At 40.1% G+C, this 72089-nt stretch overlaps 1 protein-coding gene across 1 annotated transcript; it reads left to right on the top strand.

The window, feature by feature from the left end:
- The first annotated feature begins 21858 nt into the window (after positions 1–21858).
- Positions 21859–52024, top strand: LOC139459168 (uncharacterized). Its single transcript, XM_071240622.1, has 14 exons — positions 21859–21933; positions 34443–34516; positions 41471–41673; positions 46946–46996; positions 47236–47294; positions 47622–47716; positions 48386–48454; positions 49012–49181; positions 49330–49573; positions 49735–50005; positions 50158–50334; positions 50573–50818; positions 50947–51574; positions 51741–52024. The coding sequence occupies exons 3-14, from the start codon at positions 41478–41480 to the stop codon at positions 51956–51958; spliced, it is 2424 nt and encodes an 807-aa protein (XP_071096723.1). The 5' UTR covers positions 21859–21933; positions 34443–34516; positions 41471–41477; the 3' UTR covers positions 51959–52024.
- Positions 52025–72089: the final 20065 nt, after the last annotated feature.

The raw sequence follows: 72089 nt of genomic DNA, 5'->3' as shown, positions 1-72089 counted from the left end.
AACACAGGAAGGGAAATTGATTTTTCGGCGTGACGTGCTAGCGCTTTAACCACGAGGCTACCACGAGGCTACCGCGAGGCCCCGCTGAAGTGTAGAGTGAGTGAGTGTTTTTTGTTTGTCGGCACAGTCAGCATTATGCCAACTAAAAAGGCGGCCTGTAAAAAAACCGAGGCTGGACCCAACAAACCAGTGATTTGATATAACGGGAAACGTTCAATGTCGCCACAGTCCGGTGACCGACCCAGTCACAGAGCCTTACAATAATTATGGTGATATACATTATCATAATGCACAATGTTACACTGATTAAATAAAAATATTTTTAAAAATTACAAACAAAAAACTGAATCCATCTCCACGGAGGCAATACAATTGGTCTAAGGTCCAGCGATTCCATTTGTAGAGTTGCGTCCCTTAACTGTGTCTGGATCCAGGAGTCAAAAATCCCAGATTTGCTATTATGAGCCTGAGTCTGTCAGCAGTGGCCGTGGTCGTGGGTCTCACCTACGTAAACGTCTACGACCAGCGACGTGTCCGACTGTCCTCTCACATTAAGCACCCATCGACATATTAAATATTGTTTTCAAACAGCGTTTAACCTCAATCACTCACTCACCCATCGACATATTAAATATTGTTTTCAAACAGCGTTAACACTCACTCCCTCAATCATTCACTCATTCACTCACTCACTCACTCACTCACCCAACCACTCACCCACTCACTCACTCACTCACCCAACCACTCACTCACTCACTCACTCACTCACCCACCCACCCACTCACTCACTCACTCACTCACTCGCTCGCTCGCTCACTCACTCGGTGTCAAAATTAAAACTAGAATGGCTAGTAATTGAGGGCAACACTTTCTATATTACAGCTGTCATTAATCATCATCTTGTCAAACCTTGTAACAATATTCGTATTAACATGATTAAAGTAGCATTCCCCTGCAACTTCCAAATGTTACACATTCAGTAAATATTTGTGTTGTCAAGTCTCTGGACGTTTGCCGCGTTTTCTACAAGGTGCTGTGGGCAGTTCTTCAAACATCACATGGACAACACGAGGTCGGGGATCCGGAGCGGAGTGTTGACCGATGTCCAGTGTCCCTCCGCCAGGGGTCAGCTGGACACGAGAACAAGGCGCGACTGTCACGTCACGTTAGCCAGCCAGCCCGAAAACTTTAAATCATCACGGGATGAGCATTGTGGACATTTTAAAGATTGCAACAGTATTTCTAAGTGTGACGTCACGATTCTCCCACGTTGCCCCCCAACGATGCGATGCACAATGCGCTTTCCCATGCATGGATTCATTAAGACTATATTTTATTCAAAAAGTAATATTTACGTTTGGCAATGACGCAGCCAGATAATTAATCAGAAAATCATAACCTCACCTGCTATCGGGGCGGTCGGGTAGCCTAGTGGTTAAAGCGTTCGCTCGTCACGCCGAAGACCGTCGTCATATACTTTGAATATTGCTGAGTGCGGCGTTAAACAACAAACCAACAACAACATAAACACAGCCCTTCTTTGTTGACCTGGTTAAAGTGGTTAAAGCGTTCGCTCGTCACGCCGAAGACCCGGGTTCGATTCCCGACATGGGCACAATGTGTGAAGCCCATTTCTGGTGTCCCCCGCCGTGATATTACTGGAATATTGCTCAAAGCGGCGTAAAACCATATTCACTCACTCACCTGCTATCGCGGGAGGTCCATTACTGTTGTAAGTCAATATACATTTTCTTTGATCTCACAAGGGGTGTATTTTTATATAACAATGGTTATTTTCATGAAAGTGGCTGAGTACCCCCTTGAACAATATATATTTAAATGTGTTTTTTATCTTTCTACTTTCAGTTTAATAATATCTACCCTCACTATCGAGCCGGTATTGATGTCAACCATTGCTAGTTAAACCTGATCGATGTACCGCCCACGGGCCATGAATACAGGCAATGCGTCAATGGTCCACGCAATTGCCACACCCTTTATAAATAACCTCTTCTAGTGCTGGGACAAGCACTTTCTTTGTGCCTAATATTGAAAGATCTGAGTAGCGCATATGCAAGTGTTTGTGTTTTTAATATATGTTTGTACTACCAAACAATACATATGTGTTTTCAGCTGATTCAGAAGTGGATGTCCCCGAAAACTGCATTAAAAAGTTAATTGCTTACTTGATTATTGGAATGCTACTGATCGTGTTTAGTTAAAGACGATTGTTTCTTTTTGTGCAGAACATGTGCAGGTGTTTGCAGTTAAACGTGTGCACGTATGCATAAGGAGGTTTAAAAATGTTAATGGGTTTTTTAAAAATCCTTTCCTTTCAGCTAGCACAAAACATCCTACACATACCCCATTAGCCTTCGACCGAATCTTAACCCATGGGCAACTATTTCTGTTTTTAAACGTAAATTATATGTACTTTAAGTACCAGTTTTAATGGCTGCCTACTAGTGTAGCGCAAGCGGTGTCTCAAGGCGCATTATTTTGTCATCCTGACAAAGGCTCGATGTATACACAATACTTTTTCAGCCACATTTCAAGTGCATTTTGATAAACGGCTTATAATTGGAAATAATGAAGTCACAGAAGATCATTATTCTCCTTTAACGATGTACGACCCTTTGTCGCATAGGGACTGACCATATGATATTGTGTATTCTGGTGTTCCGGTAAAATAAATAGATCGTCTCCGAAAATTCTTATAAGAAATATTTATATTTGAGACTGTTGAAAAAAAGAAAATGCATGCCACAAAAATGTCATTGTTGCCCGGTATTTTCTTTTTAAAAAATCAGGCTTATAGTTTTAATTTAATTTAATTTAAAATATTTAAATATAAATTTAAGATATAAAAATATATGTGGCTTTGTAGCTGAAGCTAAATTTATCTAATTATCAGATGGTCGGTCCTAATACACTCAAAGGCAATAGAAAATGCAGGTAATAATATCTGAGCTTTAATGATGATTATGATGATATGGACGTTTCAGGTCGACCGATCTTCTAACTGTTCCTCGCATAGTAAGCTGACACGCCGTGATATAACTGGAATACTGTTCAAAGCGGCGTTAAACATTTATGTACAGCTCTAAAGAACCAGACATTCCATCATAGCTTGTGTGAAGAATACAGTTACTACAATCCAAAATATGAAGTTTAAATGTTATTTTCAGAAAATTCAGTTGAAAATAACCAGACATTTCACATGCGTGTGTGAAGAGAAAAATTATTGCTTGTTAAAATGTAAATTTAAATTTTACTAGGTTAAATCTGTTGAATGTCTTTTGAGTCCAACGAAGCATCAGTACTTTTGAACCTAAAAAGAAATTACGAGTAGTGTTTGAGTTGTTCCTTAAGTTAAAAAAGGATGGTTCAGTTATTTTTGCCCCTGAGTATATACGCATGGAATCGACGTGAAACTGTTTCACGTATCACCATGATGATTGATCTTCCATGGATGACCTCCAACAGATCTACTTAAGAATCCAGGCTCAAAGTATCAACCCGATTCACGAAATTGTCAAAGAAAATAAACAGCTATCACTATTTCAAGTCGTTTCACAAAGGATATATGCCGCCTTAGTATTCTATTACTCGGTCTGCGCCACATTTCCGCACTAATGTCCATTAGTGAATGCTCACTGTAATGCAGAACTGACCATTTGTGAAAAATGACCACTCGCATGCAATGTGTTCCACTCAGACTGGACACTGAAACGTTGGAATGTCCGGTTGTTAAAGATAACCAGGTCCATTCGAGAGCCCTTTCCTACCCAAGTGGATCAACAGAGACTTAAAGCGTACATTTATCACGAGAGAGAAAAGAGCGTTACACTTCGGGATTAGAGGGGAATTTGGGGGTCACTCATAGTCGACGGTTTAATGGGTCGTCGATAAACATACATAAACACGGATAAACATGGATAAACGTTGTCTGTTTATCGTAATAAAGCACAATTGGAATTATACATATCCGATGCTCGTTGAGATTTTGGGCGCAATAGAAATTACTATAGAGGCATACAGCTATTGTTCAAATTAAAATAACTATTGCTGTACCAGATTCCAATAGTTTTACGAACAGTGCAATAGTAATGCTCCAATATAATGGTTACATAATTAAACAAAATGTAGAATTGGGGATCATCAACGTCTCCCCACCATATTTTTGAAAAATAAAGAAAAACACATTTGTACCTTTGTATATCTAAAATGACTCATGATTCGATCAATCACACACTGACGTTAAGAAAAATAATGTGTGAACCTCAGCTCCCACCCTCCACCCCTCCCCCACCCCCACCCCATACAAAATATAAAGAAAAGGTAAACTACTGACATTTAGGTAATGCCATATATAATTAACAACCTAGACATGTGTCGTACAATTCGACTAAATGGATCTGGTGGTCAGGCCCGGCGGGGGCCTAGTGGTTAAAACGTTCGATCGTCACGCCGATGACTCGGGTTCGATTCCCAACATCGCTACAATGTGTGAAGCCCATTTCTGGTGTCTCTTGCCGTGATATTGCTGGGATGTTGTAAAAGCGGCGTAAAACCATACTCACTCACTCAGCATGGGACGTTGATGATAATATCAATCACTGGTTTGTCTGGCCCATGCTCTGTTATACGCCGCCATTCTATGGCGGAATATTTCTGTGTGTGGCGTTAAGCAAAACAAAGAAACAGAAAATTAACCAAAAAACCATTTGTTTATAATACCTCTGCATTATGAGCACGATCCACTTGTTTATTAATAACGAATAAAAGAAAGAGTGTTTGAGTACTGCTTGAATCGTGTATCACGGGTAGCACACCAGTTCTGGAGCAGACAACGTCCAGAGGTGAGTGAATTATGTCATCTGTGATTGAAGGACGGAGTCTGGTCAACGCGAGCCACCGCACCCATCTAATATGACTCGCGTGCCGAGCTCAACAAGCTTCTTATCAGGCGTTATTGAATAATAACCCACCACTTCCTGCCACCCCTGAAGATGATAACCTAACATTGACACGGATGTCGGACAAGAGAAATAATGTTGTGATAATACACAACCGTCGCGTTTAAAATACCATGGCTCGTGTTTGACTGGTTCCGTTGTTGGTGCGCGCAGATACCTTGCGCCTGTGAGGGACCCACATCACATGCATTTAAACAGTCCGGGCGTTCAATTATTAAAATTGGACTGACATCCTGAGTCAACCGATTTTATCACATTTCTGGTCACCAAGGATGACTTGAATCAACCTGAGTAAACCAGTGTTAATCAAGGATAATATAGGACAGTACCCGAAATTAAACGCATTAAATTGCTACTTTAGAATACAAAATGGCTACTTTGAGAATAACATACATTGCAGCCACATGTATTGCTTTTACACATAACTATGAGTGAGTGAGTGAGTGAGTATGGTTTTTCGCCTCCTTTAACAATATTCCAGCAATATCACGGCGGATGACACCGGCAAATGGGCTTCACACATTGTACCCATGTGGGGAATCGAACCCGGGTCTTCGGCATGACGAGCAAACGCTTTAACCACTAGGCTACCCCAAATAACTATGAGAGGTTAACAAGTGTTTTATTGTTTGACAAAACCTTTTCCTTAAAACTGCTTGGAGTGGATTGTTGCTCACAGCATCGATGACCAGATTGTCTGGTCCAGACACGAAAATTTACAGCTCGACGTCATATAACTTAAACGACTAACAAACAAAATAAAATCAAGCTTGATCAAGAGTTATCTCGTGTTAAATATAAATATACTTTTTAAAACAGGTCTCCGTACAGTCATACAACTGGTTTTGTAAGCGTTAGAAAGAAAACAATGTTGGGAGCTTGACCCCCGCAGTCATGGGTACGTGACACATCAGCCATGCGTCCACCATTGTGTCCATTCGGTGGTCATTCCAGTCGGCTCTGGCCAGCATTAGTACGGCTCGGAAATTGAATGCAAAGAACAAGCTTAACTCCGGATACCTCGCTCAGTGTGGTCGCAGCGTGGATCTTAGTTCAGTCCTACAGTTCATTGTGAACATTTAAAAGGCCATGCGACAACTCAGTCTCATTAAAATCAGCTTTTTTACTCCGATACGATGTTTTTGCATCATGTAGACAGGTATCGTTTCGGAGTGAAAGATCGGATGTTAATGAGATTCACGGTCATCTATCAGCGATTCGAGAGCTTTGACAGTCGTTACTACATCTAGCTAACAGTGACATCTCCTGTGTGACCTTATGGAAAAGGATGCTAGTTTTATTGATGACAAGACGGCCACAGGAAATGGGTTTCACACTTTGTACCCATGTTAGGAATCGAACCCGGGTCCTTGGCGTGACGAGGCAACGCTTTAACCACTAGGCTATCCCTATCCAAAGCGTGGTTTGGAGGGGGCACGGGTGTGCGGCTATAGGCTGTACAGAGTTGCGTTCCCGAGGCGTTCCCGAGGCGTTCCCGAAGCGTTCTTGGGGCGAGATCGTCCTGATTACGTTTCTAGATTTGCCAGCACTGCATCCGGTCGTTGGTTTTTCCAAAGCGATAAACGTCTGAGACCTGCGTCATGTCGCGCTTTCCTACCACGTCAAGGGCGGTGGGGTAGTCTTGTGATTAAAACGTTCGTTCGTCACGCAGAAGATCCGGGTTCGATTCTCCACATGGGTATAATGTGTGAAGCCCATTTCTGGTGTTCCCCGTCGTGATATTTCTGGAGCATACATCTCATCAAGCATACATGTCATGATATAACATAAATGTTCGTCACTCACTCACTCACTCATTCACTCACTCACTCGTTAAGGCCGACTGTGTACCTGAGAGAGATACGGGTAGCAAGACAGGGCGAGGCGAAGCTTGAGTCGGGTGACGTAGAGGTCAAGACTGGGCTTGGGAAGAAATTATGAATCCCTTAGGCAATAACTGACACCTTCAAAAGACAACGAAACTTAAACAAGCACGGCATCTTCGACAATGCCCATGGATGAACACCAACTGTAATGCTGTATTGACCAGTTATAAAGAAGCAGTTAACTGGGCGAGAAATGGCCTCTATATTTGTCCAGGCTGACCACTGGAACACCAGAATGTCCAGCTGTGAAAGAGGGCTACCTATTATTATTCTCGACTGTGATAGGGGTACCGGGCCATGGAAGCCACTCTGGACCATTAACTTCCAACTTACACTCAAACCTCGTTAACCCAAACACTATTGACTGGATATCGTGCTAAGACTGCGTAAACGGCTAAACCTTAACTGGCTAAACCTTAACGGCTCTCGAACTGCAGGTAACTCGACATAGTTTGCATATAACTTGATCGTCTAGAGGGTAGAACGCCTGCCTGGGAAGGTCAGTGGTTCGATCCCCTGGACGCGTCATACCAAAAGACGGCAACAGGTAGTACTTGTTGTTACCCTGCCTGGTGCTTAGACTGATGGGTTAGGAGTCGGTATTCTGTGTCTGGGTAGGGGCTAGCATCATAAATGCGGTATTACTCAGGACTAGCACAGAGAGAGAGAGAGAGGGGGGGGGGGAGACATACACAGACACAAACACATATACACACAGAGAGAAACACAGAAAGACACACAAACACGCACGCGCACACACACGCACACACGCGCGCGCACACACATAATTAAGATGGAAAAATCTTGAGATGACGCCTCATTATAGCGAAGTAAGACATAAAACTAATTTCACTCCTCAGTGTACGGGTCTCATCACTAACTATCCAGAATAATTCTGGAACGGACTTGGCAGTGAGAATAATGCTCTCAATTTCAAAAGCAAATTATACTGGGCGACTATTTTGAAGGGAAGCGCACCTGATTTTGATACAGTTACAATGCCTGGGTATTCTAATTCTGCCGACGAAGCAGAACAGGACTGAGACGGGGCAGGTGGCGCGAATCTCTGATCGTCTGCTCCCTAGCTTCCAATGTCGTCTGCTCCCTAGCTTCCAATGTCGTCTGCTCCCTAGCTTCCAATGTCGTCTGCGCAAGATGGGCAAAAAAACTGGTGAAATAATCCAGATCGCAATGTTCAACCATATTCACTTAACCCCCGATGATACCACTGCCGCCAATTGTATAATAGGTATATCCCTAGCAAAGGGGGAGCAGTATATACTTACAATAGCTACTGTAGTACAGGCACATATAGTGAAACCCTGCTTATCCAGACTCTCGAAATCAGGTCGATCACTATGTAATTGTAAATTTATATGTTCCTAGGACATAATAATCTGGTCGTTTTCATTGGGCACGATTGGTTTTCTTTATTTGACCCTAGAGACAGCAATATAACATCTCTCTCATGGTGGTCTGTGAATATTGGAGTCTGGACCAGTGGTTGATATTGTGAGTAACATCCCACGCTGTCATTCTGGAGGAACATAGTGTTGACAAGGCCATCAAGTCACCGAGAATGAATCGACGTTTATGACTAACCCCCCTTGAAGATTCGGGTTAGAATAGGTCTTCAACCTCGCATACTTGTAAGAGGCGACCAGCGGGATTTAGTGATCAAGCTCGAGGACTTGGTTGATGCATGCCATCGTATCCCATTTGGGTAGATCGATGTGTTTGATATTAATCACTGGATTTTTTGGTCCAGACTCGATTATTTACAGACCACCATCATAAAGCTGGACTATTGCTGAGCGCGGTGTTAAACAAACAAATAAACAAACTTCCCACAAGCACACGTCACTGGGGATAAATTCTTGCCGGGATCCCCAAGAGTTCCCCCTTTAATGAGGGGGGTGGGGGGTGTAGTTTTTCTTATATATTTTTTCCTAAATCGGCCATGGTGGGACATGGGACTTTTAATTCTGCTTTCGTTTCATCCTGACGATTCATATTTCTAATTCCGGGTAAAATCTCAAATCGCTAAACATTCTAGACTGGTCCCCTGCGTCAGTTGCGCAGCCTGCTTTCTGTGGCGAAGCATTTGGGTCTTGAAGACTGTTTTTGACCATTTTAATCATTTTACGATAAGCAGTACATTATTTATTTACCTTAAGCAGTTATTTTTTGGTGTTTTACGTTAAGCATTTACGATAAAAAAAGATGAATTTTACGTTTACGATAGTGTTTGAAGGGTGTTTAACGTTAAGAATTAAAACCCATCAGGACCCCCTTTAATAAATTAATACAAATACACGTATTGAATCGTATTCTGTATTAGCGTCAGGTTAGAGGCGAGAACAGCTGACCATGTGGACACTAGGCTCCCTAGAGGGGCGTGGCACCCTATCATATCGGCCCGGGGGTAGTTGTTATAACTCAACCAGGCGGATGTGGAGAGGGACTGGTGTTTCTACGAAAAACAAACCACACAATTCCAATAACTTGATTATTAATTACATTAGATGTTGTCTGTTACCCTGGTTATGCGGAGACTGGATTTGGAGGGGTTGGGCTGGGGGTGGTTGGGTGGGTCTCAAACAACGCCCTTGGGGCAAAATTTGGTGCTCGAATTGTCAGTTACAGACCCATATGCTGCGACGGGACAAAGGACACAATTGTTCAAACCTTCACGTAGCAGCACCTCGTTACTGAGGACTTTCGGATTCAGGAAACCCCTTATTTCGAACTATTTAATTTGGAATAAATTATTTAACGAAACATAATCAACGTTTTGTCTGTCGGCAGCCATGTTCTATGGTAAATATCGTATTGTGACGACTCGGCAATATGTTTAGGAAGACGAACGAGAAATTCGGGATACATTAATCTCAACCTTGATAACGAGATAAAAATCATCAGAATAAAGGAGTGTAAATTCTATTGACTAAGTGGTTTTTGTTCTCAATGCTGTCGTCGTTCGTGTCTCTGTTGTAGTTGTTTTCGTTATTGTTATTGTGGTTATGTTACTGTTGTCGTTGCTGGTCTTGTCATTTCTGCTGTTGTTGCTGCTGTCGTCCTGCTGTTGATGTTGTTGGTGTCGGTGCTGTTTGGGGTCTTATAGTTGTTGGTAGATTTAAACAAAAGTTACAAAACACTTGTCATATTCATGGGAAATTCCTGCGAAATATAAAAGCACAGTCGATTGTATGATTCCGACTATATGCTGAGCATGTGTTTATGAATCACTATCAAATAATGATGATACCAGGTGTTCGCGAAAATGTCTGCCATCCATCTCTTTCCCCTATCTGACAAATAAAAACAAGAATCCAATTTACGAGCACCTGAATGACACTAACAATTTCCATTGAATCTAAATTTTGTAGAATCACAAGTTTCATTCGTACTCAACCATACTCCTTCAAAATAATCAGGGGTGGTTGGCTAGCCTAGTGGTTACAGCGTTCGCTCGTCACGCCGAAGACCCGGGTTCGATTCCCGACATGAAGCCCATTTCTGGTGTCCCCCGTCGTGATATTGCTGGAATATTGCTAAAAGCAGCGTAAAACCATACTCACTCACTCACTCAAAATAATCAAACGGTGAGAAGTTGAGGTTAAGGCTTATACAAACCATCTTGTCGACGGGCATATATTGTCTCTGGCAACAATATTTGCCAACGTTCACGGCACATATTGTCGTCAATCGTCACATGTTATCGCCGACGGGGTGCAGTGATTTGAAGGCAACAGATATGATAGATTATTAGATGACTTAGGATATTGTTCATGCGGACACCAAGATGAGGATGCTTCACATCATCTTTTTTATTGGCCCTCAGTTTACTGTTATTATGTAATTTTTTTTTCTATAAGAATGGATGTGATCTTAGACTGTTTTTTTTAATGGAAAAACAAATTTAACTGAAGATATTAACATACGACCAGAAACCAGAAATGTTTTATCTTATAAAATGGGTATATGGAATATACCTCTGATACACTAGTTATAAACTAGTTATATACAAGTGATACACTAGTTAGACATCTATAGATTGCTGTATAATTATTTGTCTGTAAAACTTTAGATTGTCTATGTATATATTACACTATATGACACTTCCATTTTGCTAAGTATGTTTATTTAACTATTCTGTGCAATGAGTGATGTAATTCATATAGGGGAGAGAGATTTTTAGAGAGGAAACCTTGTTTATAAATCCCCATCCACTGTGCATATGATTGTAGAAATATATATGGTTTTATAACTATATAATCCCCCGTGGGTGTATGTCGGGGGATAAAAATCAACTCTAACATATTTTCCATAAATGTAATGATGATCATCATGATCATCACGACCATCATCATAAAAAAAACATCGTCATCTCCAAGTTTATGTTTTTGCTCAGACGAATGCCGATGATATGTACAGTGAACTTCGGCAATATATTACTGGTGACATAATGCGCCGGCGACAATATGTGCCGTCCGCCAATATAAGCCGGAACAAACCATCTCATGTTGACGAAGTCCGTTTGGACGTTCAAAAATACACTCCATTCAAAAGTCGTAAAAAGGTATACATTTTACACGTTCTTACCTTGTCATGTGATTCATTTCTACAGACAGAAGATTAACACACCTTCTAAGAGGCGACATATTTGACAGCAACCGCATCAAAAACTCAACGCGGTCGACAGAACTGTAACACTTGTATGACTTATGGATTTCAGCGTCTTTAATCTTTGTTGATAATACTGCTTCTAAAATGCTACAGATGCAAACGATGATACATAAAAGTCCTCCCTCCGGCAATATAAGTATTTAATAAATACCCATAACAAACAAAACACGTTAATTCTATGAAAAACAGATATACATGTGAATACAATGATTATCGTTACCTTTGTTTTCTTAACGCGCCAATATTGCCGTGAAATATACATCACCCAGACATGTTGATATTAATCATGAAGTGTTGTCAAAACATTGTCGAGACGATCGATGACGAGATGACGAGGCGGTTATTTCGCAAACGAAAGCGAGCTTAGTAAAAGTAAATAATTTGTTTAAGGTTTGAGGCATTGAAACTTAATTTGCATTTGTCACCGCAATAACGGCTAAGTGCAATTAACATGACTTATTGTCTACATGCTGTCCTCTTTGTTTTTCGTGTGTCGATCAACATTCTCAGAAACAAGAAATTATTATAACACTGAAATTTGCTTCAATTATTTCCTATTACTTTTTTAATACATAAATACACCTTCCATATATAGATATGTTATGTGGAAAGACGATCTTAATGGGCACATATCGCTACTCATTTGTTAATTTTAAAAAGGCTCCACTGGCGACTGTTTTCATTTTTAAATGAATTCCATACTCTTACATATCTTTTTAATAAAGACGTTTCACATTAATTTGTACAAAATTCAGCCTAAACTAATATGTAATTTCAATTTCTATGATATATATATATACCAGGGGTCTATTGCAAAGCGTCCACGACATAAAGCGACTGTGTGTGGAAGCGAAAATAAACTATGTACCGGAGACGCAAGGGGTAACGCCTAAATATTGTACTGCTATAGCTTTTTAACAGGGCTCGGAGCGGGGTTGGTAGCTCAGCTTATTTGAGGTATATAATACGGAAAGAGGGGGAAACACAACGCATTCACTTCTATATACCTAACTAGTCTTGTTTAGCTGGCAAATGCAGAAAGTGTTTAAAGTATGCTGTAACTCCAATTACTATTATCATGAAAGTGTTTACCGTTATCTTGTTTACAGCTCGCCATACACAGATGTGTGTCCATCAGTTATGTGAAGTGAGAGTGTTGTTCAAAGGTCCGATGTCGTAGTTCCATAATTATTTTGTTGTTTCTTTTGTTGAGTTCCATTTAGGAGATAAGCCTACAGTGTTTTGAAATCTCATGTACTCCCACTGTAGAGTAGATACCTTTTCTTTAATTTTGAACCGAGCGTTTTGGTGATTTTAGGGTACACGTTAACACTTTCGCCATTGACTTTTGAGGCGAACAAGTATATGTTTCAATACTTAAGGAAAGCAGTTTCTTATATGACATCGGACATTTGATGCCACTTTTGTGAGTGGTACGACCAGTAGAACAGTCCTTTGCTTACCCTTCTCTGGAACACCTGGTATCATCACTACTTGATATTGATTCGTAAAAAAACATTTGTTATTATATTGTCGGAGTCGTACAATGGACTTGTGTACTCTTATGATTCTGAAAATGCTTTGTCGCTTCTATTTATATATTTTAAGCTTAGAATTTAAACAATTTCGAATTCGATTTCGGCCTACCATGACAATCGCGCAACAGTCGTAAAATGTCACACGTTTCAATTTGGAATGTCATTTATTCAAACAGATTCACGACAACTATTTTACACCTAACCTTGTTTTTATTTTAAATCAAGTGTTAAAATGGCCATTAGCTCCAATGCACATTTTTCAAAATGACGAACAATACCCGTTTGGGTGGCATTGGATGAAATTGAATTCAGTGTGACACGTTCCTACATTCTCTAGATTGCAACTGGTGTCAGATTCTATGCAATGGTCGTTCCATGACGTCATACTTGAATCTCCCGCCATTCTGGACGTGACTAATGACCCTCGCGTGCCTCCTACATCACCATGGTGACGTAACAATATGTTTAATCCCATAGCAGTTACTTCCCTTGGTATGTTCTGTTGTGCTCACTCACGGGAGTGTGTTCGTGTGTGATACAAGCCTATGGGGTTGAGTTGATGCGCCGAGGGGGAGATACCATCCTGTCCCCCGGACCAACTCGCCCTGATCCACCTCAAACAAAGGGGAGACAATTTCACGGACGTCGGAATCCCCCGGGGTGCGGACTGGGGGTGGAGAAATCTTTAGACTCTTCTGACACGAGATTCGAGGAACAATGGCCGATAGAAGACAACGTAGCAATTACTACATTAAGTCCAATTAAACTACACGAGATTTTGATTTGGATTTCAATGCTCGAATTGCTTCATTTTGTTCCTCCTGGGGCGCGAATCATCAGTGAGTAATGACGGACGAGGGCGAGGAAAGTAAACACCAGAATAAACAACAGAATAAACAACAATTGCTGTTTAATCTGTATTTGGTGACACGCGTTAAATTAGGGAAAATAGGAAGGCGTTGAACCAGTTTACTTCCAATCCATGACCTGTGTTATTATATTCCAGGCAAGGAAACATAGCGTCAAATTTCATACCTATGTTTTAACACGTTTTTTACACCTTACGCAGAATGTTTTTTACTTGTGGTCAGAAGCCATTCGTGTCTCATTGGCCACCAGGATATTGTATAATTAGGACTTTAATGCTTGTTTTTTCTTGCCAGACATTGTGACCCGTAAATAAAATGATCATAATGTACGACGACACCAGTATCGGATATAGTTTTATGGAAAAGGAGTGTTCATTCTCAGATCATGCAAGTGCCTGCATGACGAACGCAAATTATTCGGTGTTCGGCGGTCGGCTATTTTTATTACAAATATATGAACTGATACCGTTTTAGTGTTGACATATTTTTACCCAATCACCTATAAAACATTCAAATGAAAAAAAAAACAGTTAGTTTTCTTCATGTTATGCATGGGTTACAAATGGGAAAAGTTGCTGTGAAAGTTAGTAATTGACGTTATGACTTAGGGCTCGAAGTTATATATTAATTCAGCGCCAAATGTATTCACTTGTGTATTCTAAACAAAACTGACCTCCTGGTCTCCACCCTACCCTTACAACATCAAATTAAAATAATGACTGTGTAAATGTTGCTATATTATTGGGGAGAGGGGGGAGGTGAACGTGTCCCAATCTTCTGACGCAGTGTTTCCGTCTTGACAGCATGTGGAAATGGGGTATCAGATGTTGTAGGGGACGTGCTCACGCCCGATACATCAATGACAAGACACAATTTTGTTGCTTTTACTTCTTTAGATCTCGTTGGTTGTCCTGCACACGTAGGGAAGACATCGACTTCCATTAAAACGAGCGACAAAACAAAATGATTACGATATGTTCCAGTAGTTACAAGAACACAACACGCTGAACCGTTCTAAAGAACATGAGTGAGTGAGTGTGTATGGTTTAACGCCGCTTTTAGCAATATTCCTGCAATATCACGGCTTCACACATTGAACCCATGTCGGGAATCGAAACCGGGTCTTCGACGTGACGAGCGAAGGCTTTAACCACTAGGCTACCCGAACTCCCCCTTAAAGAACATGAGATAATAACGAAAACAACTAATATCAGTCTTCAAGTTTTGAAGTCGTTGTTTGATAAAACTGTAGGTTGGAAGTAATAAGTACTTAAATAAAGTGGGTTATCTTAAAGAGACGATTATTAATTCAACAAGTCAGCTGAAAACATTTTTCTAAATAAATCGACGGCCTTTCCCTAAGTCATGGCTGACTGTAGAGGAAGCTGTTCTCACATCAACGCCCTCTAGCGGCAATTGAAATTGCATCACACCGTAATGGCGACCTAGATGAGATTGCAATTAAAGTTCACGTGACCACTGACATATTTGCTTGAAGAAATTAATCGACTGTTAATGACTTGCCTAACTACACACGTCAACTCCATGACATACGATTGATGGACAGGTCACAACTTCATAAGTTTAAGTTTAGTCAGGAACTGAATAGCTTTTTATATTGAGCGGGGGTAATTTTGACGTGCTTGACTCAAGTGGGGCATATCATATGTTGAAACTGTGATCCATGTATATGAATGACCAACAGTATAGTATGTTTGTTTGTTATTTAACGCAACACTGAGCAATAGACCAGCTGTATGACATGAAATAGTCCAGTTTTGACCAGACTATCCAGTGATTGATAATGTGAACAACTATCCACGAGTGCAGATGATACGCTTTCAACCAAGTCACCGAGGCTGACCATCCGATCCATTCAGTCTCCTCATACGACCAGCAGAGGTTGCAGGGACGATTCTACCCCTGAATCCCATGGGGAGATGAACCTGTACAAGCTACCATCGTAGGGGATCCTATAAAACAAAAGTACAAATCGTTTTCGGGCTGCTTAATCCTTTAATACATGAAAACGAATAGTAGGTCGCACTAAATTAACATACAGATTGTCATCACCGACGACGACAGTAGAACTACTTTAAACAGTTTATTATATATGAACTTGTTAAACATATTATGAGAATCTATCAGAATTTTTTTGTGGCCGTCCTGTCATAAATAAATTCAGCATCCTTTTCCATAAGGTCACACAGGAGATGTCACTGTTAGTTAGATGTAGTAACGACTGTCAAAGCTCTCAAATCGCTGATAGATGACCGTGAATCTCATTAACATCCGATCTTTCAGTCCGATACGATACCTGTCTGCATGATGCAAAAACATCGTATTGGAGTAAAAAAAAGCTGATTTTAATGAGATTGAGTTGTCGTGTGGCCTTTTAAATGTTCACAATGTACTGTAGGACTGAACTAAGATCCACGCTGCGACCACATTGAGCGAGGTATCCGGAGTTAAGCTTGTTCTTTGCATTCAACCTCCGAGCCGTGCTAATGCTGGTCAGAGCCGACTGGAATGACCACCGAATGGACACAATGGTGGACGCATGGCTGATGTGTCACGTACCCGTGACTGCGGGGTCAAGCTCCCAACATTGTTTCCTTTCTAACGCTTACAAAACCAGTTGTATGAATAAAATAAGGATGATACGTTTTTATTATTTATTATAACATCAGCAAATTCATCATCAGGCTTTGTCAGTTTGTTTGTAGTTCAACGCCGCACTCAGCATTATTCCAGTTATAAGACGACGGCCTGGATATACTGAGCAACGATCCATTCCAAGCTTTTAAATAAGATTTAGACACAAACTGGGCTGATATTTGATGGAACGTTAGTCTTGGGTCGCAAACTTTCACAAAGGCAATTGTCGTGAATAAAATAAATTAGATGTAGATGTTAGTTGTCTTGAAAAAATATGTTGTGAAATTTGTTTTGTTCGACTTTTTCACACGAAGCAGTGGCCGAAAAAACATCTTGCCTCTCACAATCAGCCCAGCACCCAAGTGAGTGAGTGAGTGAGTGAGTGAGTGAGCATGGTTTTACGCTGCTATTAGCAATATTCCAGCAATATCACGGCGGGGGGGCACCAGAAATGGGCTTCAGACATGGTACACATGTTGGGGATCGAACCCGGGTCGAGCACCCAGGTCTATTACATGGTTGATCAGTATATCTGTTCTGTATCTTGTTGTATGTGCAATATTTATAAATGTATATAGATAGCACATGCATCTGCACACTGATGTCATGACGCTGTTTTTTTAGATTTCCCAAACAGTAACAGAATTGTATCATACCTCGTACTTTCGGTTTTATAGGAAATCCCAAATTCCTTTCAAAATCCGTTCTATGAATTTGTTTACGTTAAATATGTAATTCACGTATTTACATCTGTCATATATTTAGTACTATAAAAACTATTCTTTCTGCCCTCTATCTTATGACAAAGGCCTGTATATATACGATTAATTCCGATATTGGCCCATCAAAGCGGTTGATACTCTATATGTGTCATTAACATTCTTATGGAGACGAAGTGCCGTCTTAACATTGTGATCACATTTGCATTTGATATGAACAACAAAACAAACAATATTAATGTTAAGCCAACAACATGACTTTTATTGCGGTGGCTGCCTTCTGGGACGTGTTCATTACACAACCACGTGGGTCACAATGCCACTTAACTGTTTGTACAAATTTGTTTCAAAGTTCAGAGTGATAAAACAAATCCTCCTTACGAATGCATGAAATAGGTCATCTGCTCAATTTCAAAATTTTGAAACAGGATGTCATTTTGAAGAGCACAATGTGACAGTGTCTAGTCAACGACTAACGTGATCGGGTGGTCAGACTCGCTGACTTGGTTGATGCATATCATCGTATCCCAATTACGTAGATCGATGTTCATGATGTCAATCAGTGGTTTGTCTGGTCCAAACTCGAACGTTTACAGATCGCCATCATATAACTGAATATTGCTGAGTGCGGCGTAAACAATGAAAACAAACTTAACAACTTTATTATTATTTATTATTTGAATATCGTACCTTATCAGTCTCTAATCTCTCCTCCTCCTCTTCTTCTTCTTCTTTTAATTTTTTTTAATTTTTTTTTTATAGTCACTATATGGCTGAAATATTGCCGATGTGACTTTAAATCTTAACTCACTCACTCTTTTTTATATTATTTTTATTATTATATTATTATTATTATTATTATTATAACTATTATTAATATTATTTCCTAATTTGCTTGCTGGTATTTTAACAAGGGATATTAATAAACGGTTACAATAATTTTATTTGTCGAAGCATAACTATTTAACATCTACCATAGATTTGTATTTCAATGCAGAAGTAGCCAGTGAACTGTTCTGTTTGTTTGTTTTTGTTTTTATCACATCGTCTTTTTGTCATAATAAGGTCAGATGTTTTCAAATATAATGGTTAAACGGTTTCACGTGTCGCTCCTGTGTATAGCACGGCTCCAGTGAGTGATGGCTTGTCGTGTTAATATCATTAATGCCACTCAAAAGATAACCATGTATATTTCAGTAGAGGTTTGTGAAGAAACGTAACGGTATAAATTATCACGCTAATCCCACATACACATAAATACACCTTCTTACAAACGGCTTTCACTTTGAAGAAGATTTCATTATACGGACCCTCAGTCGTTGGTCAAATTGACTTTGGGTCAGTTTACAATAATAACTTGACCAGGTCAACCAATTTAATTTCCGTAGAGGCTTTATATTACAAATACCTTGATACCCACATGATTTAATCCGCGTTTACACACGTGTTGGGGTTAGTAAAAGGAAAATTATTTAGCCACGGTATCATCTTTCACATTTCTGCGTTTGATCTGTATAGAAAAATCACGAAGATACACATGCATGAAAAACGACTTTCTGTGGAATTTGTTTAGATTATTTTATGATAACAGTAAATATCTTCACTATATAAATGGCCATGCTTTGACAAACAGTAAATTAATTTAATGAAAGGGTTCGACACTGAATGCACTTCGCTTTTATAGAAAACACAAAAATGTAAATCTTCCAAGTTTCAAATTATAAATTTTGGTATCCCTTACTGCCGCAAGACGATCTATTTCCATGAAGAAATAATTATTTTCGGGTTAAATAACTCACTAAAATTCGTTTTTTCTTACAGCAGTTACTTGTAATGTAAAACGATACATTCTGATAACTTTAGATCGGTCGAGAGCTTCCGTACTTTACGCATAGGCAAGGGGAGGTAACTCTGAAACAAATGTCCAATATTCACATTGCCCGAAATTACAACCAGAACTTTCGTTTTGTGTTCTAAAAAAAGCGCTTTATGTTAACTGTGTTGCATGTTTTCAAATGGAATTATATTTATTCAGAAATATCATTTTTCTTAAACCTTTGAAAAGAGAACGAATTTTAGGTTAAATTAATTAAACAACCGGATATTACGCCACTTGTATGTATTCTCTAATTTATTACATCAGAAGTTATTGTAATAGTATACAACAGTTCAACATACGATCTTGTTGAAGATCGTTTAATCTCAAACTTCCGATTGGGGAATGAACACATTACGTATTGTGTAATTTCTAAAGGGACATAATCGTGCCGTTATTACTTCTAAATTAACAAGAATAAATCCTGTGTCTAGTTCTGTACATCAAACACGAATCCCGGGGGTGAAGCCGGGGGTTTCTGGGGGGTAACTTCACATACGCGTGCTCGAGATTATCTATTCTGATTTACACAGATTAGCCTCGGTCACGGGTTTCCTCTGCGTGAAGATCCCCACCCCCGGGAAACGGTCTCATCCGCGGCCTCTGGGTGGGTTCGGAGTGATGGCCAATTAAATCCACATACGATCTTGCAATGTCATTAACTAAGTGATTGAGTTATAGACAATGACCTTTCTTAACGACGCCCTTAGAGAATTTCGTTATGGGGAATTATTTTCACCTAAGTCGGATGGTCGCATCAGAACGGATGTGATTTAATTGATAGAAATTTGAATAACTTCTGTTTAATTGTTTACGTCAAAGATTGTACACAGTTTGGATGTAGAATCAGCCAAGGTCATTATATGTAATTATGTACATACCGGAAAGAACTGATGGTGTCTAGCGATGTACAATAACCATGGTAAATTGACATCCAGATTTGAACATATTGAAGTCTCCAAGACTGCTGGGACTAGACATCCTAGTCTCTGACATGAACATATTTTGCAGAAAAAAAACATTTGTTAAATTGAAGTTATAAAATATTATAAAAAGGAGTCCAGTGACCTTCATTGTAAGTTATCTGGACTTGCCAAAGATTATAGACTTGCATGGGCTGTAGTGGATATATTTGTTTCAAGATCTGTAATAATTTGCATGAACTGAATTCTAAGAACAATTTATCTGTAATTCACGTTGCCAATGATGTAATAGATTTTAAATGAATAACGCTTCACAATGTCAGCTCCCCCTCCTTCGACATCTATAAAAAACATAATCAAAATACAGCTGCTATTACTACTACAACCATGATAATGGTGACTGTACAACAACTACTACTGCCACGACTACTGCTACTACCTCCACCGCCACTAACACCACACTGAGCTCCATTCCAGCTACTAGTATATGATGGCGGTCTAGTTTATAGTAGTAGTGGTGGCTGTAGTAATTCTCATTCTGATGATGATGATGTTGCTGGTGATGATGATGATGATGATGATGATGACACCAACTTGGACCGCTGCTTCAACTACTATCACAGCGTCTACAACAACCGTAACAAATGAGATTATATGACGCACTTCTCATGTAAAATAAAAAACAGAGGTGTGACACCAATTCTATGAAAAGTGTCTCATTGTGTCCGGATATGCTGTGTGAACACTTTCGAAGGTGTACAAGTTGTAACAATGTCATTTTTAAATAAGTTTATTAAACCAAAAAGTGTTAAAAAGTCATTCAATTTCCGAGGCAGTAACTTTTAATTGCCCTATGAATACATTCAAGGGCTATTACAAACTTTTAATTGATTCATTATAACCTCCTGTGTTCACAATTCTATTGTTTAAAGTCAAAGCGTTCATTTCCATACTCAACGGTGCGTGAGCAAGGGGCGCGATATACTGGCCATTTCCTGGGAGCGGGCCCTAAATAACGAAACATGGACCCTAAAACACGTACACGATTCGCCGATGACAATACCCTCAGGTAACATGGCGATACAGGGTCCCTTTAACTCCCGGTGACTACGCTTCATTGATTCGAAGTACACACAATCACGTTTAAATCAAGATCTAAATTATTCAACAGGCTAATTTTAAACTGATTTTCAGCACAATTTCGCCCTTTCGACCAATAATGTATATGAATGTTTCAGTTATAAAAAATGAGAATGTTCAATTCCTTTAAAACACGTTTACAGTTGAAATTGAATGGTAATAATTCCCGATTCAAAATCTATTAAATATAAAATTATAGAGGCTAAACATTTCATAATTTCGACCAATAATTTCTGTCATTGTAATCCATAAAGAAATGTCTAGAAAACTGTATAGTGCGACTGTTTCCAAAGCTCTAGCAGTGTGATAGTGACGCCACTGTGTTGAATTCTTCCAGACACCCGATCCGTCGTTATGCCCCAGTGCCCGCATTGAAACCCCTCCCCCATCCCCCCCACGAAACCGCGCAGCTGCCGCTATCACCGGATTGGCCGCCAGAGGGAGTCTTGTGACGTCACATACCGCGGCACGTTCAATTCGGCTACGAATGTACACATTGAACCACGAGAAGTGGAGAGAGCAGGACCGTCGCGGACAGTTGGGACGATATCTGTGTTTATAATTTGGAATATATTGGATTACATAGCTGGAGTGCTTGTGCATACTACATAGACTATCAACAGAGGGGTTGGATATTTGTATTTTCCCTATATACGGTGAGTTTTCAGTTTGTGTTTCTCGGCTTTGTTTCGTCTGGCCGGCAGACGATAGCTCACATCAGCAGACGACAACCGACATCTGCCAGGCCAATCTCTATGGTAACGTTCGCAGTTTAAACGATATCGCTGTTCCATCTAGGCTAGGGGATAATTGTGCCATTGCGTACTCGGCACATATAAGAAATTAATGTGACACTTTTACGAGTGGTAAGTTGTGACGGATTTCAATATTATCTAACAGTGGAGATAAGCGGACATTTTATTTTCATCAATGTCATGTTACTATTTCAAAATTTATAACTTGCCAATAAATTATTTCCTCCAACTTCGAATTTTGAATAATCGAGATAAATTTATCATTGTCATTTTGATTGATTGTTATTTGTCGTCTGATGATGTGATAGTCACGTTTTGTGATAGAGTGATAGAGTGTTAATAATTATAATTGTGAGCCAGCTTTACTTGTCAATGAAACCAGAAGTAATGATTTATCATGATTGATTCACGTTATCATACATTATTTGTTATTCATGATAATGTCATTTCGTTTAATTAATCTTATTAATCATTATCACTTGTGTAAATTAAGTTTGTTTACATTTGAATATTAACCAAAGCCCACATGACATTACGCTTTTAGGTGTGAATATATTACACCTTTTACTATACTTCATCATTGCTTCTGATTTGATTGATGTTTAGGTACTTTTTCTTTTTCGCCAGTAATATGTTTGACATTTCAGTTTATGTGTCACCGCAATAATGTTATCAATATTCATAGATCTGTTCAGTACATCCACGAAGTGTTTGTACTTGTAAACAATTGACAACCCGCATTATTGTCAATGAAGTTATCACTTAGTGTTTTTATTGAAGATTATTTTGATACACCTTTTAAAACTTGATACTAAAATCTAGACAAAGGGGTAACTTTTATCACTTAACGCGCCCCTTTCATCACTAAATCCCACTATTATGTCCACTTTAACGAAAACAGTAGTTCCCCAGAAACCCATCTCTCGGATATAAAACACGTATCTGCTAACTTCAATATTTTGCCTCATTGTTTTATTCTCATGTTGGTGTTGCTGCCCCCGGTTCTCTGCACCATGGCACGCACTGTCCTCCCCATTCTTCCTGTATTTGCCCCGTGGGCGTTGGGTATCCCACAGTCAACACAGCACGGGAGAGATAACCTCTTCGTCTGAGAGCAGCCCTTTGTCTTACGCCATTTTCATCGCTTCATTGCCCCCAGCTTGCAAATATTACGTGAGGGGAGATATAGCGAGGATACTCCTGATATCGGCCTACTCATGTCAACAAACATTGCACTCTAGCACTGTTGGAGCAACAATCTACAGTCAAAAACAAACATTATAAAGTGGTTTATACTCGGCCATCCAGTTAACATGGCAGATATGTGAACAGTTGACAAGTTGGTAGTTTGAACGGAGTATTTTCTTATTGTTGAACTTAAAGATGGAATGGTTTATGACAGTGTGAATTCGTGTATATTTGTCGGGAGATTTATTTCTAAACACAGACTATATTTTTGGTATGCGAAATGGCATAGAAATGAAGAATGTGAAGAAACTAGGGCAGTTTCCGTTCTTCTTGTTCAGGAACAGATAAAGTACAACAAGTGTGCAGTAGCAGTGTTGGGAGTGTGATTGTGGCTATTAGTGGTTCCAGTAGGAATGTGATTGTAGCTATTAGTAGTCCACAATGGTAGCGGGCACCTGCCAGAAGCGATCTGCTTGTCACAACCACGAATGTGTTGTGATAGACATTAAATTAATGTACAACGCTGAGTGAATAGCAGCTACCGGTCTCTCACTAATGGACTTTCATTTTATTATATATTGCTGGATAAACAATTACGAATGAAATCAGTAATGAATATTTAACATATTTGCTTTACAATCTGTCAATTTAGCACTAGCTTCTGTAATGAAGTTTGACACTTGAAGTAATCATTATTCACTAATTTGACATTAATTGCAACGTTAAAATACTGAATTTATCTATTTTGTAACTTTTCAATTAATGGAGGTAAACCAAGTTTTCCCTGTTGAGGTTATACGTTACTGGTGAGCTGTCATTAGGCCAGAAAACGTCCATCCTCATTTTCTACCCATCATTAACTCCGTACATGCCAAGTGCACCATTAACCCCAAACATGCCAACTGCCTGTCCTTGCCAGAGTCTCGTCGCTTTGTCTCTTCGCCTCATCACATCAATTCATCCCACAACTTCGTCCGTTGCACATGAGGGACTATTCTATATAGGGCTACAGGGTGTATCCGCCTCTAAAGTAACTTCTGGCTATCTATTTTTCGCAAATTACGAATAAGTGTTATTCAATACACCGCCCTATTATCCAATAACCAGATGCTGAATTAGATATTCCAAGTGCAGTTTTGCTCTTTGTATTCTAAAACATGTATGATGTCAAGTAATTTATAAATGCGACAGTTTTAGAAAATTGACAATTAATTCTAAAATGAAGTATCGCAAGTGATATCGAGTGATGTCACGTTTTCAGTTTTACGATGTGGTTTAAACCGATTAGACGCGGATGCCGTAACTGAATATAAAGTTAACTAAGGAAAGGGCGTGTATCTTTAATGAAGCACACCAACGTACTGTCTAGAACGTCTCAATGTTTTACAGCTTCTGTTGCTCTTTACATCTAATGCAGCATTAGATTTTCTTCCATGATTTCTTACACAGTGGTTGATATGTATTTGATTATCGGTAGGTCATAAAAGTTAATATACTGACAATGTTACGAGGTCATTGGACATCAATTAATAAAGCCCATCGTTGTGCATCCCTAGGGATCAAAAGAGCCGCCGGACCTCTTTCCAAATGTGGCTAGTTTGCAGGGTAGCACTAAGGAGGCGGGGACAGGGTTGGTCAACCAGTCAGCTGTTTTACATCATGGAATTGGCCATCAAAGAGCCTTGTTGAACTGTGCAAGGTTACTCCACAGACCTACAATAAACTTACGTCCTGCTCACATAACCGTGTTAATGTCCACTGACTGCGGCCACCGGTCATCAAAGAGGACAGCGCGTTACCCCAATACCCCCGCAACCCCTTTAAGCAACATGTGGTTGTATGAGATACTGGACAATATCATGACTGTCCGGCCAAGTCGACCATCAGTCGTTCTGACATTTCGAGTGAGAAATGTATTACTGGGAGCAGGTTGGAATTAACTTTTACGACAACGGCGTTGGGCTTGATGCTTGGGGTGATGGACGTTATTTATGGAATGTCCCCTCTGTGTTATATATGTCACTAAGATATATATTGACCCGAATAATACAAATAAACAACACACGTCTTTGTTAATGCAACTCGGCAGGACTCAAGTTTAGCTGATAGATGACAGTAGTGTGGTCATCTGCCAGAACCCCAATGGCTGATAGGGTCAGCCATGGAGTGCATTTTATTGTCCGGCTTGACCGCTATGCTGTGTCTCAGTGAACAAAGCCCCGGCAATTTGCTCTTGCGGGGGTTCGTCTGTTATTTTATTCTCGCAAATTGCTCTGTCTTTTGAGGGCAGAGTTTTGATCCCTATCTGTCGAGGCTCGAAAAAACTTTTGACAAGGTCAGATTTCACGATCCCTAAATATTCTTTCAAAGTACCCTCATAATTGCTCTTGGAAACTGTTTGGACAATTTAAGCGGATAATTTCATAAGGTGTGGATTCACATTGTCAAAATACTTCACTGAGCCTAAGGATCAAAGTTTTTTTCTTTTCATTCACCTGAATATGGAATAAAAGATGTTGATAATCCAAATACCCAGACATATCCCGTAGAGTCATCTGCTAAGCTGGGGTAATGGGTTAATCAACTCCAGCTATGCTTAATTCAAAGAACAAGGATTCCCCATGGTGATCCTGGGGTAAGCTCAAGTCTCACCACGTGACTATAATCATCTTCAGGTGGTCTGCTCCACCATGTGGGTGGTTTGGGCAGTGGTCATCAAGTCTTATGAGAGAAAAAACCGAAATGAAAACATAAGTTGAACACTTCTATTATTTGAACTCAAATTTAATGTAAATGCTTGTTCCGGTGCGGTTGCATTTCCTTGCGATATCAGTGATAATATTACTAGAGGTAGCATGGGGCAGGTATGGCTGTCATCCGGTACGGTGGAAACGCTGGACCCCTGGGGAACAACGTCGGAAGTAGCATGCGAGTTTCACAGGTTCGAGAGTATCAAAATGTCACATTTCTGGCAGGAATAGCGTCCAGTTTCTATCTGATCTGTTCCACGTGTGAAAATCATATCGCATATCCATCGACATAGAAGCTTGTATGTTTGACGTTAAGTTTTCAACAGGTCTTCAAGTTCCTCTGCCACCATTGGCATGCTGGGTTAGTGTAGGTGGGAGGGGTCATGTTATGACAACACGGCGCCAGACAAACATCCATCCATTCCCTGGTGTCATTTCTATAACATAAAATCTCAAATACCACATGGTTTGGCGATGGACATCAAGCTATGGCGTGTTGGGTCAATCGTGACCACAAGAACACATATCCTTGATTCCTGTTCACAAACTCCATAAACATACAACCCCAACATTGACGGATGTGCCTGAGTAAAGAATACAGGATTTTAAAATGGTCAAACACATTCTTCCCTTGTACTATCCTGCCACATGGCTTCTTTTAATTCGAAACATCGGTGCATATCTGACATGTTGCGCCAGGCATGACATGAATAATTGCTGAAAATCAGCAGGACATGAATATCTTACTGCAGTTCCCATGTCCCTAGCTGTACCCAGTGACCTCCATGTGCACGAGTATAGCATAGGCAGCGAACACGTGTTCATGTCGTCATTGCAATCATCCAGAGTTGGACTGATTGAATATTTTTGTGGTTTGTCTCTGTTTATGGCATTTATCATACCTCTGTACTGATGCTTATTATCTTTTATCCCTAAGTATTCCCGTGGTTTAACTAAAATACTGTTCGTCGTTCAACCAAACTCACTCCTGTACTGTACCTAAGGTGTTATTCCACCCCTAAAGCCATGTTATACAATGCGGTGCTTTTGTTAGAGACAAGCGGCATGGACATTTTATCAGCTTTTGATGGGACATTCTATATCACTACCAAATTTGAAACAATCGTTTTTTAGGGGTGATAATCAGTCAGTTGCTAAGAAAATGAACCGCTCTGAAACCCTGTGAAGTTGGTAAAAGTTGCTCACGTCCAATTGTGAAGCGATAATCGTACATATACTGAGTTCCGATGCAGTGTATGGGTTAATGCCGGGGGTGACTCGTGGATTTATATCAACAGGTAGAGATATATATCGAAACATTCAACCCGTTTCGCGAATACAGAAGTAGCGTTCAACAAGAATGCAACCATCCTCCCCCTTATCACATCACAGCCATGCAATCTTCAACACCTGGCCGCGATATGTCCACGCTGTGTCCATCTTAACGGGAGATGGACTCCTTGATTTCTCGCTTCACATATTTTCTAAATTATCCTATATCTGACACCCGTGGAACCTTCATGGGAGATTGGGGATACGATGTCACCTCCGATATGATCCCCATGGAACGGCGTCCATCTTGTTTTAGTTGGACTTTCTTCATTGTGACAGCACAGCAAGGAGCCTGGGATGGATTACATATCCAAGTTAACTTCAAGGGCTCTGGCAGACATTTTGACAAATCCTGTTTTGGCAAGAAACGGAATTTTTATGACACCGAGGTCGGCTGGCTAGTGACCCGTGTCAAATCTGACAGAGGTAGATGAAAGCTGGACAATATCGAATTTGAATTTTTATTTCTATATAATTTCCCTAAGCCAACAAATAGGCACATGATTGCCAGGCTGCTTAGCAGAGGTTATGGTATAAATTTCAATATAATTAAATGCCGCAAACAAGATATCGTGTTGAACGATGTAGTCAGCGATGAACTTGCATATATGTGTAATTTTAAGTCTTGTCCGAGTTCTGTACCTTTTTTTTAAGAATAGAATAAATTTGAGCTCGTCACTAGTTCACCTCTATATCTCCATTAATTATCCCCAGTCCACAGGTGCGAGGTATTTCTACGGCGTTGACATGAACAGTTTGAATCAAATTGGGATATTTCACACGGTAATTTGCAATGTCTGAGAGTAGAACTGCCAAGTGGCTCAGCAGTTGGTAACAGTCCGGCACCCTGGAGGTGGTAATTTGTTTAAATACAAGTAATCATTGCAGACAACTGGCCCTCGACCACAGCGCACAAACTGCGACAAGTACCTAGATGGGTTTTCATAGAAAATATTATGACACAAGCGTAGGAAGGGGGTCGTCCCTCCCAACTCAGCGTCTGCTCATCTCTAACGCTGGGAGACTGACACTTGAGATGATAGTAACGAAAGCTGGTCAGATTATAATTGGTCTGAATCATCCCTACACTACTCTGGATATCATGTTTAAATCTGGAACGGGATGTCTGGTGGTTCGTCGGTGGGAATTTCAAAATTTGAATTAACTAATTAAATCGATCGAGGTCTTAAATTGATGCTTGGCAGTGTTTCTTAGAGGCTTAATTGACAAGTCAATGGTCGCATTGTCAGGCGTGAATAAGGTTTTTAGTGAGACATCTAAATATGGCCAAAACTGACAGTATCGGGTGCTGTTTCCCATACAACACAATAACACTATCGGATTTGAACCACCCCACTTAACGCGACTAATTGCATAAACGTGAAGTGGGTTTCTTATTATCCGATATTGAAAACTATGTATTGCTGCTGACGCTATTTGAAATTAAGCTAATAACGTGTGAAGCGAGATATTGATTTTGGAATATAAGTGGATTGGTGAGAATAGGTTCGTTGCGTCGATGTTTTTGTCATTCCTATTTTAATCAAACTAATTCCGAACGAAGTCCCAGTTTTAAATTACATTAAGAACCAGTAAACCAGCATGTCAGTTTATGCAAATCCCGGTAAACCCTTCCCATCAAGCTAAGTGATAATGTGGTCTAGAGGTCTCCATGTTAAGATTAGGCACGTTTTAGACCACCAGTTTTTCCCGACCTGCCATGTTAATGGTAACCTTTGACCTTCCTGCAACTCGTGGTTGATCGTTTTTCTGCCAATTTCCTCATTTCTCAGTTCTGATTTACACCAATTAGATTTAATGATAAGCCTCATTAACATCGTTAGTGAGGGTGGTACAGCGTGAGAAAGCGCCCTCTACCGAACAGCCTCGTTGTGGGGTGTGATATTACGTCACGTGTTACGTATCTCAGCGCTAAACAACTCTCGACAAGTCAAATATCGGCCTCGAAATCAAACATTATCCTTCACTTGAGTAGCTAATGTTGACAGAGGTGTTTTAAATTCTAAAGAGAGTTTAGTGACTTCCTATCCGTGATCCTGTCAAATTCTCATAGTTTTTTAACTTGGGTAACAAGGAAAGTATTTGTTGTCAAATCGTTGGATTACCAACCATTCTTTCAAAATAACATTGCAGCGTGTGTATCTGTATTAGTTTGTGTTTTACACCGGAAAGGTAAACGTATTCAGCCAAGCATCACTCAGTCGTAAACTTAAACTGCAGCCAGTAAAATGAATTGTTACATGCTTTTGTTGCTTAGCAACGGGTAATATAGGTACGAGTCAGGTGCGTGTTGTGGCTTGCAGGGATTAGGATTATAAGTCATAAAACCAGAAATACTGTTTGTGGTGTAGATAGAGTGGTAGATACACGGTCATAGCTGAGGAAGGATACGGGGTGTAGGGGGTAAATATGGCGGCTAGGTTCTCCTATCGCCACCACAGAACAAACTAATTGATGCCATTTCTTATCTGGTTAAATTGAGGGTACAGGTCAATCGATCTAATAGATATGCCAGTATTGCACCATAAACTGGTAGGGTAAACTGTGATTTTGAATGACAGTTGTACAAAAGACGTAACACTATTTGTTCAGAGTTGATAATTGACGTCGTTGTTTGGCCCAAGTGGTGTACAAAGTCTCAGGTTTCGAGGTGAGAATTGGCAAAAACACCATTTATCGCTATAAACATTAGATTGGCCTCTGACTTCCACATTGAAGTCAGTGATTGTCTGTTACACGACAGTGACGTAATGGAACAAGCAGGGATGTTTTCCCACTGCATGCAATGGGGTGTTCGGCTTGTTAAACATTGCTTTCCATTCAGTCCTCTCCTGGCCTCAACGTCACGTGCAATGAAGCGAACGCCACCCTCAGTTCTTATCATCTCCATATTTCCGCTATTTTCGGGTGGGATAGAGTTTGTTCGACGAGCGTAAGGACAATTAGTGTCAGGTAAAATTCGGGGTCGGTTCGGGGGAAGGGGGGTGGGATAAAATGGACGAGGTGGTTTCACAGGCTTGTGTACATCTGCGGGAAGCTGCTATTCAAAGCGCTACTGTTATTCAGTAGTCTCAATTAAGCTAATGCTACTCGGTGAAAATATGCTTTTACGGCTTTTATTCGGAACATCCCCGTTGATCAACGTAACTTTTTCTTAAAATCTTAGAACTCTTAAGTGAATAATGTCGGTCTGAAAAACACGAACCATGACTTCTAAAAAGAGAAGTTTGAGAACAGGATGTTCACGGTGTAATTATGCTCTTGGTCTTTCAAAGCGGGAGAATTAACCGAAACCACATTTCAGATAAAAGTTGTTTCATCAAAACCAGTAAGTAGAAAATTACAGACGCAGGCTAATTCAGATACTTCATAATCTGCAAAATGTCCTAAAACTGTTTTGTAAATTTTTTTTATTTGTATGATAATACAAGTCAGGTCAAGTTGAAGTTATCAATTTTATGTTTGTAGTAATTATCCCTCTGGCATCAAATGTATCCTTTTTATGCAACATAAAACCAATCTCTCATCAAACATTATTTGTGATAAGTCAGTTCTGGCATATTATACTTTCGGGGGGAACCTGATGTTAACATTTACCCTTAAACCAAATTTAGATTAATCAAAATGTTAAGAAATTTGAATAGAATTTTACAATATACATGTTATAGCACATTGTTATATCCCAATCATGTGATAATCCCTTTATATCGCCTAGAGAAAGGGGAAAGTATAGGATAATCTCTGGTAACTGTCCACTGTTTCAGTGCTGTTGATCGTTCCCAATGATGTCGTAGGTTGATGTAAGAGATTATTCAGATTGCAAGGTGAGCACAGAGGTTCATTGTGTTGGCCTGCGGGTAGACGATGATCGTTGCGCTGTTGTTCAGAATAGTCGGGTAAACGTGCAACAACAGCCAAAGGGCAAAGCAGTTGTCGGCCACAATACAACCAGACCTGATAGGCCTTGCTTGTGAAAAGGCCACCAGAAACAAAGCGGCCTTCATTACAATCTGACCAGCTCCACCGTCTTTGAATGCGCAGATTCGGACATCAAGAACCCCTTGGCTTTGAAGTTTCGCCGCCAACCGACTCATTTGCGACATTTTCCACTTGTTGTGAAGAAAACTGATACCCCATTGTAGGGGTGGGAGGATAAGGGTGTTTGTTTGAGGTTTATCTGATACAAGCCTTGAGTAATCCTGGAAAAGAGCTCGTAATAAAAAGTAATGGGCCTATCGCCCATGGTGGTTTGTGTAATGTTGTTTGGTTTGCTTGTATTTCGTTATTTGTATATAACCCTTGATTTATCGGTAGCGATACAATAGGGGTATTCTTTCGGATGAGCTTTCATTATGCAGCTACTTAGTAGAATGTACATGCAGCTGAATCCTGGAATTTTCGGAATGGCGTGACATTCGCAAATATTCTGCGAATTGGGACTCCTTTCTTGATCCCGACCGACTTAAGAGACTTCCATGGAACAAGGAAATATTTCAGTCAATTAAAGCATCATAAATTGCTCACGGATGGTTGTTAGAAATCACAAACAAACCCCACAAATCGGCAGCGATGAAACGTTGAATTTGTGATCATTTCTTCAAATATTTGAAAATCGTCAAAGAGATTCGTCGTGGAAGCACGGGTTGGTGAAAATTAGAAAATTGCTTGATTGTTCGTCGGGAGTATGACACATTCTTACGCTGATGTCTAATAGGAGTCAAAGAAAGTCATTGTCAATTTTGACCAAACAAAACAATTTTTAAAATTTCCAGGCCCGTTTCCTGTAAATGAACAGTTCGGATAATTCTGACAGTGTTCCGCATACGTTGTTAACAAATAGCCTGATCAAGCTTAGCTGATCTATTGACAGATTAAGGGACCTTTCCCTTAGACAACAATTGTTTCCCAGATACGATTCTGAAACGTCTTGGTCAATTTCCTCTGTGTCTTGTCTGAAGACCGCCACGGATTCACTGCTTTTTGAGTGACACTGAGAACTAAAAATTGTATGGAGAGTATTTAACCCTTATTGTGGCCATGTATCGGACGATTAAGCAACTATGAGCAGAGTTTGTCAAGGAGGGATTAAGCTTGAATGGCGCTCTGGGTAGCGGTCATGATAGAACGCATATCTGTATATATCAATAGCAGTATCCCCGGGTCGTACCTATTAGGTATTAGAAATGATTGACACAGACGGGGGTATTCAACCTGCACAGACGTTAGGTGCCAATAAGGAACAATAGTATATTGATAAATGATGCCGTTCTCTCCCACGCCCGTACACCATTGAACGTACAAACTGACACGTTCCGGTCACATAATGAGTTTCAAATAAACAAATGACGAAAAACTTATGAAATTGCAATCGTGCTAATTTTGTTTCGCGATGAACCAGGGCGGTTTGCTTTTTCTGTTGAAATACATTATACCATTGGTTGTCATAAGGTAACGTATCTGATACTCTTCCACAATGTGATCTTTCTTCTAGGTATATGAGTTAGGGGTTTAGGAAAATCGAAACGCAAAGTTTTACAGCTTTGGTGACAGTTGAGATCCAAGTTCTACGTTCACATGAGAACTATTGGTTTAATAGGATTAAGGCGACTTGGTGTCACAGTGGTGACAATTGCAAAATGCATTCATTGTATTTCCGTGTCCACCCCTAGGACGACGTACCCCAGACTATCTTGTCATTCCTGACATCTACTTCCAAGTCCACTTCTTGAGGGGGAGGGGTTCCGCCCTCTGAGACACCGTGCACAAGACACTGTGGGAGGGGGTGTCAGAACCGGGGTGGGATTAGTAAAGAGGGCTTCCACTGGGGTGAAGTATGGGGGAGGAGGTTTGCACTGTGAAGGGAAGTTGAAGTTGAGAGAATTCAGAAAAAAGGATCTCTACTGGTTTAATTATGAAGGATACGTGTGATTCTTAAACTCTGGCAGGGAATGGAATGGGTTTCTTTTGTATTCACCCAAACTTCACAAGAGGTTTTTTCTGTGAACGAGTTTAAAGTACAGTTGTACAAAGACACCGATACAATCATCGAGTGTTGGTCCGTTTTAGCGAAAGCGTTCAGTAGTCAGAGACCTGTTGTTCGTATGACGGACGTTAAAGGTCCTTAATGTCAGGCGTAGCTGTATCTCACTGTCCGTCCTACTTGAGAATGGACAGTCATCATGGGAAAATCGCTAAACCCGGAGGGATAGAACAAATCTCGATTCGAACCAACAGTTAGAAGACTAGTGTCAGCTGTCAAATACGAGAATATAACGAATTACAGAAATTGAGGGTAAATTGATTTTTTGATAGTATGTCGATGTTTGTTAATAGACAGACATTAATATTGCAATGTCCACAGTTATAATAAACACAGCATTTCTGTGAACTCGTTACTCGAAGGGAGGTAACTCTAACATATAAGTAGCATTACGCAAGACTGATGCCTGCAAGCGGAGGTCAGCTATTCAATCACCTTGCGTGAACTTTTAAGGTGCTTCGCCAAAATCATCTTGGTTAATTACTGTATTCCGAAACGGTTTGATGTCTCAATTCAATTTATTAACAAATTAATCAACCGAAATCGGACATCTCCCAAATGACATTCGTATTCAAGTTGCACGTGTCCTCTAAACTTTGAAGATTCACTTTGAAATCCAAACTAGATCAAATTTCCCCAATCTATGTCTCCATTAACGACAACAAATTGAATTATAATTAAAGGTCAAAGTTTAGCAACATTAAGATAGGGTTGCTTATTATCAAATGAAGCCGCAAGACGATAGTTGAACTGCATTAAGATACGAGGCACCGGAGCTACAATGAACAGTGGAAAGGTCACACTTGATGAAAATGGTATAATTCTTTCCTGGTCACATGCAACGAAAGTCTGATCGCTGTGAAGCCATTTGCGGGAACAATGGGTGATTTCTCAGGTTTCACGCTTGAGGGAATATCGTCCATGTCGGCGAGAATTCCGGCATGGTCTTTGAGGCCAATTGAAGACAGATGGGCCCTTCCATGTTAAAACATCTGTGCGAACGCGTGTCTACTTTCTTTCTGATGTCAGTTCCCTTTTTGATGTCAACATCTTTTGAAGACCATTCTTTTATTTTTCAGAAATTGTCCATATGATGTAGAAAGTGCTGCTGTCAAACTCTGGTAATGTGAGTCCGGTTGAATATACATATATGGTGAGTACAGCTTAACCAACTCTTGTGGCACTTGTCAACCTGTTTCTTAAAAGGCCAAAGACTTGTGTTATCACAATGTATACCCACAATGTAATGATTGTCCTGAGTTTCCTGAAATGTCAAAACAGTGTTGCAACTTTTAACACTTGATTAACCCATCATTCCATCTGATAAACTCATACAATGCCTCTCTTAGCTGTTTGATAACCAAGTTATAACCTCTGCTAATGTTATAACAACCCTTTAGTCACCAGTAACGGTTATGCATATTAGGCAAAGGGTTTTTATTGCTATATTTATATCTAAGGATTACAAACGTGTTTTGACTAAGCTGACCTAGATTTAAACTATTCAGTTCAGCCTAAGATCAAGGGGGGTCATTAGTGACGCTCCTATCTCTCTTTTGGAGTCAGGCAAGAAGTTAGAGCATCATATTGCATCAGAAGCCTTGGACAGATCAATTTGCTATCAATCATGGCTGGTGAAGTCTAAAGATGGGGTTGGATGAAGTTAGGACTAAACTATCTTGAACTAATTGAGTGTATATCTGATTGGCCTGGGGAAGAAGAAAATTGGCCCCTTGGTACCCCATTAGTAATCTCAAGAGATATAGGGGTTATCTCATGGGTAGGGGCACCTGTTGGCTCCATACACTGTTGAGAATTTATAAGGGTATCCTAGGAGGAGTAAGCATATACTCAAAAACGTTGTGTTCCCCATATTAAAGAAGTTGGCATCCATATATTCTCTTCCTTACTAGACATAATAAGAAATAGTCATGTATAGTCTTTGCGAATTATTCTCCGCCTAATGATAATAATTATCATCATGTTCGGCTTGATTAAATATAAACCTGCCAGTGTTCGGACTGATGAGTGCAACAGCCATTTTAAATTATTCCTTTGTTAATTCATGATTTGATTTTCATGTCATTTTGAATAACCTATTGATATCAACCAGATATTATTCCTGACGTTGCAACAAAGGAATTAATTCCATGTCTCAGGAAGCCAATACAAAATGACACTAATAACTTGCATCAACATGACAATGAGAGTGTATGACAATTGCCAACGTCATGGAACATAATTACTTTTCTAAGTGCATAAATCCGAAATTGTAATTTTTTGTAATTACTGTAGAAATAGACTGATGTTGTCCATAATGTATGCAAACTTGCCTCAGTTTGACATGAGAAAGTTTGCTTATAAGATGTTGGCTCAAACATGACTTTCTGATAACATGATTGCTTTGGGTGACACTTCAACAATGCAGACCCAGTCCAAGAGAATAGACACAGGCTTCTAGAAATGAACTTGACACAAGTAAATTGAACTTATTACCCAGTGCAAACATAAATGGTCAAAATTTTCATCCACACTCAGCAAGGAACAAAATAGTCATTGTGAATGAATAAAGAAGTTGAGGCTGAATTACAATACCACTGTGAGGGCTAGTGTCACGCCAGACTCATATATTTGAATAATCGGTTACTAAAGTCAACTATGAGAGCCCCGAATCGAGGCTTTTGTTACAACGCGTGTGCTTTCCCTGACAGGGAGAGGGGGATTATGGGATTGTTTGAAGAGGGGTCCTCATATCGACAACGTTTTACGCTGATCAACAAATATTGACAGTCTTGATCTGTCACTCACTTCAAATTTACCCTGTGCCCAACATGAGAAGGCAGGTTCAGTATGGGAGTTGGTATGAGACGAACGCCTTCTGGTGTTGATCTGGTCACGGATGTCTGCTACCAAACCGTAGAGGTGCTTCTCCAGACAGGAAAATGATACAAGCTGATCCCTGAAGGCCTGGGTGGGCAGAACAATGACCTGTGGCTCCCCCTACTGTTTTATGTCTAATCCTGATTACACAGTCTAAAACTCTGAGGATACGTTTCCTGAGGATGGAATCTGAAAGGACAATCTTATTTCTCTCTGGACTCCACAATGTTTTGTACAGGTACTTCAGACTTCATCACAAATATTTGTATATATTCTTTCCTGAAGCCATGTTTATAATACACCTTAATGCAATGTCAAACATTTTATTTCATTTTCAAATGTTTAAATTTAGCATGAATTTGATAAATGACAAAAATGGATTTAGAAAATATCCTGTATGAAGTTTCGAAGGGACCACAGCCATAAAGGCAGAGGTTTGGTGTGGAACAAGTTTGCTGATAACCTTAGTTTTTATCATTTAGATTTTAATGCCTATTTTCAAACACAACCATGAATGTTATTTAGATTCAACTTTATAAGATAATCTCACTTTTAACATGTTAAACACGTTTGAAGGCTAGTACTTCATAGAGGCAACGGTCACACTTTGTCACTTAAAAGTCAAATAAGAGATGACTTCTTTTGAAACTTAAAAGAATTATTTCCTATAACTGTCACATTATTTGAGCTCTGCTCTGTTATCAGGAGTTAATAGGGTTTAAATAGCCCCAAAACTCCAAAACAACTCCCTGGTTGGTTCTGAAGATCTGATGAAGCACTTTATCAACCCAGCAATATCTGTTCTTGTTGACAGAGATGTTTATGGTGCTATATAAACACAGGAGTCCCCGAAACAACAGTTGTGGGATCAGTCTGTCCATCGGTGGACCCATAAACCATGTAGTAGTTATGGACATGATAGCCATGGGTCATAGTTCTCATTACCCTATGCTGCCCCTCAAGGGTCCTTGTTGCCCTGTACAGTACTGCCTAGTTTGTGTTATGTATCACCCTCAGATTACAAGACAAACTGGAATCAAAGGGGAAATCATTGCTCCATATCACTTGACCTTGGAGAAATTACAGAACAAAGTTTTATCACTTGTATTATTGTTGGCTTAGGACCATTTTGTTTGCAATTACCTTTCTGGAATTTGAAATCTGATCATGTGTGTGCTTCCCAGTTGTTCAGTGTGTAAAGAGCCTACTAGTCTGCAGATTTGCTGGTCAATATTGGATTTATGGTTTCCAGATTGTTGTTTTAGCCGTGATAAGCTGGGTTAATGAGAAGATCTTGGACACATTGTACCTGCTAAAGTAAATTATTAGTTGATCAGATCAGTTCCGTGAAATGTCGGTAAGCCGACAGGTAAATGGTACTAACACTGCTGTAAGTGTCCCTTTGCAGCCTACTTTGTGATCACAGGTGATGGAGTGGCAAGGTCTGATATTGTCGGGACACTTTAATGTCCAGCCTCACCATCTTGACCTTGGAGACAGTGGTCATTGAATGACCAAATACCCCATGTCCAGCTTCACAATACCTTTCCAAACAAAGAGACATTCAAACAGGTTTACAGCATGGCACATCAAACAGACTCAGAGTCCTCTGTGATGAGGTGAGTCAGAGCTCAACCCAACCTTGTCTGCTGGAAAAACAAAATGGCTGACAATGACGTCTGCAGATGTTGAAAAGGCCTAATGAACAGGATCAAACAATCTAGATTGAGGAGAAGGAAAAGGGTAGTCACCCATGGTCATAAAACTGTATGAACTGATGAAACTGTGTCTGGAACGGTCACAGATGAACAGAAGCATCTGACCTAAACCTTTTCCTTCTCTCTGCTTCATTAATATGTGTCTTGAACATGGACGACAGATATGGTTGAGGGGTTTTGCACTTGTGGTATTGTCTGGTTAACTGATCAATGGAGATAATGCAGCATATCACTATGCAGCTACAATGGCATCTTAGACTCCATTAGAATAGGCAGGAGACCGTAACTAAGAAGCACATATGAAATTAAAAAGGACATGCACTCCGATGAAAAATAATTGCTACTCTGACCAAGTACTGTAACTAGTGTGAAATAAATTGGTCTTTATGTGGATGACCATGAGAAAAAACAAGAACTGGATTTACAGGTAGGCTAATACAAGGGGAGACCTTTTTGTGAGATCTTCTTGGCCCATTAGTCGGTGTTGGGACAAATGGGGACCAACAAATATGTAACCCCATGTTGATCTACAGGCTATAATTTACCTGTTCCACAAGCTTAAACTCAGTTACTGTATTAATATACATGCATTAGGAGCTTAAGCAATAATCGTGTCCTTAGAGAGATTCTAAAGACAAACTTTATGCCTGAAAAACTGTCTGACTCCTTGGTACAGATGAAATTATCAGTATTTTTCAATGACCTTGGGATACAAATATGCAAAGTCCAGTTTTTTTCTTGTCATCCGCAAAAGTTAAAGATCTCAAGAGTCCTTTTGGTCAGTTGAAAATATTATGTTTTATACCCAAGCACCATAAACAGTCAAATTAAATTAAAGTTGATTTAGGAGTATATTGAGTTTCACTTGTTGTGATATCCAAGATAAATTAGTAACCCAATACTAACCAAAGATAATATTTTTTTTAAACTACCACTTATGTACAATACATAAGGGTCTTAAGAAATATTTATCAGATCGCAGGTCTGGGTTTGGACCTATATAAATTGATTATAGTGAGTATTAATCCCAAGTGTGCGATAGTATCTGAAGCCTTCAAATCTAAATGAATGGGTAACTGAATCTGTACATGGAGAGACCTGTGTTAATGGGAACTTAATGATAGTCAGGAAGGGTAGCTTAGATAAGGGCTACCACCATATGGGTTTCACTTCTTGTACCAACTCCCAACTCAGGGGCTCAGTTACACAGATAGGGTATCAATGTCATCTATTTGTTAGGGTCATGATTAAGGAGGTTTAGATGGCTTCGAATATGGCTAAAGTGCTTTCTGCAAATAAAGGACATTCTGTTCTGTGTAAATCGTAAAACAAGAAAATGCATCGTGAGCCACTGGTACTTTGTTTTGACATTGCTTATGATGGAGTGAACTTTTCAAATTAATAAGACAATGTGAAATTGTGTTTTCAATTTCTTGATAGAGATTAATGTTGATATAAGTTGTGGTAGAAATTTAAAAATGTTTCAACCAAGCCAATAAATGTATGGAAATGAGAATATTTCTTGATAATTGAAAGTTTTCGTATTTCCCTTAAGGATTTGCCTGAAGGTATAAAGGTTGTAGTTATTTCAAAACAATATTTCTCTTTTCTAACAAGTAGCAGATGCTGAGAGTGGTGTGTGTCAGCATTTTGAAAGGGAAAAGTTGTTTCTCTAATAATGACCACAGGGTGAAAATAGCCAGAGTAGTTTAGAAATGCATTAAGGATGAAATTAATTTGAACTTAAAAGATGACCAATAAGTTTAATAAGGCCCAGAGGACAGCAGACATAGTTGTAAGGGTCACAGTATACAACATGTGAAAACTGGGAACGGAACTGAAACAAAACCTGATGCCCCTTTGAGAGCTGATCTGAACCATATTGTAGCAATACGGCTAGAAGCACTTCAGAGAAAGGTTCAGGATAGAAATTGTTAGATGTGGTTGAAAGTTAAGACATTCAAGTTGAAATCATATCATAAAATGGCCAACACCATATAACCTGTCAGCCGGGAGTTTTGTTTAAAGCTGCTTTGAAGTCACTCACCTGTAGAGGGTTTCTTGTTTGTTATTCATCCTTTGGTAACTTGAACTACTGAAGGCAACTGTGGACAGATTCTAGGGCTGTAATAAATCCTTCATTCTACCGACTAATATATGCAACTGATACCCCTTCTAAAACTTCTCTGTCTGAGAGCAGATATTTGTTCAGATAGACCACACATTTTTAAAAGTCTAGCCACCTTGTGATACCAGTTCAATACAAGAAAGAGACAATTCTTCAGCCATAAGCCTATCTATGAGGTAGCCTGATACTTACCTTGTACATAAAGGTTAATTAAAAGATGGTATAGTTACCTAGTTCACACCAAACACAATGGTCATTATGTGATTATATACACCGGCTTCAGCTGGACTTGAAAGAGTTAACTCTGTCAGCGGTGATGTTTGTCACAACACTGGTAACAGGACAAGACAGTACGATAGATTGAGTTAATTAGCATCTTAAAACAACACAGCTGATAGCTGTGGAGTCCAACCAATCATTGGATGTACAGATTAGTGTACAAACAGTGTTGGTTATAGTGGATTAGTGATAATCAGCCTATTGCTCATTGAAAGGATTAATCAACTTTTTTTTGTCCACATGTTGGGACAGGTTGATTACCTGTAACGAGTATCGACTGGCCAGGTAAATAGTACCTGGCCTAGACTTTTCGATTTAATTAGTTCATAGTAATCTTGTTTATGTGATTATTTTAAGAATAGATACACAAGACTATCACCTACATGATAGATTAATCTATGTATTGAACCGAATGCAAACAAGAGTACTGTGGGTCTAGCCTACCTTTTTTAGTTTCAACAAGATGTTTGCTCTAATTGTGAAAGAAAGTTTCCCCAAACTGTTTTGGATAATTAATGGAAAATGGGTTTGGAACAGTTTTGCACCAAAATAAAATGGAACAATTTAAGATTAAAGATAATGTTAGTAGTATTTAGTTTGTATGTCCGTAATAGCATTCATCTAATGGGCATGTATAAAACAGAAAATTGAGAGTTCTTGTCATTCAGTGACTGTTGGATGACAAGGATACTGCATTACGTATTTACACATTTAAATGTATTCATTGAACATCTTACAAATGAGGGACTACAGCTACGACCTTGCTTGTTCTGCAGAAAGGTGTAACACTGACTGGGAGAGAGAGTCTCTCAGGTGAGACTTGACACATATTTGGCTGCAAATCTATAATACATACCACTTTGGGCTATCTCATGGGATGGCGGGGTAGCCTAGTGGTCAAAGTGTTAGCTTATCACACTGAAGGTCCGAGTTTCATTTCCCGCATGGGTACAATGTATGAAGCCCTATTCTGGTGTCCCTTGCGGTGTTATTGGTTGAATATTGCTTAAAGGAGCATAAAATCCGACTCACTCACTGGTGAACTTTCGGTGACTTGATACTATTTAACAATTCTATTGATTTTGTGTATTTTTTTTTCCAGACAGGGAATGGAGAACTGTATGAAGCGCCGTGATCTCTTGTCTGAGGACAGTGATCAAGAAAACTGTGTTGAACGTGGAATCATTAGCCCCTACAAGAAACTCAAGCTGTCCGACTCCCCTTTCCTCCGCAGTGGAGAATGCAAAGTACAATGCACAGCCCCTATTGCTGCCAAGAAAACACACAAAGTCCTTCAAAGTCAAGGTAAATTTTATCTCTGGTTCCTTTCATCTGTATCAACAAACTCACTTGTGTTCTTACCTGTGAAGATCCGGGTTAGAACAGGTCTTCAGCAACCCATGCTTGCCGTAAAAGGCAACTTTGCTTCTCGTAAGAGGCGACTAACAGGATCAGGTGGTCAGGCTCGCTGACTTGGTTGATGCATGTCATCATAACTCAGTTGTGTGGAACGGCGCTCATGTGATCAATCACTGGATTGCCTGGTCCAGACTCGATTTTAGAGACCGTCTTCATACAGCTGGATTATTGCTGAGTCCGGCTTTAAACAACAAACACACAATGTGTGTTCTTCCATTTCCTGATCGACTGAGAAAAGCCATTAAATAAGTGACCGAATTGACGATTCTTAATAACAAAGGCAGAGGTTAAAAGAAGCACCCTTCAAAACCCAAAATAGAGTTATCTCCCCTGATGTCACCGAAGACTTAAATGATAGTCCAATCCACACAACATGCAATATTTAAGCTTAATAATCATAACAACTAGTATGATGTAAACACTGTATTGTATGATTTGAAAGGAAGTTTAAAGCGTACTCAATGCCCCCTACCCTATGGTCACATGACCTCATTAATCATGTGACTCCATCTGTGGGTTATCAGCGTTTGGACCATTGATGCACATCAATCAAACATCACTATCTATAATCTTTACAACTTGTAGTTCCACTGTTTTGACTTTTCGCACCCATAGGAATAACAAATAAAAGAACATTTCTCAACATTGTCAATAATTTTAAGGTTCATTTGTAAAGTTTGAGATAAAAACACCGAATGCTGAACACTGGGATAAGGAAACATACCTGTTGCGTAAGTTGAACAAGATGTGTCAAAGATAAAGCACTGTTGTCTTTGTCCAATAAACTTTGGATGTAAGTTTAGTCTCAGTCATGCCCCCTCATCACTCAAGAGAAGATGGTTAAACTAGAAGGTAATTCCTTGACTGTGTGTGACTATTAATGTTATGTGCATATCATCTTCATATTCTGCAATTATCTCCATAGTAACACATTATTCATTTAACAAGAAAATACTTCTATCTATTGTCATAACTTAACAGGTAACTTATAGTATCAGGTTTTATGTATTTTCTTATGTTAAATCAAATTGAAATGAGAGGTAATTGGAATGTCTTTTCATTTGAATGTAGAAACTTTTGGAGAATCGGTTGAATATTTTTAGGTTACATCATAATCAACAACATGTATGTGATATATTCCCGAACGTCTTTTCACATATCAGGATTTTCAGCATGAGGTAGAATGACATTTATCTGGTTTAGCAAACATACTACCTGTTCTAATTCATGAAAATGAGAGTCTGCCTTGACCAACCATTGTTAAAACATACCTACCTTTCAAACTCTCAGTGGGAAATAACGATACAAATACATCCACATTATGATTCAGGTATGCTAATTACCTGTGTCTAATTACAAGTATTGTACAGGTACTGCTACCTACTAATTAGCACTTATGACCATAATGATCAATATTAAACTATTTATGACAGGCCACTAAAACAATAGCGGGCACATGGCTGTGACATTTGCATGAAGAGGGGTGTGAATGGGCGAGGATGTCATAAAGATATTACCTTACCTGTGTGGAACTTACTAGGGGGCCATGTGTTTGGTGTATATGGGACAGGGATGTAGACAAATATGACCCCCTTCCTGCCATATTACCTAGGTGTGAAAAACATTGTGTCATATTGTTCTTACCTGTAACCAACCAATAGAATTTTACCTTGATAGTACATCATACACAGAGCCTGTATATATTGAGTGTCGACAATTCTGTATCATTCATAGCTGAAATTTTACTTAGTGCTGTGTTAGGGTATTTGGACAAGTACAACAGGAAAAAAACTCAGATATTCATCTCTCAAAAAGCGCTTTTTGCTATTTCTGAATATCATCATGGTATACAACCAACAGGAAATGGAAGGTAAGACCAAAATTTCAACATTCTGTATAAAGGTCTCCATGTTTGTAAATACATAAACATTATTGAAGTGTCAATTACAAATTGCTCTAATTCCAAAATATTGAGTACACTAAACTCTTGATACAATGTAAATGCCGGTTGATTATTTTTCTATATAAATCCTTAACCCAACACCTATTTACTAAGCATGGCCTTGTTTACAAACAGTAAAACTCTAATCTATGACAGCTTCTTGTTTCTCTACTGTGGGTGATCTATTACACTCAAAGTTGAAAGAATAAACAATTTGCTGTTCAGTACACAATGCCCAACATAAATATCTCACCTGTGGTGATGTTCAGGTAAACATGCTGTTGTGTTACCTGTAAGGTAGGGGCAAGGCCAATTAGCAAAGAATCAGTGACACTAATGAGTTATTCCATAACGAGCAAGGTGGTATGCCACTTGAGCTAGGCAGCATGCCTCCAAGTCAAATAAAGTCAATATTTAAACAGTCAGGGTAAAACATGGACACAAATTACAAAAATATTTTGTTTTGAAGTGGAGTATTAATGTTGATAAAGGTTTGAGAGTTCAGTTCTTGGTTTGGAATCGCGGAGACAGCTAGTCTGATAAAGCTATACAGGATGGTAAATGCAGTTGATATAGGTAGGTGTTTATATTATATGACAAGAAGTTTTTTAGAAACTTTGACTCATCATTAAGCAAGTGTAGGTACATTTTCTGAGGCATGTTCTAATATTATTTGTTTGTATCAGAAGCTTTGTTAAATGCTATATTTTATTGTTTTCTATATTTGCTTCATATCAAGGCAGAGCAGTTGACAATCTTAAGCTAATGAAATGTTTCTTAACACATAATGACACAACTATAATATTTTTCTTTAGCTGAAGGTTTATTTTTCAAAATCGATTTCAGTTTCACTTTCCCCGGTGTGTTTTTCAAATTTTGAGAATTAGGTCACGATAAGGATAATACTATCAAGTAATTGCTCCCCTCAAATCATTGCTCAAGTGTGAGGGTCAATAGGTGTGAGATATCTACCCCGAATTATTTATCACTTGGATAATAAATGTGATAAATTAGAAAATCTTCCCAAGGTATTTTCCCTTCAACAAATTATTTTAGGTTTTATTTTATTCTTACATTTTAACTTGCAATGTATCTATTTGAATACTTTCTACTAAGGGGACCTGTGTAGACCCTCATGCCAGTGGCAGGTGCTCTTAAGACTAACAGGTTACTTGAGAGAGTCTAACTGATCTCTGAGTAGAATAAGACGCGTGCGCACCTGTTGGAGGTACCTGGATAACGCATTCTGATTGGTTGAGACTCATGTGACCTAGGACAAGACGTGTGGCATCCCTCACGCCTCACCGATCGCCTTGTGTAGTGACACACGCTCCAACAAAGGGCGGATAATTTAGTCGTAGGACAGGAAAACTTGAAAGCTTATCTTCGCTCTATATAATGCATAGCCAAGATTAAACCTGATGTCTTTTATGAAAGAATATCTAAGGCAGTCATGCTGTGCTGTATTGTAGTATACATGGCATAGGGTGTAAGCAGAAGTTTAAAATTGGTAGTTGGGAGACAGATGGTTTCTAGTGATATGATGAACCTTAGAAAGCTGTATTCAAAAAAGATAAGATGACACATGGCTCAAGTCTGACAGGTTCAATATTCTAAATTGTAATTTGAAATCAAGATGGTATTACTGATCCTCAGGTGTTGGGAAGTTGCAGGTACATCCTGTCCAGACATTACTGATCCTCAAACATTTCAGTTTTATATGAACTTGAAATACATTCACAGATGACAATGATTTCTCATCAGATAATCAGATACACAAGTAGAACTGCGTTTTCAAAATATAATTTATGTGTCAAATATAGTATTAAAAAATATTAGATATTGCATTGAAAAATAGAAATGTCATTAAAGTCATAATACTTCTTTCTAAATCGAACCAGTGTCTTTTGAATATCATTATGTAAATTTAATTAATGTTTAAGAAATGGCAATACAAACAAAAGGCAACCGACAGGGACTTACTTTATGGGAAATTGATAATTTTTTTGAAAACACATGGCCTGTTGGTAATTGTCAGTCTGACAGTGTGAAATATGTGATTACGGATATAGGAAGTGCAGCTAGACTGTTAATGAGTGCAGTGGCACCTGACATGAGACACCAGGCATGCTGCCTTGATTGCAGGATGTTGATTACGTTAACGATCTTAACGAGATGATCACTACTCAGATCTGTGTGAGATGGTTAGAGATGCCAGTACAGACTATTGATGAACAGAACAGGGACAATATTGAAACTTCGTAGAATATGTAATAAATTTAGCAATGGTTTGAAGAAATGTAAAACTGAATGTAATATCTACCATAAAGAAAAAAAGATAAATAGAAAGTAATGGAATGAATATTATATAAATATTTGTTATTAAAAAAAGCAGAAAAAGGTTCATGTGAATTTGTATGGAACCCTTAAATTCAATTCATGATCAAATACTTTAAAAGCAGAAAATGAAAATATATTTCTATTGTTTTATATCAAAAGTATTTATTGTAAGAATAATAAAATAAATTAAGAAAATTTAATTTCATAAATTGTCAAAACTTTTATATAAATAAACTTCAAGGATGTGATTCGTATAAGATATATATGATTTTGTAAAATATATCTAAATTCTTATATAGTTTTCCTATAAAACTGGTTCTCCAGACACTTCCTTGAGTATTATTTTCAACCTGTGCCATATGGCACTGCCAGGTGATTTGCACTATGTCACTGTAAGCCACTAATCACTGACCATGGGGGGCTCATCCCATGTAACAACATGTCAGTGGGTAATTGCAGGTAGGTAATACCTACCTGAGCTACCTGTTTATTGTCAGTAATCAGAGGCACAAGCCCACCCATGGTGTCAGCCATGAGACCCATCTGTCACTGGCTGTACCAACAACCCTGATTGGTTGATTGGCACTACTACTCAGCACAGGATATAACCCCTGACCCCAGCCCACATGGCATTCATTCCCTGCTCTCAGTGCTGTACACATCTAGATTTACTTACATACTTACTTACTTGCATTCAATATGGTTTGGTCAAAAACTGAGGAAACTGACCATCAGAAAACAGTCATGTTAAAAGGTAAAGAAAGTAACAAATGTCAGATACACCTGTAAATAATTACCAACTTCACTATGTTAAAGAAAAACTGTCTTTTTGTTTGCATTTGCCATGTTTTCTTATTTCTGCATTTTATTTTACAGGACAACTGAAGGTATCTGCCTACATGAACTTCGGCCTGTTGACTGTTCACGGTATGTGTTACTAGGACTTCCCAGAATCATCATTTGTGATATATTCTATATATTTATATTCAATGTGTATCATCAAAATATATTTATTCTACTGTAACTTCAATATTATCAATATTATCCAGCATTATTATTTTAAGCATTACTATCCTCTACTATAATTGATAATGTTAATATTTGATATCTGATATTATTTATATTATTGAAATGTATTCTCATGATATTCTTTCTTCTCATTTCAGTCGTTCAAGCTCGTAACCTTTCCTCCAACTGGAAACCACAATGCGACTCATATGTTAAGGTAAATATAACATAATATGTAATAATGTAAATATAGTATAACAGATTTATTATGTAAAGTTTTTTTTATAGAATCAGTTTATCAGAATCAGAATCAGAAACCACAAAAGGTGGTACAAGAGACTCTGAAGCTCATCCTGTGTTGTTTGTTTACACCCAAGCTGTGGTGACATGTGATTTGCCCCATGACACCCACTGAGTTTGTCACACTTAATTAGTAGCTTGGCTTAATGAAGGCCTGACACTGACAACTGAATTCACTTCACCAACAAACAACACAACAATATTTCCTTGCTATGTTTCTAAGTTCACCTATTTGTTGGTTTAGATGTCACTGGTACCCGATGAATCTCGTCGTACTCGCTGCAAGACCCAGGCTGTGTTAGACTCCAACAACCCCACATATGATGACAAGTTCTCCTTGTAAGTATATATATATATATACAATTTGTTTACAAAATGTATTGTATTTGTAAGCTTAAGTAAATACAAATATTATCATATTTTTCTACTTCTGTAAATATTACTATTACCCCACATATGATGACAAGTTCTCCTTGTAAGTATATATATATATACAATTTGTTTACAAAATGTATTTTGTAAGCTGTAAGCTTAAGTAAATACAAATATTATCAAATTTTCTACTTCTGTAAATATTACTAATCTCTACTATTCTTTCTAATCTGAAAAAATAAACAGACATTAGTTTACTTTAGAAACTATTTAGAATATCTACCATCAAAGTAATATGTGTTTTTATATATCTAAAACCATGTCTGCCTAACTAAAAATGAGCTGGCTCCATGACCAAATCACCATCAAATAATCACCTATTGTTAAAGCCATTGTTCTTATCAACATCCCTTTGTTGAACGATTGTCTTGTGTCTCACAAGCATTGTCTGCTACTTGTCTCTTGTCTAGTCAATTTGATCTTTGTCAGACATGGGATGGGTCGTCATTAGGTGTAACATCATTAGTGATACTCACACCTTCAGTTTCAGAAATACCATCACATTAAAAAAAATGTTATTTAAATTTCATGTATTTCAGAAAACTTGTATTTGATTGTTTGTTGATTGTTTTACAGTGAACTCCTTGATGAAGATCAGAACAAGCGTCTCCTGATTTCTCTCTGGCACAAGGACCAAAATAGCAGGTAAGCATCTTAAATAATTTTGAATAATTCATTTAGATCAAAATTGCAATTACAATTTTCATGTACTTGGTAATTTCAATTAGTCCTATAACAGTAACAGTAAGGTCCAGACTGTTCTAGCTGCTTGCACAGGTTGTGATTTCAGCAATGTGATCCCTATTGTATACAAAGATTATCACCCCCTTCCCATCTCCTGTGATGGCATTGTTAGCCAATCGGTAGTGTTGTTACAAGCAATGTTCCTATCCACCAGCCAGGTATGGTAAATGGACTAGCAATCACATCAGTCCAGACATAGTTAGTGCTGTACATTACATCAAAGGTAGATCCTTCGTTCACCTGGGTGTGAATCTGGAATGACCAAGGAACAATATTGGTTGGTGTAATTGATTACCACATTAGGTCCAGCTATATTAGGCCATGGTTGCTAGTAGACCCCAGTATCACTTCCAACTCTTAACACAGTAACATCTCAGCTCTACGATGGCTCCTAAGTCTTCAACTACTGATCTCAACATGAACATCAAGATTTCTAACAATAAGCCTATTCTTTCCAGCTTGAACGAGTTCCTAGGCTGCATGTCCTTTGGGGTGAAGCATCTTGTGAACCCCAACAAGGAAGTGAATGGATGGTACTACCTCCTTACTGAAGAAGTTGGCCGCAAGAAGCACCTGCAAGTCTCATCCAGACCCAAAACTTCAGCAGCCCCCCTTAAGCCAAAGAACAGTAAGTACAATCATAAATCCAAATATTTAAAAAATTTAAAAAAGAAAAGATAATTTATCTAAATTCCATCTTATAGTCTTATATATCTTTCAATTTAAAGTTTGTGAAATATATCAGATTATTATATTTGTACTTGTCTCTTTTCTAGACTACCAGAACATCCCCGTCATCAACAAGGATGTTGTAGGTCTCGAGCCCATCACTGTCAACATGTACCGTGGCAAGAACGGCTATGGTTTCTCCGTCATTGACTCTTTCCCAGTCAAGGTCGGTCGTGTAGATGGTGCATCTCCAGCCGAGATGGGTGGACTGAAGCAAGGGGACTGCATCATCAAGGTCAACGGCCAGAACGTCTCTCGCTCCACCTGTGTCAGCGTTGCCAAGCTTGTCAAGTAAGTAGCAATAGCAATTAAAAAATATTAAATATGACATTATATTACAAAAATAGCAATACTTTTTATAAAGTTATAAATTATGATAATTATAAATTATATTTAATTATCCATTTGTGTGTCTTCTATTCACATTATTAATTTCTCACTTGTTTCTCCAGACGTAGCAGTAGCAAGCTCATCCTTGACGTCCAACGTGAGAAGGAAGTTTCCATCGAGACCTTCGAGAAGTCCCCCTGGAAGCCCAAGGCTCCCATCTATGAGTCCATCCACAACAACTCCACCTACGATCATGACTCCTCCGACGGCGACATCGAGGAAACAAAGGCTGATCAGTGCATCTCTGTCGACCATGCCTTTATGGAAGACTTGGAGGAGGATGACTTCATCGCCACCAGCACCCCACTACCTCTGCTTCTTGGTGGTCATAGGGTAAGCATTCTGACTATGCGATATATAGAATATAACCATATACATAATATATATATATATATAATAAAAATGCAGCAAAAAGTTGAATATGCAAAATGGATAACCACGAAAGAAATGTTCACAATACTTATGATGATTTTTTTGTTTTCCAGACTGCCTACACTGGCCTTGCCGAGCGCCGCAAGCAGGAAGCTGTTCACCGCCTGATGAGTCTTGAGCTTGACTACATCGACTTCATGCATGCTGGTATGCAGCGCTACTCCCGTCCTCTCCGCCACTGCATCCTGTCTGCCCAGCAGCACAAGGCCGTCTTCCAGAACATTGAAAAGGTTAGCGGGCTTGATGTGCTCTGAACTTGTACCAAACGACCTCCATGGCTGCATCAACTGAATTCCAGTGTAGATCTTTTCATAGTAACTCTAATGGCATTGTAGAATATGTCAAGCTCCATTTGTAGATCCATCTGTAATTCTTATTGTGAAAAATGTCAATCCCAATGGTTCCTTAAGAAATAAATGTTTGAATGTTAAAACTGTGTTACTTATTTGTTGACTTTTCTTCCTTCAGCTGGTGACCATCTCGGAGTACCACATCAAACAGATGCAGGATAACCAGCCCTCCATGTACTCGGACACCGATGACGACTCCCAGTCCTCCGAGTCAGGCCACTTCCTTACTTCCATGGGACTAATCTACCAGTCCAAGGTCCACATGCTCTGCCAAGCCTATGAGATATACGCACACGGTCTTTCTGATGCCAATGGTGTCCTCTCAGACCTCAAGAGGAATGAAGATTTCATCCGATTTGTCAAGGTATGTATATTTATTGATAAGAAGAAAAAAAAGATTACAAAATTTAATATCAGTAACATTTTCTCTTAAGTCAAAAACATGATGTTGCCATTTCTCATTAGCTAACGGTCCCTCTTTCCTTTTTTCAGAATCCCCAACTTCTCTCTGGTCAGCCCAGCATCTCCGCATTTATCTACCGTCCCATCCAGCACGTAAAGGAGCTGTACCAGGTCCTCCAAGACATCTTTGCCAACACCCGCAGCGACTCCCACGACCACATCACGCTCCAGCAGGTCGTTGACGGCATGCAGGCTTGTGTCAACAACATCACCAACTGCAGCAGCGCCCGTGTCTCCAGCTGGTCCTCACTAACCTCCTCCAAGAGCAAACCCAGCAGCGTTGACAGTGGCAGCATGAAGTCCTCCAGCTCCTCTGGCAGCTCTTCCTCCTCCCACAAGAAGAGCGCTGGCTCCTCCATCCCCAGCTCCTACTCCATGAACACCATCCGCTCCTCCGTCGACTCAGAGGTCATGAGGATCCAGGACAGACTCGTGTTCTCCAAGAACGTTCCTGTGTTCCAGCTGTGCCAGGAGGAACGCCACCTTATCTACCAGGGTGATGCCTTCAAGTGGGCGGGGCGACAGTGGACCAAGGTGCACATGCTCATGTTTTCGGATGTTCTTCTCCAGGTGGAAGAAGAACATGACTACCTCCGTGTCCTTGAAGAGCCCCTCTTCCTCCGTGACATCTGTGGAATTGAAGCTCAGAGGAAGCATGGTATGTATTAATTTCTGTGAAAATCCACTTCTTCAATAATTTTAATCATTTTGATTTGTTAAATAAACTCATGAAATACAAATATTTCCAATAATACAAAATTAAATTAAATTGTGGTATTCTTTTATTGTCTTCCTTTACTTATAAATCTATTCTCTCCTTCCAGCAACTGAATTCATCCTCCACACATGCCCCAAGTCTCCCTGTACCGGAATCCCAATCCAACAGAAAATGGTTCTCAGAGCCCCCACAACAGAGGACAAGTGTGTCTGGAAGTCCCTCATCGAGCAGCGTGTGTACTCCGTCCGCGGCTCCCTCCACACCTTCAGCAGCAGCAGCGGCCACATCGACGAGATCTCCGCCCGTTCCAGCATCATCATCTAAGTGTTGTGTTCCTATGCCGACTACATACAGAATGATGGATAGACTGGATTATGTGTGTCATCTTCCAAAGACTTTGTTTGGATGTGTTTATAGTGCTCTGACAATGTGGGGACAACTGATCTGAAGTGTGATCCAAGTGCAATCTTTGTATAGTGAATTATTGTACATAGAAAACCATCAGCAATTGTCAATAGCAACTCTTTATCCTGCGTTGCATTGTTACAGATACCTGCATGCACCACAACTACACAACTTCCTGTTCTTGCTATCCCATGTTGCGATATTGCTGTCCGATGGTTAAGTGCTATGTTTGTAGAAATGTCTCCGCTTTGTCATCTTGTCCATTTGTACATAGTCCGCTGTGCTGTAATCTATCATTCGTATTTATGTCTGTATAGTAATACAATAAATCGCAAATCAAAACAATTCCTTTTTTTGTGCTGTTTGATGACTGAAGGATAACTGTATTTAGCTGCAGCAAATGGAGTTGTTGATGAGGCAACACCACCTGTCTAAGGCGATCTGAAGAATTATGTCCCTCACAGACCCGTGCTTGTGGGTATCACCAAAGTGGTAAACATGTCAGCTTTCCTTAGGGCTTTCCTCCTACTGTCTGTAAAATGGTGTTAAACTCAACTCACCCTGGTGTCACCTGCATTTACTGGAATATTGCTGAAAGCAAATACTCATTCACACTTTATTAGTAAAGACAATTTCCACTGTTGGATGCATATGTCTTTAGATTCATGTTGCTATCAGGATATTCTTAAGGAAAACCCATCCCAGTATTTTGTTGCAGCAATTAGAAAGTCTAGATAGGACAACAGTAAAAACACCGTCATTTGAGGAATTAGGAATCGCATAAGGGGATCCAATAAATATATCCTATCTAACAAACTAATATGAGCAAGTTTGTTTTATCAGACAGTTTCATAGGAACTGTCAATTTATTATATTGATAAATGTATACAATGAAACTAATGTGTTTAAGGTGATCATCTTGAAAGTGTTGAAGATTTAAAGTTTAGTGATGTTTTGGGAGCTCAAGATAGCCCCAATGTGTATTCTATAGATAATCAAAGTAGTTTGATATAAAATATATTAAAATGCGCCAGGGTTTGCAGAAGAATTTGAAACTTCTATTGACCCGTATGGATATTTTTTATATCAAAAGCCACACAGATGAGATTCTATACATCATCCAAAATCCTTCTTCCGACCTATTATTTAATTGTTAAAGGAAATAATCAGTGTCTTCAGTGTAAAAGGTACAGCTAACCAGTTTTAAATACAGCGAGATTAGTGATTCTGGCTTCACAATGTCACGGGATGTGACAATGGCTACCAAAGCATTGTGATGCTATTACTACGAAATATCATATATCACCCAGTGGGAGACAGTTTTGGATAATATATCGGGTTTTTTTTTACCCTTTTAATGAAAATTTCAAATTCTAATTCCGGTTGGAGGGGTGGGGAGGTGTGACAAGTATGTGCGTGTCTTTCTCTCTCGATATGTGTGTATGTTCGCAGTGTAGATGATATCATGTTTATGGCTATTTCTCCTACCCCTTACTTCAACTCTAAAAGAATACTTTAGTTAAAAAAAAAACTTTCAACAACGACCTCCACCGGGGATTATTTCAGGAAAATTCCGTAAGTACACGCTTGGATAAACAAAATAGGGATTGGAATTACACTTATTTCCAATACAAATCGAAATGACCTGCATTTTTTCACCAATAGCTTAACATCGTTACGATGTCTGCTGTACATAGCGCCAGAACAATTTTTCTGTCTAGAGATGTTTGTAACAACATCGTTGATTGGCTTATTACATGCAACAATATCGTCAATTGGCTAACAATGACATCACAGGGCTATCGGCGATAAGTATGATCTACCTGCTCGGAGGGACCACATGATCACAGACAATAGCGATAGGAACGTGCGAAGTCTCACACGCTAAGAATGCATTAATGGACTTCAGTTGACTTCATATATTTAAAGTTATACATCATCGAACTGAAAAAAAGCTTCAGAAGATAAACGATATGAGAAGGGGGGAGGGGGGTAGCTACTGTTTCCACACGATGACAGGATTGACTTACGGATTTCAACTTATTTATTCTCTCAAGTCCACTTTGTCAACTCCGTTTTTCTTGATAGCACAACTTCTAAAATGCCACTCAAGAGAAATTGATGTTTAAGTAGACGCAAGGAAAACAAATAGCTGACCAAGTACATATAGTTGGTTTAGTTTAACGACACTTAGAACAGTATTTCCGTTATTTAATGGCGTGTTAGCTTTACGTGGGGTTTGTTTATTGTTTAACGCCGCACTCGGCAATATGACGGCGGTCTGTAAATAATCGAATCTGTACGCAATTTTGGACACGATGACATTATCAACCAAGTCACCGAGCCTGACTACCCGTTCCATTTAGTCGATATATTAAATGGTCGATATATTAAAGGTATAGAAAATTACTTGTCAGGTTGTTAACACTTAAATCGCCGTGTAATGTCGTGCTGATGGGTCACTGGGCTTTACGTGCATTCATACAGCTCGACTTTTGATTTTAGGGGAATTCCTATGTTTCGTGATACACAAAACAGATCATTGTGGTTCTACGCCGCTTTCAGCAATATTCCAGCAAAAAACGGGGCGCTCGGGTAGCCTAGTGGTTAAAGCGTTCGCTCGTCACGCCGAAAACCCGGGTTCGATTCCCGACATGGGTACAATGTGTGAAGCCCATTTCTGGTGTCCCACGGCGTGATGCTGCTGGAATATTGATAAAATCGGCGTAAAACCATACTCGATCACAATACAAGCATAGGTTGCTGGGGGATTATATCGTTAGCGGGATTACCCACGGGTGATGGAGGAATGCTCGAAGTGAAGACAAGTTTACCGCTTTACCCACGAAGCATAATCAAGGCGAATATGAGATTCGAACCCTCGATTCTAGGTTTCTGTCATATCAAAGGGATGCAAGTCCGCATGGCGAAATGCGATCCCAGGCACCGATCATGTCAATATAAAGACAACTGAAAATGTGGAGTATATTGATTCATGGGTGGAACAGTGTTCTGGTTGTGCAAACAGCAAACCACTTGTCAAGACTGCCAAGAGTAGATTGACGCTGCTTTTGTGCATACGTGTATTGGTGTGAAAAAGAAATTCACACCTCACATTTTCTTTCCCTTTATGCTGTGGTACATATGTGAAAAGGAATGACTGACATGTCACTATAACTTGTATGATGAACACAAATAGTACTGGGAAGAATTTGAATTTCTTTAAGGTTTAATTTTAAAATTCGTCATAAAGCCTTAGGGTGCCCGTGATGACCAATTAAACACCAGAATAAACATTATTATTTAAATGTGTAAGATGTACATATTGTTAACGTGAAATATTAATATTGTATCTGAATAAAGTAATATACTACATGTATTCTTGGCGGCGTTAAACAAAAAAAACCCGTGAAGAAGTATGAAAATTGCCTTTTTATAAAGTGTGTGTGCAACGTCACGATATCAACATGATTATTTATTTTAAAACATCATGGCAAACGAAACTATTTTAAGATCATATTTATTATTTTCAAACGATAAGTTACCAAGCGTCTTATGTGATTTCAGTGAAGCTGTTATCAATGGGTAAAGAACAAATTAGGCAGTTTAAGGGGTCAACTTAGCCGTTTAGTTACCAATTGTACAACAGAGTAAGGTCCATTTAATCGCTGTTTAAATCCCCTTCTACGAACCATTCATCGTAAAATCCTACATGCACGTTAACTAATATTCATTAAACCGTCTGCCGTTCAGATCGCGGGTAATACGACCAAGTCTGTCCAAGACGTACCTTCATCAGGTATAACAGCAGCGGTGATTGGCTAATTGTATGTGAAAACACTACCGATTGGCTAACAATGACATCACAGGCGTAAAGGAAAGGGTGATAATCTCTGTATATGTAGGGTTCAGCCAAATTCCCTGAGACCTAGACGGGACCAACTAGACATTAGCGCTTAGTGGGTTAAAATTACTTTTAAAATGAATTAATTAAGTTGCAAGTGCTATATCGATTGCAATTACCGACCTAGCTGATGCACAGGTATCTGTAGGTCAAAGATGTTTAGAAGACTTTTATATCAAATATTTCAAAGCGTACCTTGGGCCTGTTCTGCTTTTACCATCGGACACCTCCTGGTTGCTACTTGCTAGCATACATACTGAACCAGTAAATTAAGGAATCCTGAATATCTTTTGGGGATATTTACCTTGTAATAACGTACACGTATGCTCTGATCTGTGAGAGTTGAACGGGGACCCTTGCCACGACCAAACGACTCTTGTGCAAACGTTGTTTGATCATGGTTTAAAATGCCTTAATAAAGCTTTCAAAAAGGTTTATGTTAGTCATGTGGAGAACATTTCGAAGTTTGACGGGGAATAAGTCCCGTAGATATTGTCATGGTGGTAATAATGTTTGACACAACTTGTACTTTTGAGGCGCAGTTCTCTATACAATTGTCACATAGGGCACGATTTGTCCTGTAAACAGTGACAACCGTTAAGAATTGTCATCCCGTGAACAAATAATGTTAGGAAACCCTGGACAAAATTACTTTTTTTTTTCATTATTATTGTGTTTCTAAATCCACGGGTCTTTAAGTACACCTCACATTTCAGTTTCACGATATTTACGGGTCGCTCTTGTCTGTCATACAGACCCTGATACAAATATATCCAATACAGCCCATGCAAGTCTATAATGTTTGGCAAGTCCTGATTACCTCAGTATCGGAAAATGAAGAAAGTCTCTGGGCTCCTTTTTATCATATTTTATAACTATAATTTAACAACCGTTTTTTTCTGTAAAATATGTTCATTTCATAGACTAGATGTTAGTCTAGGGTCGCTCAAGTTTGATTTATACACCAGGCCAAACCATCATGTACTGCCTGTGGTCGAAATTATAGCATGACCCATGAACCCATGAACTGAACGCAAGGTTTAAAAGGTAAATGTGTCAATTCCGTGAAAGAATTCCCTAAAATGTCTCACATACTGCTCTAAGTAACTTCCTGTTTATAATCCGTCCTAGTGGTTACGACAGTTGGAGCTATGGCTGTTTGAAACAAAAACGTTTTAAACGGGAAAATGAGAAATGCAGTTTATGTGTAATATTTGTAATCCTATGAATGAGAGGAAACGTTTTAAGATGGTTTGTTTACATTATAGCGACATTTATGCGTCCTGTAGAAGTGTTTAACCATTGTTTGAAAATTGTATCTGAGAGAAAGCTGATAAATGTAATGTGTGTGTTGAACTAAAACCTACAGCGCCACTCTTAATGTCGGCCGAATATTTCCATCAGTGTCCAACTTGCGCGTAGAACTCGATAAGGCCAAATAAATGTGTTTGTTTTACGGATAGGTTCACCTTGTTTTACTGTAAACAAAATGTTGAGTTTGAGTGAGTATAGCCACTAATATCGGATGTAAGTTTCAAAGTCAATAAACATTCGATTTTGCCATGTTCTCACATTCTGTGTCATGATCCAAACAGACAATGTTGGAAGTGAAACCCATGACATAAATTCACACTGTTGTGTTGGTAAGTATAGAATCAGTATAGAATGCGGAGCAGGTTCAAGATAAGTCTGTCATATAGACCCTGAAACAAATATATCGACTACAGCCCACGTAAGTTTATAACAGTGGGCAAAAATCTAGATGACTGCAGTTATAAACATGAAGAGTCTTTGTGCTGCCTTTTGTTATATTTTATTCAGATAATTTAACAACTGTTTTTTTTCTGTAAAATATGTTCATTTCAGATACGATATTTTAGTGTTGTTCAAACTGAAACCACACAAAAAAAATACTTTCATGTCATTATGTTCGAAACAGAGATTGTCACATTACTCACTCGGTGAAAATTCAAAATACGGTAAATACGGTAATAATATACACACGACACAACAGTTGGTAACTCTCAAACCGTCGGGCTATACACGGAGATTACGGTTCGGTCCCGATGTCGTTATAACGACAATACAATCACGAAATCTTTAAAATTTTCATTAATGACAATTTTACTGAGGGACGAATTTGTCCAACAAGAGTGAGGCACAATGAAGGGCTGACAGTTTATTCTGAGGTGCATCTGTGAGTTATTGGGTTAATCATGCTTGGTGCTATCATCTTGTTAATTTGCGAAAGTATCCATAAATCGTCTCTCTTGACACCGACAGCGTTCGGCACATCAATCCATTAACACCCGATTCATCTCTCCAGCACTAGATGTCTGACTGTCATGTGATCCGTTGAATCGCCATTACTTCCAAGTTAACCAAATCAAGTGACATAACTCGTAACGCCACCAGGGGGCACTATAATCGCGTGTTAGCCGACAGATGGCGCTTTGAAGTAATGGTCGATTTGAATCCACTAATATTCATATTCATTGAAGTATATGATTTGATAGATATAATATTCCTTAATGGGAGAAATTCATGTGGGTCGTTGTTCATTTCAAATGATCTCGGTAATGAAATCAGGGAAGAATTGACCATTAGGTATTCTAGTTATTCTTCAACACAACATCCTTTGGGGTGTTTTATAAGTTAATGGTCGATATATTAAAGGTAAAGAAAATTACTTGTCAGGTTGTTAACACTTAAATCGCCGTGTAATGTCGTGCTGATGGGTCACTGGGCTTTACGTGCATTCATACAGCTCGACTTTTGATTTTAGTGGAATTCCTATGTTTCGTGATACACAAAACAGATCATTGTGGTTCTACGCCGCTTTCAGCAATATTCCAGCAAAAAACGGGGGCGCTCGGGTAGCCTAGTGGTTAAAGCGTTCGCTCGTCACGCCGAAAACCCGGTTTTGATTCCCGACATGGGTACAATGTGTGAAGCCCATTTCTGGTGTCCCCCGCCGTGATATTGCTGGAATATTGCTAAAAAGCGGCGTAAAACCATACTCACTCACTCCAGCAAAAACACGGCGGTTGAAACCAGAAATGGACTTCACACATTTTACCGATGTGGCAAATCGAAGTCGGTCCTTCTGTGTGACGAACGAATGCTTTAACCACCAGGCTACCTCATGGCTATCAAATATATATTCAGAATCGCACTTCAGAAAGTGATGCGCACTCACTCACTCACAATCCTCGCACCTTTTACCCACATACAGTTCACTGAGGTTGGAGGGAAACTGATCCGCACCCACCCACAAACCTCACATCCTTTACCCCCATTTAACTCAGGGAGGTGGGGTGGAAACTGATCCGCACCCACCCACAAACCTCACATCCTTTACCCCCATTGAACTCAGGGAGGTCGGGTGGAGACTGATCCGCACCCACCGACAAACCTCACATCCTTTACCCCAATTTAACTCAGGGAGGTGGGGTGGAAACTGATCCGCACCCACCCACAAACCTCACATCCTTTTCCCCCATTTAACTCAGGGAGGTGTGGTGTAAACTGATCCGCACCCACTCACAAACCTCACATCCTCTACCCCCATTTAACTCAGGGAGGTCGGGTGGAAACTGATCCGCACCCGCCCACAAACCTCACATCCTTTACCCCAATTTAACTCAGGGAGGTGTGGTGGAAACTGATCTGCACCCACCGACAAACCTCTCACCCTTTACCCATCACTGAGTATATAAGAAGGCCAAAGTTTCATATCAATTATTTGTTATATTGATGCATATCATAATTAAAATGGTTTTCACACGGGGAGGTGTGTGTGGACAACACAGTAGTTAAAGTCCTCGCTCTTCACTACCAAGATCCGGGTTCGATTCCCCTCATGGTTCCATTTGTTAAGCCAATGCTTGGCCTCCCCAGCTGTGAATATGATCATAATATTTCTAAACGCTAATTATGTATTGCTGATTGCTGAAAAAACACACCAAAAAACAAAAACCCAACCACTAATTTTCTTGATAATGACGCTGTGCATATCCCTTTTTTGTGTGGTATCATAATAATGTATTGTCACGAGTTGTCTACCTTACAAATATCTCGTTTGCACGAACTGCACGTGCAGCACCCTAACATGTTCTGTTTGATGAAATGACGATGATTTCAATGAACAAGATCCCGTGTAATGATGGGGAAAGATTTACACCGAAATGTATAATTAACACTCATGCAAATAAAGCGTTAATTTGCATGTTAAAAAAAAAATCGGAAACGGTAATCTGTACGTTATCTAAGAATGTCTTATAATATGCGTAAGAAACGTAACTAGTTTTCGGTTGCGCAGGTGTAGGCCTTAATTTTACCCTTGTAAAGATACACAATGAATTGTTAATTTGACACTTGAAGAGTCTCTCTGTTCCTTGAATTTGAGAAGCATTAAATTGAAGTGAATCAAATAAACGCCTTTCTATTTTCCCCTCTTTAAATACGTGTCACCAAATACAGATTAAACAGCAATTGTTGTTTATTCTGTTGTTTATTCTGGTGTTTACTTTCCTCGCCCTCGTCCGTCATTACTCACTGATGATTCGCGCCCCAGGAGGAACAAAATGAAGCAATTCGAGCATTGAAATCCAAATCAAAATCTCGTGTAGTTTAATTGGACTTAATGTAGTAATTGCTACGTTGTCTTCTATCGGCCATTGTTCCTCGAATCTCGTGTCAGAAGAGTCTAAAGATTTCTCCACCCCCAGTCCGCACCCCGGGGGATTCCGACGTCCGTGAAATTGTCTCCCCTTTGTTTGAGGGGGATCAGGGCGAGCTGGTCCGGGGGACAGGATGGTATCTCCCCCTCGGCGCATCAACTCAACCCCAAGGGCTTGTATCACACACGAACACACTCCCGTGAGTGAGCGCAACATAACATACCAAGGGAAGTAACTGCTATGAGCTTGAATATTATTATTACGTCACCATGGTGATGTAGGAGGCACGCGAGGGTCATTAGTCGCGTCCAGAATGGCGGGATGTTCTACTATGACGTCATTGAGCTACCATCACGTTGAATCTGACACCAGTTGCAATGAAGAGAATGTATAGAGGAGTGTCACTTGCTGACAATCACGAGTGTAACCTTTGCATCTTCGCAAAGTTTCGGTCGCCATTTTGAAATTTGTGAAGGACAGTATTTATTTAACATTGTCACAAATACATAACGACGTTTACAGCAAATCGCAAAACACCAAATTATACTCGTGACATATACCAGTTCAAGAATTACTTAGACTTTTCAATGTCCACTGCAAAGAATCCAAATTAACGCTCAAATGATTTTCCAGAAATATCTGGATACAAGATCGCCATACGATTCAGGATACCCAGTGCCGTAGCCAGCCATGGGGTGGACAGTTATATTTGAATCAAGTTTGGGAACAAAACTCCATACTTTTCATGTTAAGGGCCTGTGTGCCGTTGGAAAAAGCGATCTTAGCGCTAAGGTGACCGTAAATCCCATACCTTAACACAGATTTACGACAGTTGTACCACTTCGGCACCCTTATCTCCGCCCGTCATTAGAATGGTTGGTTGGTTTGTTGTTTAACGCCGAACTCAGCAATATTCCAGCTATATGACCGCGGTCTGTAAAAAACCGAGTCGGGACCAGACAATCCAGTGACTGATATCATGATCATCGATCCACGTAATTGGGATACGATGACATGCATCAACCAAGTCAGCGAGCCTGACCACCCGATCCCGTTAGTCGCCTCTTACGACAAGCATAGTCGCCTTTTACGGCAAGCATGGGTTGCTGAAGACCAATTCTACCCCGAATCTTCACGCATTAATGTCGTGGCACAATTCATCGTTCGTTACCACCCTGGATTGTGACAGTGGCGATTATTTATAAACTCTATCAACTGTATGTTGAACATGGGAAACAACTCACATATCTTTATACATCGTATAACAAATCTTCACGTGGTACACATTTCATAAGTGTCATTTTAAGGAGTGATTTACTTCCTTTTCGCCGTGATATTGGTGGAATATTGCTAAAAGCGGCGTAACACCATACTCACTCCTTTTCGCGACTGTGGTTGTCTGCTAACTTTATAAAGTATCTACATATAAACGGTTATTATGAATTTAAAATCAAACTAACAAAAACTCAGTTTCACATATGCCACAAATCACAACGTCTGGATCTCATCTGGAAATGAACACCTGGCCGTCGAGCATCGTCCTTGACGGTTGGTTGAACTGAGGGAGACTTGCACCAAGTCTAGCATTGTAAGATGTAAGACATACACTGCCGGAAAGTATACGCTTCAAAATTGGATTTGACCAAAATATTACAAACGTTATAAAAACATTACCAGGATGAAAGAGTCGCCGAAAAACTGCAATCTGTGATACCCGTATCAAATACCTCACCATTGAATACCATCTTGTTTGTCTCACCATCAGGGGCGGTCGGGTAGCCTAGTGGTTAAAGCGTTCGCTCGTCACGCCGAAGACCCGGGCTCGATTCCCGACATGGGTACAATGTGTGAAGCCCATTTCTGGTGCCCCCCGCCGTGATATTGCTGGAATATTGCTAAAAGCATACTCACTCACTCATGTTTTCACCATCAAACATGGGAGTATTCTTTCTTTTGCCCAGAAGTATATATGCGTGTGATAGTCCCTTGTTTCCCCCGCCGTGGAGACACCGGGCCAGAACAGACTCTCAGCAACCAACAAGTCTGTGGACTGGAGCTGAGTTGATACAGTATGTGACTGACTGATCGCGTGTCATCGTACCCCGACGGTGGTAGTCGTTGTTCATGTTATCAACAGCTGGTTTGTCTGGTCCAGACTCGAACACTTCTAACTGCGGCTTTATACTCACAGATCAATTCTCCTAAAATTGTCCACCGTTTTCATCAATCAAGACAACTGAATGTCAGCTGTAAATGATATAGACTATGCTTGTAGTAAGAGGAGACTAACGAGACCGGGTGGTCAGGCTTGCTGACTTGGTTGATGCATGTCATCGATCCCCCATTGCGTGGATCGATGCTCATGATATCAATTACTGGATAGTGTGGTCCAGACTCGGTTATTTACAGACCGTCGTCATATAGTTGGAATTGCTGAGTGCGGCGTTAAACAACAAACCGACAACAATATAAACACAGCCCTTCTTTGTTGACCTGGTTAAAGTGGTTAAAGCGTTCGCTCATCAAGCCGAAGACCCGGGTTCGATTCCCGACATGGGTACAATGTGTGAAGCCCATTTTTGGTGTCCCCCTCCGTGATATTGCTGGAATATTGCTAAAACCGGCGTAAAACCACTCATTCACTCACTCATAAAGCTGGAATATTGCTGAGTGCGGCGTTAAACAACAAACCAACCAACCAACCCTCTCGTGAACAGTGCAGGGGAACTGTATCTGATCCATTACTGCTAACAGTGAGTGAGTGAGTGAGTTGGGTTTAACGCCGCTTTAACCAGTATTCCAGTTATATCGCGGCGTGTCAGCTTGATGTGAGAGGAAAGCCTGAAGTGATGCAGGTCTCAGACGTTTATCACTTCGGTGAAACCCACGAGCACGGGTATGGTGCTGACAAACCTAGAAACATAATCGGGGCGAACCGGGATTCGAACCCACAATCATAGGTTACTGGCGTGCCCAAGGGACGCAACTCTGCACAGCGAATCGGGGCGCCTTAGACGACTGGGCCACCCTTGCCCCCCATTACTCCTTACACATATGGGCAGGGTATGTATAGAAACTGGCTTCCACAATTCAACCACATTGTAACCTCCCTGTCCCGGGAATTCCGCTGTAACCATGTCTGCTAGCACTGCCTGGAATGTCTGTCTATAGGCACACAGGAATCCTTACCTACACGTTACCCAGAAACGCGTAATCTAGAACTGTGTCACTGGGTACGCTACCGTGTGACCATCAGGCCTTAGTTGTATTCTTGTTTACCGTAAACATCTAATTATACTGATACTGTTCAGTTGAAGAGAGGGCTGTCGGGTAGTAGAGTTGGTTAAAGCGTTCGCTCGTCACGCCGAACACCCGGCTTCGATTTCCGACATGGGTACAACGCGTGAAGCCCATTTCTGGTGTCCCCGCCGTGATATTGCTGGAATACAGTAAACTACGGTTATAACGAACTCGAACGGACTACTAATTTTAGTTCGTAATAACCGTAGTTCGCGTTATAAGCACATATACAGCATTTATACAACACATGGTAGGGACTAAAAATAAGTTCGTTATATCGGTCAGTTCGTTATAAGCCTGTTCGTTATAAACGTAGTTTACTGTATTGCTAAAAGCGGCGTACAACTATACTCACTCACTCGGTTAAGCGAGGTTAAGTGGGAACGGGAGAGTGAGAGCCCAATGTGCAGAAAAAATGTGGCATGTTAACACCAATATCTTTTTTTCACCGCACCTCATATTGTATAAATATTAATAATAAACAATATAACAGTTATAGGTCATGGCGTAATCAGCAACATTACAACTTATATTTGATTTGACCAACAAGGTACAAACGTTATCCAAACATTTGCCGAAATTACTTGCCGATACACTGCAAACCTTAGGTCCAATACATTACTATGATACTCGTATGACATACATCACATTCAATATGACAATGATATGTAGCTTTATTTTAACATGCAAACATTAAATCAAGGTATCATCGTTTATCACAAGCACAGAATTTGCTGCATTGCGAAAAACGTTTTGTGAAGACGCAAGTCTTCATTCACGTCTACAGGAACAAACAAGTTTACTTAAACCGGATCTGTGAGATAAATTACCACGGGTCGATTGTTGTGTTACAAACCAGTTTCACATTAAGTCTTTATTTAGAAAAAACATGATTTTAACGACTTCCCTTATCAGCACAAACGCCCGTAATCCCTAGGGATCAAGCACCTGCTAGCTGATGTTGTTTTCCTCTCCGTCACTGTCCCCCGGGCTGTTGATGGGCATAACACCGTCCCCACCCCTCCGTCACGACGCGAGTCAGGGGACAGACAGCATCTAATGTAATTATTAATCAAATCCCTGGAATAATGAGCTTTGTTTGCGGTGAAAACACTAGAGCCTTGCGCATCCGCCTGATTGAATCACCACAACGTCCTCAACTTCGGTGTGGTTTGATCTTTAGTCATTTACCGACTGCATATACCTGCTCAATTGGCTCCCTCATCCCTCACGCTCATCCCTCACCCCCAGGGACTCCAGGGGAGCCATGTGGGGACATTCCCAACTGTTTTGTGGTGTTCCGGGTGACATGTAGTATTGTCAGATTCGACCCCACCCTTCAGAATCCATGGGAAACCCAGCCCCGAATCCCAAATATGATTTATCATATAAAAATGGCATCCGTGAAAATCCGGGTTAGAATAGTTCTTCAGCAACGCATACTTGTCAGAGGCAACTAACGGGATCGGGTGGTCAGGGCTTGAGATTTGGTTGATGCATGTCATCATATCCTATTGCGTAGTTCGATGCTCACGATATCAGTCACTGGATTGTCTGGTCCAGACTCGGTTATTTACAGACCGCCGTCATATAGCTGGAATATTGCTGAGTGCGGCGTTTAACAACAGACAAACCAAATGATCACATGAACAAATGAACAAACACATGATCCAGGATGGCCCCATTATCCTAATGGTCGGTGAAACACAAACATTTATTGTTTCTTATTTAACGCCGCACTCATCAATATTCCAATACTCCTGCCTTTAGAAAAACAACAGTGATTTAAATTAAGAGCAACGACCCACATCGTCATGATACTCACTCACTCACTCACTCACTCACTCCCTCACTCACTCACACACCTAGCCTGACCGATCCATGACGTAGAACCACTTCTACCCCCAAATCCCCTGGGGAGTGGGGAGCAAAACTGAGTGTTTCGTCTAGACTGGAGGGGGGGGGGGGGGGGGGGTGATGTTGTGGGTGGACTGCGTCTATGGGCACTCCCCGCCGCCGTGGTAAACTGATTAACCTGTCCAATGATCAGTAACTATGCCTTAGTGAAGCTTATGTGCCCGTGTGTATTCAGGCGAATACTTGACTTGCCTTTGCATGTGTGTCACGGGTGCCACCGCTGGGGAACATAGGCTCAATGTTTCGCGACCATGATGCTTTGGTGAGAGCTAATTCTAGTTAACACCGCAGTCCAGTCTTACAACCGAAGCTTCATTATAGCGACACAGTCAGGTCCCAATCCACAAAGCGATATTAGTGCTAAGACAATCGTCAATCAAGGTTGAAATGGTGGATCTATGCCGTCCTTGCCCTGAGAATGATTTGTGAGAGGACCAAGAATATGTCAGCTTAAACTGCGATCAACGCCGTCAGGTTACGACACACAGCCACGTCAAACGTGAAACCACCATTTTAGTCTGTGACAAGCAAAATGTACACGGTATACGACTTTGCAATACCACAGTATTGCTTGGTTCGTCTTTGTCCCATAAAAATTCCATACCATCTTTCATGTACAACCAAGTAGTGTCAGTATCAGGATAGCTACAGTATCAGAAAAGCTACAGTGTCAGAATAGCTACAGTACCAGAATAGCTACAGTAACAGAATAGCTACAGTATCAGAACAGCTACAGTATCAGAATAGCTACAGTAACAGAATAGCTACCAGGCTGTATTCAAGTACCATAGTCTGTTACACAGACCCTGAAGCAAATATATCCAATACAGCCCATGCAAGTCTATAATGTTTGGCAAGTCTAGATTACTGCAGTATCATAAAGAAGGTCACTGGTCTCCTTTTTATTATATTTTAATAACTTTAATGTAACAACTGATATTTCTGTAAAATATGTTCATTTCAGAGATGTTAGTCTATCGTGTACCCATAAACGTGTTTTTAACCTTTTCCAAGGGGTGTCAAATAGGTCTTAGAGCTGAGGCCATGCGCAACACATCCAACTTCCCTACATGCACTCCTAAAGACAAGGATGACCATAAATCATCTGGACAAGGATAGAGATAGGGGACTTTCAAAGGTGTGAAATCCGACGCCCTGACTCATTGAGTTGACTTGAGACAGTTTCCTTGTGAACTGACCATATAACAAGACATCCTTAGATGAAGAACTTCTCCAGAAGAAAATGACACTGACGGTTTGGATAATGTTATATGTCTTTCCATGTAACATGATCGCCATTGGGAAGGGTGACAATATGGCCGCTGTCTCATAGGTCAAGCTGAGAACGCTTCGTGATGTTCTCAGGGCGTGTCAGGCTGGGTGGGTTATCTCCGTCTGAAAGGAGAAGGTTTGGGGGATTAGGCGATGTGAAGAATCACTTATTCTCAGGGATGATCAAGATTGTGATACAGTTGGGGTTTGGGACCAGTTGGTATCAGATAGGTTAATGGTATGTTTGAACCTCTTCCATTAACTGTTGGAATAACGTTTGGTGTCATGGACGTCAAAGGGTTGTTAAACGACTGGGCGGGTCTGGTGTGGTTAGGGAACAGGCATTACCTTTGAGAAGGTTCCTGTTATTTTGAAGACAGGCCGCAAGGTGCTATATATGGTTATTATAGGGCTATTACTCTGTAAAACGATGTAAGCGACCATGGAATTTACTTAAACACAGACATTATCGGGAGGTTTTACTGTGTGATGTATGGTCTGGGAATGTAATTGAATTAGCGAGGTAAGTGTGGGAATTGTAGCTCTACTTGGGAGATGCGTTAGTAAGCTTGTGAATGTAGTTTAATGCCGCAACGAGAAACGTCCACGCTCAATTGTCGCGGCCTTTGTAAATGGTCCAGTCAGGGCATGACAGAATAAGTAGCGACACCCACCATCGTTTGTTTGTTTAACGCCGCACTCAGCAATATTCCAGAAATATGACGCTGGCCTGTACATAATCGAGTCTTGACCAGACAATCCAGTGATTGATATTATGAGCAACGACACGTCATCAACCAAGTCACCTAACCATCTGGGTGCCGTTGTACAAAGCGATCTTAGCGCTAAGGTGAGCGTACCTCCAGGTCGAAGCGCTAAGGTTGTTTTGCACAAGGGTACCCTGACCCGTTAAGTCTCCTCTTTCGACCAGCATCGGTTGTTGGGGAGCAATTGTAGCCAGGAATCCTCACAGGTTCCACGCAATCAGCTGTATCACCTTGCCTGACCACCCGATCGCCACTCTGGTGAAACCTTTTGTAGGTATGATAAGGTGCTCGCATGTATTACTATCTTGTGTTTGTTTGTTCGTTTTTAACGGCGAACTCAGCAATACTCCAGCTGTATGACGGCGGCTTGTAAAGACTCGAGTCTGTACCAGACAATCCAGTAACTGACATCATGAGCATCGATCTACTCAATTTGGATACGATGACATGCATCAACCAAGTCAGCGAGCCTGACCAACCGATCCCGTTCGTCGCCTCTTATGGCAAGCATAGTCGCCTTTTACGGCAAGCATGGGTTGCTGAAGACCTATTCTAACCCGGATCTTCACGGGTCTATTATTTTCATGACAAATATTGGATTTCCAAGATCAGCCGATACGACAGTGGACACATTTAAAACATCAAAGCTGTTACTATTACATGGTGTTGTTCTGGGTCACGTGATATCACGTGGCTAAGATGGCGGCGTCCGAACGTGCTTCAGGCCGTGTTCTCGTGTCCAGCTGACCCCTGGCGGAGGGACATCGGACATCGGTCAACACACCCCTCTTGATCCCCGACCTCGTGTTGTCGATGTGGTGTTTGAGGAACTGACCACAACACCTTGTAGAAAACACGGCAAACATCCTGAGACATGGAAACACAAATAATTACTGGATGTGTAACATTCTAGATGGTGTAGTCGAAATGTTACCACGAGAAAATTGCCATCTGTGTCTACTTTTGTCATTAATGGACGTGCTTCATCCATGTCTTTGTGGGCAAATCTCAGTTGGTACTGCAGAATCTTCTACTCTCAAGGAGGATGCGTGAAAAAAAACATGTCTCTGTTTAAAAATAGTTTATTTGTAAACGCCTATTCACATAAATATGGTTATTTATTTTCAACTTTCCAAATATTAACTCCGTCTTATGTTTGGGTGGGGCAGTGGGGTAGCCTATAGCATTCGACGTGTGATACCCATTTCTGAGGTCCCCAGCAATGGTCCTGGTGGAATATTGCTGAAGGTGACGTAAAACATGACTAACTCGCTTTTACATTTGAACTCTCCATGACTGATGGTAAGTTAATGAAGTGAATGAGTGAGAGAGTCAGCTATCTGCAGGTCTACTTGAGATTGTCTCCGTAGGAAACCTGGGTTCGATTCCAATGTAGGTGCAATGTGTGAAGCCAGTTTTGGGGTCACCCGACATGACATTACAAACTTTGACAAAGCATCAAACAATGCTCGCTTAGGCCAGTTAAAACATGCTTTGTTTCATAAGTTATGTTTAAAAAAATGGCTGGAAAGGGAGAAGGATTTTATTTTTTCATGTTATTTTTTCCTTGGTTACAAATATATAAAAGTATACTTGATTTGAATAAACCATGCGATCTCTTTAAACCACGCCCCCTGTAACTCGACCTGTGTTATTTAACTCCGCACTCCGCACTCCGCACTCAGTACTATTCAAGCAATAGGACGGCGGTCTGGACCGGACAATCCAGTGATATCACGGCGGGGAACACAACTAATGGGCTTCACACATTTTCGGGAATCGAACCCGGGTCTTCGGCGTGACGAGCGAACGCTTTAACCACTAGGCTACTCGACCGCACCTGACACTCCATGAATCGTACGGCGTGAGCAAAAAGTTGGAATCCGGTTAAAAAACGATATGTGAGTTCCAAAATTACATAACCAGTGCTTAAAAACTTTTAAAAAATATATAATTTAACGGATTGAGCGTCACATAGCCTCCTCACTTTAACACATGGCATCAAGATCCATCATGGCTGTTGTCGTGTGGACCTCCCAGGAGTAATTTCCGGGCCGAACTGTTTGACCCGTGCAGCTCCTGGGTGCGTTGTGACGTTACGTTGACAACAGTGGGGTGTCCTGATGTCATGATTTAATCAGCCTTTTGTGTTTGGTGCGCAAGAAGCGTGTATTATTTTGATTACAATCACCCGGCCCTCGTGTCATGATCTTAATCAAGTAAGAAGATCTGGTGAATTGTCTCCCGTCCGACTCTTGAAAAGGGTTACGTGAACTTGATTAAAGAAGCCACGCTTCGAATTCTTCATCTCAACCAAATGACGTGTCTTGGTTTGATGCACATGGAAGACCATTGACAGCATTGTCGGGATGTGAAGACACTTCCTCCGAAACAAAGCCAGGCGAAGTTGTCACGAGCTCTCTTACTTAAAGCACAGCTGCACGTGCTTCACGTGGGTCTTTAAATATGGTGTGTATATATCAATGTATGTCACGTGACGTGGGATCTCAGTGAACAGTGCTTTTAATTGGACAATAGGATGAGTGAGTGAGTGTTTTATTTTCATATCATATAATTAGCCTACTAGTGATATTACTCCATCGGTGAAGATCCGGGTGGAATAGGTCTTCAGCAACCCATGCTTGTCGTAACAGGGGACTATGCATGTCGTTACTGACGACTAACGGGATCGGCTGGTCAGGTTGGCTGACTTGATTGATCTATGTCATCGTATCCCAATTGCGTGGATCGATGCTCATGATGTCAATCACTGGATTGTCTGTTCAAGACTCGAATATTTACAGCTGGAATATTGATGAGTGGTGCGTTAATAACAAACAAAACAAAAACAAATACTTCATCCGTTTATTTTGTCTGACAATTGTAACTGATCGGTTTCACCATAACCCTCGACCAGTGCCTCCTTGACACAATGAGAGGACATACGACACTGACCCTTGAGCTGCAGGTACAGGCTGATGAACCTAAGGTCGTCCTCATTTGCATGACTAAATGCACACCAGTTGTCAGACTTTCATTTTTGTGGAAGCCTCTGTGGCTGAGTGGGTTAGTTAGATCGCTGACTTTGTGTGCTGGCGATAAGGTGTCTTACTCTGGCCACGTGGGTTTTAATCCCGGACGGGATTCAACTCAAAAAGTACGAGAATCTGTACTTCACCAAGAAATAAAACATTTGTTACATTTGACCACTTTATAAATGGCATTGTGAGTCCATTAAGTGCATAGTTGATGTACATGAACAATTAAACAGCTGAATGTTTACGGTGTCATTCAGAACACTTTCTACTTTTAGACGTGAGACACCCTGTCGAATACTTACATTTACGAGGGGCGTTCCCTATGGGTTCAAGACATCCTCACCCCGGGTATTGCAGCAGGGGGTCGACGATTACCTGATGTCTACCTGGCAGGTGTTATAAATCTACGTACAGGTAATCACAACACACCTGGATTATCCCCCTCCCCGCCCCTATTACACAAGGTAGGTACCGATTATATGAGCAGCTCGGGGACTATGTCTCGTCATACGCCCTCTGGCGGTGGTAATGTCTGCAGGAGTTTCCTCCCCTCGCATGCGCCATATATTTACCTGACATCATTTGGAGAGAAAGACAGTCGTATTGACAACAAAACAATCTCAAAAACGACAAACTATTCTTGTCGAGACGCCGCAATTAGTAGCAGGCCGTTGCGTTCCTTTGCTGTGCTAGGATCCGCTGAACGTGAGATCGAACCCCAGACTCGTTTCATTATGAGCCATGGTTGGTCCGCACCACTCTCGTGCTCATGAATTTAACCTAAGCTGTTCATGTCTACTATGTCTACATGTCTACTATTTCTACATGTCTACTATGTCTACTATTTCCACATGTCTACTATGTCTACATGTCTACTATGTATACGTGTCTACTTTGTCTACATGTCTACTATGTCTACATGTCTACTATTTCTACATGTCTACTATGTTTACATGTCTACTATGTCTACATGTCTACTATGTCTACACGTCTACTATGTCTACTATGTCTTCTATTTCTACATGTCTACTATGTCTACATGTCTACTATGTAAATCCAAAGAGCAGAAGTGACAACAAACACAGCATAATCATTACCTTACAAATACAACACGGGAGACTTTCAATGCCATTTGGGGTCGGTCGGGTAGCCTCGTGGTTAAAGCGTTCG

This window comes from Haliotis cracherodii, unplaced genomic scaffold (assembly GCF_022045235.1).
Source record: "Haliotis cracherodii isolate W230 unplaced genomic scaffold, xgHalCrac1.p SCAF_13, whole genome shotgun sequence".
NCBI lineage: Eukaryota > Metazoa > Mollusca > Gastropoda > Lepetellida > Haliotidae > Haliotis > Haliotis cracherodii.
This window is presented reverse-complemented; position numbering and strand designations above follow the sequence as displayed.

Bases quoted from the DNA above. Each gene is read 5' to 3' on its own strand.
- LOC139459168 (XM_071240622.1), top strand. From the start codon at position 41,478: ATGGAGAACTGTATGAAGCGCCGTGATCTCTTGTCTGAGGACAGTGAT. The intron at 46,997-47,235 runs GTATGTGTTACT...TTCTCATTTCAG, and splicing joins CGGCCTGTTGACTGTTCACG to TCGTTCAAGCTCGTAACCTT. The intron at 50,335-50,572 runs GTTAGCGGGCTT...TTCTTCCTTCAG, and splicing joins TCTTCCAGAACATTGAAAAG to CTGGTGACCATCTCGGAGTA.